Source organism: Mytilus californianus, unplaced genomic scaffold (assembly GCF_021869535.1).
Source record: "Mytilus californianus isolate M0D057914Y unplaced genomic scaffold, xbMytCali1.0.p SCAF_7, whole genome shotgun sequence".
Lineage (NCBI taxonomy): Eukaryota > Metazoa > Mollusca > Bivalvia > Mytilida > Mytilidae > Mytilus > Mytilus californianus.
The window spans coordinates 52,572,376-52,644,365 of NW_026262723.1; the positions used below are offsets into that span (position 1 = coordinate 52,572,376).

General features: G+C 31.8%; 1 protein-coding gene and 1 long non-coding RNA gene across 2 annotated transcripts; both read right to left on the reverse strand.

Annotated features, from left to right (window-relative positions):
- Window positions 1-28,722: 28,722 nt before the first annotated feature.
- LOC127707641 (WAP four-disulfide core domain protein 5-like) lies at window positions 28,723-47,738 on the reverse strand. Its single transcript, XM_052212279.1, has 7 exons — window positions 47,621-47,738; window positions 43,544-43,649; window positions 42,571-42,629; window positions 38,442-38,526; window positions 32,184-32,242; window positions 31,014-31,044; window positions 28,723-28,964 (listed from the first exon to the last, which is right to left on the reverse strand). Exons 1-6 carry the CDS (start codon window positions 47,666-47,668, stop codon window positions 31,015-31,017), a joined length of 387 nt encoding a protein of 128 aa, XP_052068239.1. The 5' UTR covers window positions 47,669-47,738; the 3' UTR covers window positions 28,723-28,964; window position 31,014.
- A 4,317-nt stretch (window positions 47,739-52,055) lies between these two features.
- On the reverse strand, window positions 52,056-56,265 carry LOC127707642 (uncharacterized). Its single transcript, XR_007984975.1, has 4 exons — window positions 56,187-56,265; window positions 55,604-55,662; window positions 52,945-52,960; window positions 52,056-52,155 (listed from the first exon to the last, which is right to left on the reverse strand). It is a non-coding gene; the product is annotated as an uncharacterized LOC127707642 (long non-coding RNA).
- Between the last annotated feature and the right edge of the window lie 15,725 nt (window positions 56,266-71,990).

The window sequence follows — 71,990 nt, forward strand, 5'->3', positions numbered from 1 at the left end:
AAAGCCACTGAGTTAAATGTTTTAGAATTTTTAACTTCGTTATATAAAATAGGTTTAGGTTACAGTGCTATTAATACTGCCAGAAGTATGTTATCTTCATTTATGTCTGTAAATCAAGAGAAAACTGTTGGGCAATGGCCATTGGTGAAGCGCTTTCTAAAAGGCATATTCAATCTTAAGCCATCATTACCCAGATATCAAAGAACCTGGGATGTTGAAGTCGTGCTTAAATATTTGAAGACATTAACACCAGTTTATATGTTATCTTTACGTGTTTTATCATATAAGCTAGTTACACTGCTATTATTGTTAACAGGTCAAAGGTTACAAACCATTCATAGCTTAGATTTAGATGATATAACTGTTACAGATAGTAACATATATATAGATGTGAGAAGTTTATTAAAATGTTCAAAGCCAGGGAGGCATTTACAACCAATAGAGTTGCCAGCTTTTATTGACGATAATAGTCTGTGTATTGTAACTGTTCTAAAAGAGTATTTAGTTAGAACATCATGTTTTCGGAAAACCCAAAAATTAATCTTGAGCTGTATAAAACCATATTCTCATGTGTCTAAAGACACTTGGACGTTGGGTTAAGATTGTTTTGCAAACGTCTGGTGTAGACATAACTATATACAAACCACATAGTACTAGATCAGCAAGTACATCTGCAGCACTACGGTGTGCTACTTCAGTAGATACTATTTTAAAAGCGGCAGGTTGGTCAAATGAATCAACATTCAGAAAATTTTATGATAAACCTGTATCTAAACAAAATTATAATGATAATTATAGTGTGAAGGTTTTGAGAAGTCATATTTTATCAAATTCTGATAAGTCTCATGTATAACATGAATAATGATAATACATATGTTAGATTTACAATCAATGACATTTTAAAGTTTAACATAACATGTGCATATGTCAATGTATGTTTGATTTACTTTACTTTTGTACTTTGATAGAATACAAAGTTGATACAACATCTTGTTTTTTAAAGCCTGAAAATAAATCATGATTGATGAGGCTGTAATAAATTACAGTGAACATGAGTAACAGATCACATATCTCTGAAATCTCATGGTACTCTCAGCATATAGGTTCAATAAAATTGTACAATTGAATGAGACTTACCTTAAGTCGAAATTTGATTGTAATTTTGTTGAACCTATTTATGCTGAGAGTTAACATGCCCTCCCTATCACTCGTATTCCCACCCAGTTTTCTTTTGGTGTATCATGTGCTTATGTGCTCTGTTACATTCTCTGAAAAGTGACCTCTACGATCTGCGTGCGCATCTCATGTTAACTCTCAGCATAAATAGGTTCAACAAAATTACAATCAAATTTCGACTTAAGGTAAGTCTCATTTAATTGTACAATTATAGGTCAAAGTACGGCCTTCAACACGGAGCCTTGGCTCACGTTTGATAGTCTCTGTTTGTTCCCAATTTTTCTACGTACATTCGGAGCGATTAAGAGCTTGAAATACTGTATATATATTTCTCTTATATTGAAGATCGCAAAGAGACCTCTAGTTGTCTTTGTGTGTTGTTGTGATACCGGCTTATTGACATGTAATCCATTAGGTTTATGTCTATCAAACATTGATACAACACTCAGTTTTTGCACTCGTCAAATTTACAATTTTACACAAGGGAAGTCATTTTTGTAGCTCCGTCGTTAGAAAATTACATTTCCATCATCTACTTTGAAGCCACCCTTTGCAATCAAATTCCTGTCCCGATTTTGATGGAATATACATTACATAATTTTAGATTTACTGTGCAGTGTTTTATATACAAAGTGTGAATACAAACAAAACAAAGGTTCTTATATTCAACAAGGCAGGTAGATTGATTAACAAATATGATTTCATGCTAAATGGTGTAAAACTAGAGTGTGTTAATACATATGAATATTTGGGTATACATTTTTGTGCATCTGGCTCCTTTACAGTAGCCCAGGATGAATTGTATAAAAAAGGCACTAAAAGCCTATTTTAAGTTATCTAAAGATTTTTTATCCTTGCATCCTTCAGTCAAAACAAGCATGCTTGTTTTTGATCATACCATCAAACCCATCCTTTTATACAGCCGTGAGATATGGGGTGCCTTTAACCCAATGTCGGCTAAATATAGAAATGGGATTTTTTCATTTGACCATATTTACTCTAGATTACCTGCTGAAAAACTTCATACTAAATTCTGTAAAATTCTTGGAGCTCCAAAAAAAAAAAGCACCAACTTTGCAGTATTAACTGAGTTGGGAAGACTGCCAATATATTTTAACATGATTAAAGCAATGACTAAATACTATTACAGATTAGAAAAATCAGGCACTAACTTTCCATTGTTATATAATGCGTTTTTAGAATCAAAGAAATTGTATGAGTCAAAGAAACCATCGCGGTATATGTCGTCTGAGAAACTTCTTTCACTGATCAATAATTGTCAAATATCCTCGGATAGGGTAAAACCAATTGACAACAGAAAACTAAAAAATGCCATGTTGAAAGATTGGGAAAAAAATCTCAAAACTCACTCAGAAGGAAAACTATGCACATATGTTACCTTTAAATCAAATTTTGGTTGTGAAAAATATCTTAATATTGTTAAAAAATTTAAAGATAGACAGAGTCTAACAAGATTTCGCATATCTGCTCACCATTTACTTATAGAGAGAGGTAGATATAGAAATACTCCCCGACACATTAGAGTATGTAAGACTGAGATGTTGTAGTAATGAGGTCGAAGATGAAACACATTTTCTTTTTAACTGTGATAGTTTATCGGACCAATGGAAAAACATGATGACAATGATAAATAATTGCTGCAGGAATTTTAAAAATCTTGACCCTACCAAAAACTGATATGGTTAATGAATAATGAAGATGAGAATTTGTTATCAGAGTTATGCATGTTCATTAAGAAATATGAAAAGTTTTAATGGGATTTATCTCCCTCTACTACTTGTAATTTGAACTTTATATTTTCTCTATAGTGAGTTCTAGAGCACCGTCCCTTGATGAATCTTGCCCATTAGCAATGTCAACCCGCCTTGCTGCTGTGCATTAGTCATGAGGAGAATCACTATTGGAGTAATCTCATAATATCTGTAGCTAGTTCTGAATGATCTCTACTTGATGACCTCTGCATTGTTGTGATGTAAAAGTCCCCCACTGCTGTGCACTGGTCATGAGGAGAACTACTACAAAACGATATATACTATATTTCTGGTTCTATTTTTACTTTTTTATGTTTTCCTATTAATAAATTTTATATCATATTCTTTTAATATTAAATCGACCTCATTACACTCAATACTTCTTACCATAATTATATCCTACATTGCTCATATTATCACTTTATTACTTTGTGTATTATGTATTGTGTATATCACTAAAAACTTGTTTTATAATAATCATTGTATTATGATGTTTATGTATCTTGCCCGACAAGGGCCCATGATTGGTATAATAAAATAATGTCTAATGTCTAATGTCTATACAGGAATAATTTGATATTGATATAAAGCTGTGGATAAGTATGACTTACTATCACCCTTACCCATGTTACCTGAAAAAGGCTTCGCCTCGGGTGATAAAATCTGTTGAAAATGATAAAACTTTAAGAAAGTATATAGCATATTTGAAATATTTACAGGAAAATAATTTATTTTACAGCCTGCATGTATATATTGAGGACATATGTACGGAGCAAAAAAATTCTTACCTCACCTTATCTATCATTTTTCATTTCAATGGGATCTAATTGGTTTGGTTTCAATTTTTTTTAAATTTTCACTCGATATTGTTTTTTGTAGGGCTACCAGTATATATCGAAATATGATATAAAGCAGTAGGATAATCGAGGTGGGTGAAGTTTTCGGATATTTAATTCAATGATGTGTTACTGAATATTTGTTCTATTTGATGATTTGTAAACCAGATAAATGGTACTTCCTGATGTTTTCTATTACATAAACATGTAAACTTGTGTAGATGGTCATTTGCCGAAATGAGTGGCATCTGTCGTGTTGCTCATGGTAAGTATACATTTATTGATAAGTCTCATTCGGTGATATCACAATCGATGAAAAGAGGTTGGGATTATGGCCATGACAATCTGAACATATCTGTTGTCATCTGTAATACAGGTACTTCTCAACAGAAAGCCAACTCATGATGGTGTCCGTAAACCGTTCGGAGGGATAACTTCGAAATTAACTGTGAGACGACATCATCTACATATACATATATGAAGCTTAAGGTTAATGCTTGCTTCCTTTCATTATACACGAGAAGCTCCTGCATGAAGTATGTCTCATAAGAATAAATGAAAAAGTCTATAGGAAGAGGAGCACAATTGTTTCCAATAGCAATGCTGATTGTTTGAAGAAAAACACGTCATCAAAACTGACCAAATATGTTGGCAATAAAGAAATCAAGGCCGTAGTTTCATATAACACCCAACATCATAAATGAATTAAAAAAAAAACATCTGACAATCTATTCTATGGATCTCTTTTCGAAATAAAGCATCTCGATAATGTCAGTCTCGGTGACAGTTGGACTAAACATTGGTTAATTCTTTCAATCTGTCTTTAAGTGGAGAATTAGGAATTGGTAGGAAAGGGACAGAGAAGTCCAAACTTTTATACTATTTCAAGAGGAAAAAAACTTAGATTTTATGTATTCTTACAAATCTTTTGAATTTTTATACGACCGCAAAAAATTTTTGTGGTCGTATATTGGTATCACGTCGTCGTCGTCGTCGTCGTCGTCGTCGTCCGAAGACACTTGGTTTCCGGACAATAACTTTAGCATTAGTTAATAGAAATCTATGAAATTTAAACACAAGGTTTATAACCACAAAAGGAAGGTTGGGATTGATTTAAGGGGTTATGGTCTTAACAGTTTAGGAATTAGGGGCCAAAAAAGGGGCCCAAATAAGCATTTTTCTAGTTTTCAGACAATAACTTGTGGAACGGTGTATGGATCTCTCTGAAATTGTACAACAAGTTTCCATACCACAAAGGGATGTTTAGGATTGGCTTTGGGGGGTAATAGCTCAAACCGTTTAGGAATTAGGGGCAAAAAAGGGTGGAAATTAAGGGTTTCCTTGTTAATGGACAATCACTTTTAAGTACAATGTTAAATTTGGATTACCTCCCTTACACTGCTTTAAAATTATGTATAAAGAAATTTTGTATTGTCTTGAGGTGATTAGCTGTCAATTTATTTTTAGAAGTTACTAATAAAAATGCTGATTAAAGATATATTATTTTTAGACATGATTATGTATGTCATTTTCTATTTTAAGACTTTTATGATGTATTGAAATGGGTAATTATGGTTGCAAACTCCATTGGAAATTTGAATTGAGATAATGACCATATCTTGAGGGAAAGATTTTTTTGTTTGGAAAGGGGAGGTGAAAAAAAATTGGGGGGGGGGGGGGGAGAGTTCGAACAATTTTTTTTTCTCATTACAGATTTCAGAAATTAAAAAGAAAATTTCTTGGGGGGTCAATTTGCAACAGCATAGTGTATTGCACAAAAGCAAAAAAAAAAGGGGGGGGTAATTTGATACTGCTTATGTAATTATGATTATAATTATAATACAATCTACTATAATCATGTCTATGCCTTACTTTTGTTGTAATGCCGTTCAAAGACCCAATCACTGTTTGATAGATATGATTACGCTCTTGCACCATCAAGGGCTTTAGGTATGATCACTACCAACTTCAGTTAAATTAAAGCAAAAGTAGTTTTTGCTTAATCGAATTATGACTATTGAACAGCGGTATACTACTGTTGCCTTTATTTACCGATGTTCAAATCTCGTAATTCAATTAAGAGCAGACAACCAAGATAATAATTAAAACTGAGGGAACTGTAGAACACCAAAAGGAGCACAAGGAGCGAGACTATGTGCATCGGCAGGGTAAGCATCTCTTTTCACCCAAGCACCAGCGCCATGCGAATCCACGTTCAGTCAAAATCTAACAATCGGGATTTAGACGCAATCGGACAATATTAAGACATTTGCTTGTTATTGCTATATAACTTAACTGAAAAAAGAATGACAAAAAAGAAAAGAATAAAATGTTTGGGACATTATGGCAAAGATTTGATTTATTCAGTTGAAACCAGTCATATATTTTTTTGGAGTTATTGCCCTTTTGATGTTCATATTTATGATTTATTCTAGGACACCGGAAGGTACTTTTACGGAAGTAGCAAAGTATCTCCCTTTTTCGAGTAAACATACATAGAGATCTCATATGCTAAAATTAGTGTAAAGTAAGCTATCATTTCATTTAACCGGAAGTAAATGATTATTTCGCTATAAAATTAGTGTACGTTAAGCTATCTATAAATGCCTAAAGTACATTTTTAAACCGCAAGTTTCTATTATTTGCCAATACTAGTATCTTATTAAAAACCACATTTTCATTCACATCTTTAATCAAGTTCATTTAAATTTACATGACCAACAAGTGTAATTTGTAGGATGAAAAAACTTCACTTGTTTTCTAAACAATTGGTTTGTTAATCTTATACAATTTGCAGTCTACAAGTACTTAAATGAGATTGGTTTGTATGCATATTTTTTCTTGGTTCACACTTCGATATATCATGTTTCCGTTAGTACTTTCATAGCCTATATAAGCACTATGTCCATTTTTTCTAGAGGTTATTGATGCGTAAACATTTGATTTCTGCGGACTCTTATTCAGTTGCCACCAATAAACGTGAGTTAACATTCAACAAAATAACTCAAATGCCAAAAAAAAAGAGAGTAAACATGTGTTAGACGTATTGTTTTCAGCTGACATTATCCAGGATATTGTAAATTCAGACATGTTTGCGATGTTTTTATTATAGCCAAAATTGCAACATTATAGGTTTTGCAAAAATAAAAACTCGCATTTTAGAATTGTATTGCATAATATTTATGTAATCTTGTATTTTTTTTCAATTGTTCACCAATTGCAATTACAGATGCACGCAATAATTTCAAAATTACAGCATTGTTTGCATATTAGATATTTTACACGAGCAACACGACGTATGCCACACGAGGAACGTGATCTACTTACCCTCCCGGAGCACCTGAGATCACCACGTTTTAGTGGTGCTCGTGTTGCTCAGTCTTAAGTTTTCCATGTTGTGTTTGTATACTGTTGTTCGTCTTTATTTGGTCGTTTTTCTGTTTTTGCCATGGCATTGTCAGTTCATTTCGACTTATGAGTTTGAATTTTCTTATGGTATCTTAAGCATGTCTTTTTCTTTTTCATTTCTTATCTTAAGTTTTAGAATTAATCAAGGTCCGAATCAATTTACTGATTCCATCCTTAATATTTTTATGGAATTCAGGAAAAACTTTCAGTTTTTACTTCTCATTTTAAATTCATTACGTATATAGGAGATATGAGATCTTGCATTCAGGAAAATTATTTGAGCATTGACCTCTCTGATGTTCTGTACTGATAAGGACAAACTTGCATACAATTAAGAGAAAAAAATATGCATCTTTGGCTCTAAGTACTATGGAAAGATAACAAATTATTTCCACGGATCATATGAATGCTCCTTACAAATTGCTAGTTTCATGAGAATTAAAACAATTAAACTAGTAGCCACAATAAGGCTTAAAATATTGTGTAAATAAAGAAATTTTAAAACCTATTAAAAAACATGTTAACATTCCTTTTGCTACTATTGCGAAGGAATGGTGAAATTTTCCCATTTTGAACTTTTTCATAAATTTTCTTTTTTTTCATCAATTGTGTTTATATATCTTCCAAATTATCAGAATGACCATCAAGTAAAATAACAAAAATACCGAACTCCAAGGAAAATTCAAATCGGAAGGTCCCTTATCAAATGGCAAAATCAAAAGATCAAGCACATCAACCGAATGGAAAACAACTGTCATATTCCTGACTTGGTACAGGCATTTCCTTATGTAGAAAATGATGGATTAAACCTGGTTTCATAGCTAGCTAAACCTATTTAATACTTTATATGTATTGAAAATATGACGTTATCATTACGTCACAATGTTTGAAAATATATTTTATTTATTTCATGAATACTTTCTTGAATCCTTTATACGTCTATAAGTTTCGTGCAAATGTGAAGTTATTAAAAACCCTTGTATGTATATATATATAAACTTTATCTCAATTTAAACCCAATAATGTTAGATCTGCAAATTTTTATCGTCCCTAAGCGGGATTCGAAACTCTGCTTCTGTGACATCTAGGCAACACCGCCTGCATTGTGTCCAGAGCCCTAGACCACTCGACCAACTAGGCTATATAAAATATAGCTTTCGGTAGTCGAGTAATACTTTTCTTCGTCGGTTTTATCTAGGGTAGTAACACATTACATGAAGTACAAGGTGTACTTTTCAGATCAGTTATGTTTTATATGTCTTGGCAACTTTATGACAGACGTTTTCCTTCGGATAACCCGTCGTTATACAAGGCTAACACCATAATTTATATAAACTTTATCTCAATATAACCCACCAAGGTTAGATCTGCAAATTTGCGTTATATAAATATAGTGCAAAACGAACTTAACTCCCCCTGTTTCTTTGTGACTGTTTATGGTAAATTAACACCATCGATATGTACAGGTTGTGCAATTCAAAGATACATATCAAGAATGATTTTTTTGTATCTTCTTAAGGTCCCACTAACGTAGTAGAAATTCACAAAAAAGCTTACCAATAGAGGTTTTCTTCAATTTTGTGATCCACATTCCGTTGGGCAGCATTTCAAACCCTCTACAAAATATTTAAAAAAATATCTTCATTTAAATAGCAATGACATTCATTCTCATTTTACTGATTTTGATTGAACCCTTGTAATCGTATATACCTCCATTCTACTATGTACCATGTTTGTATCTTTATGTTGGCTAATAGAATACCAATTAGAACCAACGTAGACGGTGCAATGTACTATTGCATATGTAATATTTTTACATGAATTATTCATGTACACATAGAGGACATCTAATTTACAATATAATAAAAGAAAAGGAAAGAAAAACACTAAACAGTGTACTTCATACTGTAGAACAAACCACCATGAAATAACAAGAATAACAATTTATATAAAGAAAATGAAATAGTAATAACATTATAAACCCATCATAGATACCAGGCTTAAAATTTTGTACGCCGGACGCGCGTTTCGACTACAAAAGAATCACCAGTTTCATATTTCTCTTGTAAACATAAATACTAGTAACACTTGATGGTTACTCGTGTGAAAAATATCCAGGACATCTTACAGAAACGGATCGGTGATTGTCTCTCGTCTAAGAATTATTCATTGTCATTCATAAGACGAACAGTACTTGTGATTTTTTATATTCTTATATATGACCAAACACGTATGTATGAAATGAAAACATTTCTTCTAAAATAAAATGGCATACATTCATTACTGGAATTACCTTTATTGGTGAGTTTGCTCACTTCTTCTTATATTTGTGTAATGTAGATAAGGTGATATGCGTATGCAACTTTAAATTCTAAAATCAATTAAAACAATAAATAACTTTGTACATCTGTGAAAAAAACTTATCAAAGATACCAAATATAACTTGTTTTTCTTTAAACATTTCAATTAATGAAAAAATAAACAGTATGTTTATAAAAACTTAACTTTTTTCTGTAAAGACAAAGCGGTAAACGTGTTTCAACTTGGGAAGATATCTGTTATGAGGATTTGTTGTTGAAACTTCGCATTTCTGCCAAGGTAACATCTAGTAATTTATAAAGTAACTGAAACTGTCAACAAGATGAATTGAACAGAACATCAAATAAGCGAAATTTCAAAATTGACATATTTTAAAAAAGTGTTGCATTACTGTTTGTGACGTTCTGATTGGTCAAGACGTCTTTTACAAGGACGCAGAGACTGTGCAAACTCAATTGTACGAGTCCAGAAACTCATTGTTGCAAAGGCCAAGTAAGAGATATTGAATCTAGAAGCGTTGAATATTCTGAGACTATCACTATATCTTCAAATCTATGTATATAACTATAAGCTATGACTTACATATCCATACTGAATCAAACTAAGCGCAACTATACAAATCGACCATTTCAGAAAAATTAGACAGAAATTAATTGCTTTTTCTCAAAACACGAAAACCGCACTGGTTAACATTTTCAAAATGTAGTCATAGTCAAGTCTATAGATTTTATTACTGCCCACGTAAAATACGTCATCATTTTTCAGTTGAATAGAACGCATATGTATCTTTTGCAACAAACATGGATACAATGCAGCAAAAGCATTGTTGCAGTAGATTGAATTCTCATTTGTAGAATAAAGCAATGACAAAAAGTTTAAATCAGTTTTCAAATTTATTAACAAAAAGACGGCTGTTGATTCATTGTTGTGTAAACAAAACTATTCATATTATTTCGTAACATTTCTTAAAATCACATAATGACAAAAAAATCCCTTCTTATTTTTTGCCGATTTTTGTGCTTTTTCAATTTATGCAAACTAATTGGTTTCAGGATTATTCACTTTGCTGATATTGCAAATAATATTGATAATCAGCTCACTTAAAAAGAAAGCTACAGATTTTTGACAATTCGATTTTTTTTATTGCTAGAATGTTGTAAAAAGACTTTAAACATTTTCCATACGAAAAATAAATTTAGTGTATTATTATACAAAACGAAACACGTCTCTTATAACGTTAACTGTACGTTTTGTTTTGTTTTTGGTATCAGCCGATTAATGTAGGTTTAATTGATAGGTCCAATTCTGAAATTGACTTGATTATGTCGGAAGTATTTCAGTTTTCAAGCACTATAGGATAGAGAAGCTGTAAGCTTTGTCTTTCTTTGTGATTAGGCATCTATTTTTTGATACATATAAAATTGACACATTAGGGCTACAAGAGAGGGGTAGCATATTGGTATCTTTATAACGAAAAAGGGACAAAACAAAAATATAGCCTGATTTATATCAATAAAATTGAGAATGGAAATGGGGAATGTGTCAAAGAGACAACAACCCGACCATAGACCAGACAACAGCAGAAGGTCACCAACAGGTCTTCAATGCAGCGAGAAATTCCCGCACCCGGTGGCGTGCTTCAGCTGGCCCCTAAACAAATATATATACTAGTTCAGTGATAATGAACGCCATACCAAACTCCAAATGTTTGTCAAAAAGGTGGTAAACACACAAAATAGAAAATTAAAAAAAACATAGGTCGAATAGAAAACGGAGAACATCACGACAATTAGAAACAAGTAACCGGATTAACTACTTTTCACATAATACTTTACAAAGGTTAAGAAGCAATACTACGCATTGAAAAAAAACTCGGGGGAAACTCAAGTGTCAATGATGGCTAAGCTTTTCATGCTCCACTTCTGCACACTTCGTGATGCTAATAGCAAGTACGTACTCAGGAAGATAAGTCTATACTATATACCATGTTTGTATATTCTTGTTGGTTTATCAGAAACCAACTATAATCAATGTAGACCAGTCGGCATACTTTTGTTTATATGATTTTCTTCAAATTGATTTTTTTTCGTGTAGACAACGAAGTAACAAAAGTTTTTTTTTAATTCAAAACAGTGAAAAGTGAACTTTTTTTAAGAATATTTTCAATAATATGGAAAAAAAGCTACTTCATACTTTAAAAAGCACCACAGATTAAAAAAAAACGATTTCAAAAGAAAAAGAAAACGGAAATTTACCTATATTAGTTGTAATTTACAATATCCAATTGCAACACAAGCAGATATCAATATAAAAATCAATTATTAAAATCTACCCATTACCAGTGAATAAGCATCTCATATATGCTTGTATATATGTTATATTACTTGATCAGTGAATTCAACTTACGGATTACATTTTGAACGAAGACTGAAAAAACAACTGTGCGACGGTTCAGGTCTTATAATAACGTATGCTTACAAAGGTTGTAATTTCTATGATTTCAACTCGATCGATAACCAACATTCAATCAACATTGCAGTCTAGATATAGATAGATTTTTGTAACTCACTTCAGAATTGTAAGAAAAATGTGGTCACCAAGACGTTAGTGTATTAGTTGTCAAGATTTACCTGTGAAGCAATGACCTATTTCTGTTTACAGCCAAGGTTATTACGAATATGCATTCAAAGCGTACCGAAAAGTAAAATAATGTTCAATCATCAGGCTTTTAATTTTACAGTTATCTATTAAGGATGAGGGTTTCGGGTTCCTAAATGGAAATTATACAAAATGTATTAGTCAATGACAATAAAAAACATTCATTCGTTCATTCATGTGTTCTTTCATTGAATCAAAATTTTGCATACTAGTAATTATACGGATATATTGTTGCATGACCTTTCAAAAAAAGGTTTACAATCGATTCTGATGGACTTAGGACTTCATTATGTCGTCAAAATTAAACAGCTCTTGTTCAATTGTTTGTTATTGGAATGCACCGAGTGTAATGCTATAAGAATGTACGTAGTGTAATGCTATAAAAATATTCCTAATGCTATGCTTTAAGAATGTAGCTAGTGCAAAATTAAAAGAATGTACTTATGCTATGATATAAGAATGTACCTAGTTTAATTCTATATGAATATACTTAGTGTTATGTTATAAGAATGTACCAAGTGCTGTGCTATAAGAAGTTACTCAGTGTTCTGCCATACGTATGTGCATAGTGTAATATGAATGAACCTAGTGTAGCGGTATCAGAATGAATCTACTGTTATGCTTTAAGAATGTACTTAGTTAAATGCTAGAAGAATGTACCTTGCGTAAATACTTTAACAATATACCTAAAGTATGGCATAAGGATTGTATTAAATACAATGCTAAAGGAGTGTTGTTAGTGTCTTGCTGCAAAAACGAACCTAGTGTACTGCTATAAGAATGTACCTAGTGCTATGCTATATGAATATACCTAAAGTATTACTGAAAGATTGTTCCTGATACATGGCTAAAGAAGTGTTCCTCGTCTCATGCCGTAAAAAAATGAACCTAGTGTACTGCTATAAGAATTATCTAGTGTACTGCCATAAGTATATACCTAGTGCTATGCAATTAAGATATATACAATGTAATGTTTTATGATTGTACTTAGTGAAATCTTAGAAATGTATCTTGTGTCAAGCTATACAAATACCTAGTGTAATAATATCAGAACGTACCTAAATTATGGCTGAAAGAGTGTACCTAATACAATGTTAAATACGTATGCCTTCTGTCATGTTATTAATACGAACCTAGTGTACTGCTATAGGAATGTGCATATATCTATGCTATAAGAAAGTACCTAAAGTATAACTGAAAGATAGTTCCTAATACAATCCTAAAGGGGTGTTCCTAGTGTCATGCTATAAAAAATGAACTTAGTGTACTGCTATAAGAATGTACTTAGTGTTATGCTATAAGAATGTACATAAAGTATGGCTGAAGGATTGTAATGAATACATTGCTAAAGGAGTGCTCCTAGTGTCATGCTATAAAAACGAACCTAGTGATCTGCTATAAGAATGTACCTAGTGTCATGCAATAAGAATGTATCTAAAGTTTACTGAAAGATTGTAATTAATGCAATGCTAAAGGACTGTTCTTAGTGTCATGCTATAAAAACGAGCCTAGAATACTGCTGTAAGAATGTATCTCGTGTAATGCTATAAAAATATATCTGAAATATGACAGATTGTTCCTTATACAATGCTTAAGGCAAGTTCCTAGTGTCATGCTATAAAATGAACCTAGTGTACTGCTATAAGTATATACCTAGTGTGATGCTATAAGAATATACCTAAAGTATGACTGGAAGATTGTTCCTAATACAATGCTGATAGAGTGTTCCTAGTGTCATGCTATAAAAAATGAACCTAGTGTACTGCTATAAGAGTGTTCCTATTGTTATGTTATCAGAATGGACATTAAGCATGGCTGAAAGATTTTATTAAATACAATGCTAAAGGAGTGTTCATAGTGTCTTGCTGCAAAAATGAACCTAGTGTACTGCTATAAGAATGTACCTAGTGCTATGCTATATGAATATACCTAAAGTATTTCTGAAAGATTGTTCCTAATACATAACTTAAGGAGTGTTCTGTAAAAAATGAACCTAGTGTACTGCTATAAGAATGTATCTAGTGGACTGCCATAAGAATATACCTAGTGCTATGCAATTAAAATGTATACAATGTACTATGTTTTAAGATTGTACTTAGTGAAATACTTTAGATATGTATCTTGTGTCAAGCTATACGTATTCATAGTGTAATGATATAAGAATGTACCTAAATTATGGCTAAAGGATTGTAATGAATACATTGCTAAAGGAGTGTTCCTAGTGTCATGCTATAAAAATGAACCTAGTGATCTGCTATAAGAATGTACCTAGTGTAATGCTGTAAGAATATACCTAGTGTCATGCAATAAGAATATCTCAAGTATGGATAAAAGATTGTTCCTTATACAATGATAAAGGCGTTTTCCTAGTGACATGCTATAAAAAATTAACCAAGTGTACTACTAAAAGAATATACCTTGTGGAATGCTTTAAGAATGTACATCAAGTATTGTTGAAAGATTGTACCTCATACAATGTTAAATGAGAATTTCTAGTGTCACGATATTAAAACGAACCTATTGTACTGCTATAAGAATGTACCTAGTGTTATGCTTAAGCCTATAAGAATGATCTTAATGTGATGCTATAAGAATGCACCTAGTGTTATGCTATTTAACATACCTAGTGTAATGCTATAAGAATGTACCTAGTGCTATGCTATAAGAAAGTATCTAATTTATGACTGAAATATTGTTCCCAAAACAACGATAAAGAAATGTTTCTAGTGTCATGCTATGAAACATGATACTAGTTTACTGCTATAAAAATGTACCTATTGTTATGCTGTTAGAATGTACCTAAAGTATGACTGAAATATTGTAGTTAATACAATGCTAAAGGAGTGTTCCTAGTGTCTTGCTATCAAAATGAACACAGTGTACTGCTATAAAAATGTACCTAGTGATATGTTATAACAATTTACCTATTGCTATGCTATGAGAATATACCTAGTGTAATGCTATAAGAATATATCTAAAGCATGGATGAAAGATTGTTTCTTATACATTGATAAAGTCGTGTTCCTAGTGTAATGCTATAAAAAATGAACCGAATGTATTGCTAAAAGAATAAACCTAGTGTAATGGTATAAGAATGTACCTAAAGAATGGCTGGAAGATTGTAAGTGACACAATGCTAAAGGATTGCTCCTAGCGTCTTGGAATAATAATGAACCTAGTGTACTGCTATAAAAATGTTCATAGTGCTATGGTATATGAATATACCTAGTGTATTGCTATGAGAATATACCTAGCGCAATTCTATAAGAATATACCTAAAGTATGGCTGGAAGATTGTAATTGACACAATGCTAAAGAAGTGCACTTAGTGTCTTGGAATAAAAATGAACCTAGTGTACTGTTATAAAAATGTAACTAGTGCTATGCTTGAAGAATAAACCTTATATACTGCTGCAAGTGTATACCTACTATTATGCTATAGAAATATACCTAGTGCTATGCTATATGAATGTACAAAAGATAATGTTTTAAGAATGCCTTAATGTTTTAGAAATGTACCTTGTGTAATGCTATATGAATACCTGGTGTAGATATAAGAATGTACATAAAGTATGGCGGAAACATTGTACCTCATACAATGTTAAATAAGTATCCCTAGTGTCATGTTATTAAAACGACTCTTGTGTAATGCTACAAGAATGTACCTAATGCTATGCTATATGAATATACCTAGTGTAATGCTATAAGAATGTACCTAAATTATGGCTGAAAGATTGTTCCTAAAACAATGCTAAAGGAATATTTCTAGTGTCATGCTACTAAAATGAACCTAGTGTACTTCTATTGGAATGTACCTAGTGTTGTGTAATAAGAATGTACCGAAAGTATGGTTGAAAGATTGTAATTAATACAAAACTAAAGGAGTGTTCCTAGTGTCATAGTATAAAATGTACCTTGTGAACTGCTATAGGAATGTACCTAGTGCTATCCTATTAGAATATACATAGTGCTATGCTATAAGAATGTACTTGAAGTATGACTGAAAGATTGTTCCCAGTGCAATGATAAAGGAGTGTTTCTAGTGTCATGCTATTAAAAATGAACTAGTGTACTGCGATAAGAATGTACCTTGTGTAACGCTATAAGAATGTACTTCAGGTATGGCTGAAAGATTGTTATTAATACAATGCTTAATAATTGGTCTTAGTGTCTTGCTTTTAAAAGGAACACGCACACTGTACTGTTATGAAAGTGTACCTAGTGCTATGGTATATGAATATAACTAGTATACTACTATAAGAATATACCTAGTGCAATGCTATAAGAATATACCTAGTGCCATGCTATAAGAATGTACCTAATGTAATGTTTGTAGAATGCATTTAGTGGAATGCATTAGAAATGTACCATGTGTAATGCTATACGAATACTTAATGTAATTATATAAGAACGTACATAACGTATGGCTGAAAGATTGTACCTCATATAATATCAAATGAGTATTCCTAGTGTCATGTTATAAAAAAAACCTAGTGTAATGCTATAAGAATGTACCTAAAGTATGGATGAAAGAATAGTTCCTAATACAATGCTGATGGAGTGTTCCTAGTGTCTTGCTACAAAAATGATACTAGTTTACTGCTATAAGAATATACCTAGTGTTATGCTGTAAGAATGTACCTAAAGTATGACTGAAATATTGTAGTTAATACAATGCTAAGGACTGTTCTAATTGTCTTGCTATAAAAATGAACACTGTGTACTGCTATAAGAATGTACCTAGCACTGTGGTTTAACAATATACCTAGTGCTATGCTATAAGAATATACCTATTTCTATGCTATAAGAATATATATAGTGCTATGCTATATGAATGCACCTAATGTAATGTTCTAAGAATGTATACTCAGTGGAATGCTTTAGAAATGTACCTTGTGTAATGCTATACAAATGTACATAATGTCATGATATAAGAATGTACCTTAAGAATGGCTGAACGATCGTAACTCATACAATGTTAAATTAGTTTGCCTAGTTTCATGTTATTAAAACGAACATATTGTACTGCTATAAGAATGTACCTAGTGATATGTTATAAGAATATACCTAGTGTAACGCTATAAGAATGTACCTAGTGCTATGTCATAAGAATAAACCTAGTGTAACGCTATAAGAATGTACCAACAGTATGGCTGAAGGATTGTTCCCAGTGCAATGATAAAGGAGTGTTCCTAGTGTCATGCTGTGAAAAATGAACTTAGTTTAATGCTATAAGAATGTACCTAGTGCTATGCCATAAGAATAAACCTAGTTTAATGCTATAAGAATGTACCTACAGTATGACTGTATGGCTGAAAGATTGTTCCCAGTGCAATGATAAAGGAGTGTTCCTAGTGTCATGCTGTGAAACATGAACTTAGTGTAATGCTATAAGAATGTACGTAATGTAATACATTACGAATGTACTTCAGATATGGCTGGAAAAATTGTAATAAATACAATGCTAAAGGAATGCCCCTAGTGTCTTGCTTTAAAAATGAACCTAGTGTACTGCTATAAAAATGTACCTAGTGCTATGGTAGATGAATATACCTAGCGTACTGTTATACGAATATACCTAGTGTTATGATATAAGAATATATCTAGTGCTATTCTATAAGAATGTTCCTTAGTAATGTTTTTAGAATGTATTTAGTGAACAAACAAAACAAACAAAGAAATATGTTTTGCCCCCCGCACACCCTTTTGAAAGTATGGGGCATTGACCCCTTCCCCGGATCATACCCCCAAATAAAAACAACTAAAAAACACAACAAAAATATGAATAACAGATTTAAGACATTTAAAATTCAACGACGTATGCAAATAAAAGAAGAAAGAGTAATCAGACAAACGTGAATACAACCTGTTTAAATATGAAATCAATAAAATAAAGAACAAAATATATAAATATGAAAAACAAAAATGTTTCTCTTTTTTATGAGGAATAACATGCATTGAAAAATGATCGATTTTGTCTCGTTTTAAATGTTTTGATCAATATATTTTGGAAATCAAATTTTTCAGTTTATTTAAGTGCTCTTTGCAGTAATGTGATATTCGAGTAGACCCAAATATTGATGACGTGACACGATATTTTTTTTCATTTTCATCCCGATACCCAAATTGGGTGGTAGTTTATTTGACGTTGAGACTGATTTTGCGCTATCATGATTCGACTTAAACAAATTCCTTGAACATGAAGAGAAAAGGGGAAATCCTCTGTATAGTTCGATTTAGACGATTCGAAAGATTTCAGCTTTACTGCTTACATGCTAAGCAAACACATGAGAAGTTTGTACAAGGAAACATTTCATGGTTGCAGTTACTCTTGCAATCAGTAAATTCGTAGACACTTTATTCAATTTCAGCGTTTTGGGACATAGTTAGCTTTTTTTATAAATATGATTTTTATGAACAGTTTTCATATAAAACCAGGTAATTAGGTCACAAGGTGTACGGTAAAGTGCCTATGAACTCACTGAATGCACGAGTGACTCTACTCCTAAAAAGTGCCCATGTAACACCCGTTAATGTACTGTTTTTCTATAGCTCTGCTTGGGAAAAAGTAGTACAAAATATTTACTTACGTCAACGTGTCCCATTTGTCATCCTCCTTGGTAGTTTTAAATTGGCCACAATGAAATGGTGATGATTCTACTTCACTTATATTATATGCAGATTCCACATAAATCGCAGCGATTATTGCCAGCATTACAAAAGATATTGTTCTTTGATTAAAATGTCAATTTGTAACTTTCCTTGTCTTCCTAAAACTTGAAACGCCAAATAAATATAAAAAATTCGATTATTTCTTTGTCTATTCTACATTTATTTCCACTATTTAATCGCACAAGAGACCGTGAATGATTACAAATCCTTATTACTCTATCAAGTTGAAAAAGGACTAACCCTAGCTATAATGCAGTACAATTTAATTTTCTGTCCAATAAATTGATTTATTCTTTTTCTTTGTTTTCTTGAATGAAAGTCAAAATGTGTGTATCTAGATCGGTGGAGGGAGGGGGATGGGGTACACGAATCGAAAGGAAATTAAAGCGAGAAAAATCAAACGTTTTAGCGCCAGATTTTTATTTCATTTTAGCGAAAACAAATCTTGTCATTTCTGATTTTAGCGACATATCAAAAGTAATCCATGTTGAGTAAATGACTCATCAAAAATATAGAAATAGTAAATAATGAATTCCAAAGTCAAAAGAGGACAATATTAAAATGTGATATTCATTACAATGCAGCACTGAAAGTCTAAATACTTTGCACATTCATCAGTTTAGTTAACACTATTTATTCAGATAAATCATCACACTACAATATAAACTGGAAACTAGTTATTGATGACAATTATACAAGTTGATGTCATTCAAATGAATTTTATTTGTTTATTAAATACATACATCATAAAATTATTAATAAAGAAAGAAGATCATAATTGGATATTTCGCAACTCAAATAAAATATATATATATTGAATGTTGGTACAACATACAAGGTATTAGTTCATATAATTCACGAGCAAGTTAAGATAAGGAAAACCTTGGTTGAGTTGAAATTGTTTTTTAAATTTTGCCGCCACAAGTTACTGTAGCAGTAATTTCTACAATCAATAGATTAAGTCACGTGTACCTATAATTGCCCACAGTCAGGATTCTACTTCCATAAAATTATCTCCCCAATTACGTTTTCTACAATTATTTCATCCCTCAGCTTGGAAAAATGTGTTCAGTAGATTAAGTAGATGCTGTTTTTTTGTCCAATCATAGCGTTCAGATATATTGACCTAAGTAGAGTTCACAAAAGAGCCACATAGTTCCTGGAAAGCAAATACTATGGTTCTACCTGTTGGCATGACGCGCTGTCAATTTAGCTTTTGACCATGTCATTATTACGATCCTTTAAGTTACATGACAGTTGTATTTTGAAAGAGAAATGTTTCTACTTTTTTGTCAACTTAAAAATGTTGTCTAATAGGGTGTCCGCGGGAATTTTCGAAAGTTGTAAAACACCATTTCGTGGAAGGGTAGAATTAAAAATTCAGAGGTTGAAGAATAATTGCCATAGATAACACACAATATATGCATACAAAAGATCCACAAGTAAAGTCTGTCGTCAAGGGCTTTCGGTCAAAAGGGGGCTGTAAGTAACATTTTTAGTAGCACGAACCTTTATTTTTTGTTATTCAAACACACTTTCTCTGTTATGACTCATTTTTTGGTACTGTAGATACTATTATTCTATATTTTGCAAAAAAAAAGAGAAAAAAAAAAGAAAACAACCTAGATTATGCACCTATATTAAACTTTTAAAGGCCATATATACAGATGTAAACAATTCAAATATACCAACATGGCCATTTTTACCTTCTCTAATAAAGAGTTTTATTTTTTTTTGTTTAATTTCAACTGGATATCAGCCTGCCTTAATAATGGTCTACTTCATGTGTTCATCTCAAATGAATTGACAAAATGTCCATGCATTAGTTGTAATGAAAACGTAAAAAATTAAATTGAGAATGGAAATGGGGAATATGTCAAAGAGACAACAACCCACCCAAAGAGCAGATAACAGCCGAAGGCAACCAATGGGTCTTCAACGCAGCGAGAAAATCCAGCACCCGGAGGTGGTCCTCAGCTGGCCCCTAAATAAAAATGTGTACTAGTTCAGTGAAAATGGACGTCATAATAAACTCTAAAACATATAAATGAACTAAAATTAAAAAAACATACAAGACTAACAAAGGCCAGAGGCTCCTGACTTGAGACAGGCGCAAAAATGCGGCGGGGTTAAACATGTTTTGTGAGACCTCAATCCTCCCCTATACCTCTACCCAATGTAGAATAGAGAAACACACAGCGATACGAATAGTAAAACTCAGTTTAAATACCTATTTCAAACGCACAACACGTGTTTCAGGAATTAATTTTGCTCAAAACAAAAGGTCTGGGAAGTCATACACATACATCCTCTGTGAGCATCAAAATATAGTCATCACTGCCGGAGTTAGCAATAGCTGAAACCATCTATAGTCATCATTGCCTGAATAAGCTGCAATGTTTGCTAAAATCAAAGTGCTGGATAGCATTGTTGGAAAGATTGCAACGGTAGTTGCGTATTATTTCAAATAGGAATTTAATCACAGCTTTGTTGTATGTTACTTAGAGATAGTTGTCTCATCAGCAATTATAGCAAATCACGTCTTTTTCATATGTTCATTATGAATATGTTTTATATATTTATTGCAACCTTGCTTTAGATTTAGTTATTAAGTACTCAAAAACCTCTACAACATTTTGTATTTGCCTATCTCAAGTCATGAGCCTGTGATTCAGTGGTTGTCATTAGTCCATGTCTGTCATATCAATAATACCGTGGTGTTTTTACGATCAATTTTCAAGCTATCACATTTTTGTTTAATTCTCAGTAAAAATATTTCTAAGTAAAAACAATTTCTAGCTGCTGAGCAGATCCATAACAGCTCAAAAAATATAACTTGAAAAAAAAAACCCACTGCCAATTGAATTATGTCGATGTTGATATTAAATGCACTTGACTCATTAAACTTATAATCATGATGATAGACATTTATTTTATTCACAAATTTCTGAAAACTCCTTGTTTTTTTTTGGCTTGTTACTGGGGATTTTTAGGTCACGACATGTCACGGGTCGACATCCAATGCGATCTTTAAAATTCATTTTGAAGAATTTTTATTCGAGAAAAAAAAAATGAAACATGCAACATTTCCAACTCACCATTAAACTTAAAACAGGCTCGTTGATTGACAATCTGACATCGCAGTTGATCTTAAATTCAAGTTTACTTTACGTGATCAAAAGTTTCACTCGTAATTTAATCTCAGGTATTTTGTAGTAAATTGTAATGTTGACTACGAGATTAACGTATTTTCATTGGTTGTTTTGAAATAGAATTTAATTCTTGGCAAATGAGAAATTTAAATGGCAAACCGTAAATAATGGACTGTACATTTAAACAATTAACAAATAAATGGATTCTCAATGCATCAGAAGTAGTTTTTGAATGCCATGTATAGAAACGCCCAGTGTTTACTGCACAAACTCCGCTAAAAATAACCATACAGAAGTTTAAAAGGATCAATGCACATGTTTCTCGACTGTGGGGTCAATTTAGTAAAAAAAAAAATGTGTTTTGGTTGAACAGATAAATTAAATAACGGATTATTTTGTTTACTGGCTACACCATTTTTCATGAATGACACTGAACATAAACACAAAAATGGCTGCAGAAAGTTCAAAACATAGACGATAACGACACAAACTGTTATTCTCATGTCCGTTGTGCATGTATAATGAATATGCACACACTATGACACAGCATAACAATACTATTTCTTATTGTTTGTCTCAAGCATAACTTGAAAAAATCGGTAAGCAGGCACACACACACATGGAAGTTTGAGTATTCATGCGCATGTCCTGAAATCCCGTAGATGAAAGAACAGGGTTTACATAAACATACAAAATGGCTGAAAATTCAAATCATGCATAATTTATAAGGGTCAATCATAAAAGCAAGTACAAACATAAATGATTGCTAGGGCATACACAAAGGGTTATACTTTAAATTCATACATAAATGTCAAAACAATCACCAAGAAATGAATATCAGGCATTTTAAATCTTCTTTGAATAAAACGTGGGAACTGCTGTCTCGAGTAGATTTGATATTAAAAATATTTTTCCGCGCGCGCCAGATCCGCGAAGTAATGTACCCTTCTGGTGCACTTAATATTTCCTTTAGTTTTTGGTGGAGTTCGTGTTGCTCAGTCTTTAGTTTTCTATGTAGTGCTTTGTGGACTTTTCAAATTTTGCAGCGGGAATTTATATACTCTTAATTCCATCAAATTTTCGGTTAACTTTCAGTTCATTTTTGTCAAAGCTATAAGCTTATTAACAAATATATAACTCTAACTTTTAAAAATCGTCATAAAAAACCATAAGTACTACATTTTTTTTTTGTAGAAAGAAACTCTAGTAGTATATGACCTAGCTATACTTCCGGTTGAGGCCGATGCCTTACGGCAGATTTGCAATCATATTACAATCTTTCCAAAAACTGAGGACGACAGACCCATGTCCGACAGGTTCATGATACTTAAGTAAATATACTAGATTTCAATTTTCGTAATCACAATACCGTACTCTTTTCCTTGATTATGACATTATCGAATGAAACTTACCACGAATTTGTACATACCATTGTGCAACATGACGGGTGACAGGAGTGTAGCAATATCTCTTCACCCTTCTGGTGCACTTAATATTTGTTTTTGTTTTTGGTGGAGTTCGCGTTGCTCAGTCTTTATTTTTCTATGTGGTGCTTTGTGGACTTTTCAAATTTTACAGCGGGAATTTACCCAAAAGGAACTTACTTTAAAAAAATCTTATACAGACATCAATAATTGTCCTTTTCTAGATTTTGGCACTTCAGTTTCACACGGGAAACTCTATACAATAGTTTACGACAAAAGGGACGATTTTTTCGTCTGTGATTGTTAATTTTCCATTTTTGACAGTGATGTTCATTTTGCCCCTTCTTACGGTGTGTTTATTTCACAACTTGTTCACTATGCCCGTATCTGTAGTTGCATTTTACATTTCAATGAACGTAGTTTTTGTATACAAGTAACTGGTAAATTTTTAAGTCAGGGATTTCAATACCACAAATTAATTAAAACCTTTACCAATTTTTTTCATAGATAAAAAGATTTCGTTAGAACGTTTGGCTGTGACTGTAGAGTTCTTATTAAAAACGGAATATCGCATCCTAATTTGTACTTTTTTTTTGTTTGAAAAATCAAAACATAACTGAATTTATATTGCTATATATGTACAATTATGGGAACGCATGATTCTACATTCGATCGATACTGTTTACCGTTTACTTATATTTTGGCATTGAACAAGGTGATGCGTTTTGTCTAATTCGGTAGGTCACATTCGGGGAAAAGGGGACGGTATTGTAGTTACGACAATTGGAACATATCCACTATCATCTGTGAAACGGATATTACATAAGGGTCAATCAATTCGTGATGGCGGCCGTAAAATTTACGAAGGGATAATTTCAACTTCACCACTTGGAACTCTCGGTTTAATAGCTTCCTTGTGAGCAACAACCCTCTATCGAGAAAACTATGATAGGAAATACAAGCCCTGGAATAACGTATCAACTGGGAGATATATACTCCGTATGCAGGCGCTTCTGGAATGTTGCTACATAGAAATGGAAAGTTCACAATTGGGAAGCTGAAATCATCTCTTTTGTCGTAAAGTTTTGTTTTCAACCGACCATCATTGTCAATTTCTAGATGTAAGTCAAGATATGAGACAGACTTAACTGTATCTGTTGTATCCTTAATCTGAAGCTCGATGGGATAGATGCGTTCAACATAGTCACCAAATTTTGAATTATTTAGTCAGAGAACATCATCTATATAGCGGAAAGTAAAATTAAAGGATACATCTTACTTCTTTTCTTTCTTCCTAAGAAGTTCCTGTATGAAGTTAGCCTCATATGAATAAAGGAACAAGTCGGCAAGAAGAGGGACACAGTTGGTTCCCATGGGAAAGCCGATTGTTTGTTGAAAAACACGTCCTCTAAACGTAACAAATATGTTGTCAATCAAGAAACCAAGCATCTTGATAATGTCAGTTTGACAGAATTTTTTGTTTGAATCACAGTGATTTTTTACAAAGTACGATTTATCCCACCCTAAGACAAGATACTTGTATCTACGTTGGCCATTCTTTTTTATGGAACAAATCAGGACCAACTCTTTAAATTTGTCGTTTAGTTTGGAATGGGGAATACTTGTGTAAAGTGTAGTAAAGTCAAATGTTTTAATACTATTGCAAGATGAAAGAGTCTTAGATTGTATGTACTCTAAAAAATCTTTGGAATTTTTTAGATCCACATCTGATTCACGCCACCTCTAGAATAGGTAGTTTCACAATAACTTTGTCGCCCGGCTTTGATTGCTGATAAAATTGATGTTAATAATTTAGGAAGAGGTTTCGTGGAGTACTTGGAAGATCCTGCAATATAACGTTGTTTGTAAGGACACTTTTGTAGTTTAGGTATCTAATACAGTGAAGGAAGATCCAGTTCTTCACCTTTGGTTGAAATTCCAAAGGAACATAGAACACACCTATGATTATCCAGGATTTCCTCCTTATTTATATATTATTTATACATTTGTCGTCGAACATTTTTTGCTAGACGCTGTAAGTTTATTCTCGACTTATGAGTTTTGAATCTCCCCTTGGTATCTTCTACCTGTTTTTTTTATATCTACTACCTACGATAAATAAATCTATTTTATATCACCTCTGTGTAATAAATTGGACATTGATAAAGCTTTGCAAATACCGATTCACAGTTACATAGTTGATACAATTTCCAACTGCAATTGTTTTCGTAACGATGCGTTTTGAACTCGCCGTATAGGCAATTTGAAATAACCAAAAAGTAATATTAGGCATTATCAAATGCTGAAGATCAATTAACCAAGCATTTGTTGTCTAAACTTTTATGACATATGGTCTAAATAGACAAGTTATATCTTTCAAAAACTTTAAAACCTTACAAATACCGGTACTTCTGTTTTACAATCTTTTGGTAATATCCATTCAAAAATATGTATTCAATATAAAAAGGAGGTGTAGTATTAAATCCAGTTAGACATCTTTCAGTGCTGGGACTAAATGACCAGGATGTAAGCATGCATGCAAACGTCACCGTACGACCTTCAACAATGAGTAAGATCTATACCGTATAGAAAATAAGGAAAGACTCCGACATGACAAAATGTAAAATAATTCAAACGAAAAAACCAAAATGCAATAGCAGATATTTTACAAAGCTATTTTTACAGACCTTTGCCATATAGTTTCTACACTTGAAGGCTATGCCCCTGCCAATATTGTACACCAATAGGGTATAGCACGTACATTTCTAATAGTTAAGAAGGATGCAGCGAACAAAGTAAATAACACTTTTCCTAAAGGGGTATGAGATCTAAATTAAGATATGATTTTGTTTTTGTTTCAAATATTTATAAAGACAGAATATAGAAATGATATTTAGCTATTTAGCAGTCAATTTGGTTCAATTTCGTTTAGATAAACTGAAAACATCATCGCTGGTCTATTATTGACTTGTAATTCAATTATGCAACTTCATTTAAATCCGTATTCATGCAACCTTAGTTTAACCTTTAGTGGAGATAGGCACGCATGTGTTCAGTAGGTGGTTCATTCATTAAATGGGAAAGAATATCAACATTGATAGTAAAACAAGAGAGACACTAGGAATAACCATTGTTGACTGCTCCGGCATACAAAAATTATTCTTATATAGGTAAAACGATGATATACATATATGTTTAATCTATAACATGAAATCAACAAACCTAGAAAAATCGTTATTATACGATTGCACGTGTTTGACTGTCTTTTTATTTTTTTATTTATATCAATATCGGGTTATATGACAGTCGGCAGTCTTCGGAGGTCTTCTCAATAGATAACTAGATGGCGTTTAGTCTAAGATATGCACGAAATGTAATATAACGAGTCCATGCAACTGTTTATTGTTTCTTTTAGACTTTTTTAAATTTGAATATATAATTTAGTATGTTATAAATCAAAATATGAGAATTTGGGTCAAATCGATGAACATGAAATTGACAGCTAATGCCCATTTAATATACTTCAGATTTTTATAGTTTGTTAGTATGTTGTGCTGTTACAACACTGTCCCACGTTAGTAGAAGAGTTGGGTGTCCGCAAACATGATGAACCCCGCCTCATCGATACGTGTCGGTCCCTATTCGGAAATTCAGTGGTGTTTCGTTGCGGTTTGTCATATTTGTTTTTTGCATTAAGCAGGACGTTAGTTTTCTCGTTTAAATTACCTTACATTTGTCATTTTGGCCTTTTTATAGCATGTTATGCGGTTTGGGTTTTGCAAGTTATTGAAAGCCATACTGTGACCTTTAGATGCCTACTTCTTCGTCAATTGGTCCCTGGTGGAGTTTTTTCTCATTGACAATCATACCACATCTTCTTATTTTTATAGTTCACAAGCATTGGCATCGATCACGTTTGCCATGTTGCTGTTAATCTACATTACAGAACAGAGGTCTAAATGTGAATATAGGAACTAAACCGTTTGGTATTCCGGCTTTCTGGAATATTGCCTTTATTTACACTCATGAATCAAGTGCGTGTGGTTAAACAATTGTCACAATTCTCGATTGATAAAGAGAATTAGAGAAAAAATGCCCAATTTCCATAGCAAAATTAATAGATTGTATCGTGTGCCAAGAAAAAGGCGTCTGATAAAATTTCGCCACATATATGATCCATTGCCTATGTTGCCCTTATAGCAATATCATCAACTTTATGTTAATTCATTAAATCGTGAAATTACCCAGCGACATATTTTCAAACCGAAAAGCTTATTTTGGTAGTTGTTGAAATATTTTGTACCTTTTTTTGTCATTTTGTGTTATTTCATGCAAATGAATCTCTAATGAAACAAAAAATTCTCTGAAATTGACATTATCAACATGCTTGATTTCTTGATTGACAACGTATTTGTTACGTTTGGAGGACGTGTTTTTCAACAGACTGTCGGAATTCCAATGGGAACCAATTGTGCCCCTCTTCTTGCCGACTTGTTTCTTTATTATTATGAGGCTGACTTCATACAGGAACTTCTTAGGAAGAAAGATAAGAAGTTAGCAATATCCTTTAACTCTACGTTCCGCTATATAGATGATGTTCTCTCACTAAATAATACAAAATTGAACGAATCTATCCAATCGAACTAGAGATAAAGTATACTACAGATACAGTTAAGTCTGCCTCATATTTTGACTTACATCTAGAACTTGACAATGAGGGTCGGTTGAAAACAAAACTTTACGACAAGAGAGATGATTTCAGCTTCCCAATTGTGAACTTTCCATTTCTATGTAGCAACATCCCAGCAGCGCCTGCATACGGAGTATATATCTCCCAATTGATACGATATTCCCGGGCTTGTGTTTCCTATCATGATTTCTTTGATAGAGGATTGCTGTTCACAAGGAAGTTATTAAACCAAGAGTTCCAAATGGTGAAGTTGAAGTCATCCCTTCGTAAATTTTACGGACGCCATCACGAGTTGGTTGACCGTTATGGAATAACCGTTTCACAGATGATAGTGGATATGTTCCTTATGTCGTAACTACAATACCCTCCCTTTTCACAAATGTGACTTACCCTTCCGGAGCACCTGAGATCAACCCCAGTTTTTGGTTGGTTTCGTGTTGCTTAGTCTTTGGTTTTCTATGTTGTGTCATCTGTATTATTATTTGTCTGTTTGTCTTTTTATTTTTTGCCATGGCGTTGTCAGTTTGTTTTCGATCTATGAGTTTGACTGTCCCTCTGGTATCTTTCGTCCCTCTTTTGAATAATACAAAAAATTGAAAAGTGCCATACGTAAATTTAATCAAATGGTAACAATATATAATTTCGATTAAAAACATTCAGATTAAAAATTTCTTTTAATACTTATCTGTTTGAAATATAATTTTTCATAAGAAAACGATAACATTTTATTGGAAACAAAGTTCTCCAAAATGTCTTTCCAATTACAGTAAGCATAATTCGAGAAAACAAATGTCCTGGTATTTTCACTTTAGATATAGCACAAGTCAAATATGTAGCATGAAAGACGTCTTCTTATACTGAAAGAAAAGAAATAAATCTTTTAAAAATTTTTGCAAGCCGGGACAAATCAAAAATTTAAAACAAATTAAATTTCATATTGGCTACATCCCGACTAAGCACGTTATACTCAGGAGTAAGAGAAAAAAACAGATAAGACTGAACATATTTTGACCGAGTAGGGTCGAATTTCGTATTGCGTTATAACATAGGAAATTAAAACTTGATTCAGTGTGTTAGTCTTTTACAAAGAATCATTTTTATCATATGTTAAAAGAGTTTTCGTCTTGATTATGCTTGTAACATTTACTGCTTGATGTGAAGCAGTCGTCAATCAACAAATTTATTTATCGGATATATGGCTTTTACACCGGATGCGCATTATAAGAATCTCAGAATATGTTTAATATTTGACGTTTGAAATTAAACAGTCGTCAATCAACTCGAATTAATATTTATGTACTTTTGGACACCTTTCAATGTTTTTTACTTGTCCGAGTGTACTGTAAACATATCTGTGAAAATTAAACAAATAATGTCAAGCAATTCAGCAGCAGAAATAAATACATAAGTGGGATGAAAGGAAAAATGAAAGTTGGACGGAGTGGACTTAACAATGAAAGTTTAACTGATTATAATCGTTCTTTTCTTAAGTCTCACTTTTTTTTTTATCCATATGGGATTTAATAACCTTTATGGGTTGATCAATATTAATTACCCGACAACAGTTTTCTTAAAATAAAGCGTATGTTCATGTAAATGTTAATGTTCAAATGTCAAAACTTTATCACTATAATAATTCGATCACATGTGTTGATCTTAAAATGCATGAAGTGTTTGCAAATGGACATAAAGCAAACAATAAATGCATTAATTCTTTATTCATAGAGAATAGAACGGAATCATTTAGAATGAGATTTCAAGGTAATGATCAGTTTTAGCTTGATTTATGCTTGAATTCTTTCCATAGTTCATAATTTCAGTTCAGTATTTTTTTTTTGTAATTCCAAACGCTTTCAAGGTTAATTGTAACCACTTTATATCAATCAAAACAATACAATAAAAAACATAAGCATGATGAGGGTAAAATACAAAGATTTCACCCACTAAATTAATTTTTACATATTCTGTAGCACTTCCCCGAAAATACAAATCAAACGCAAAGATATATTTAATACAGATATGACAGTTTTTTTTTCAAATCGATTGTATCATTGAAAAGTACACACATATATATACATAATCCAGTTATAAATGAAAAAAGATAATTGATTGAAGTAAACTGGCAAATCAAACACACCTACAACATGCGTGTGAAGTAGCTTATAACTATCACTAAATTTTAAATTTAGATTGAAAACTTATTTTTAAACTGACTAGTAAAACTAGTTTCACAATGTTTATATTCTGTCACTAATTCTGATTGGTTATCTGCTTAACTATTGGCTCCACCAAAAGGCAGGATATACCTTACCTAATAATGATTTCGTGGTTCAGCTAGCAAGGAAGCTAACCAAAAATTCTACCTTTACTTACACACTCAAGTCATTCTGATGTAATAGAGTTAAGCGTCCACTCTGTGTTTTTGTTAGATGTGTTTCTATTTGTATCCATGTGATGAGTTAAGCCTTTTTGAACTGATTTTTATAGTTCGTTCTTATGTTGCACCGTAACACCACTGTCCCAGGTTATGGTGAGGGTTGGGATCCCGCTAAAATGTTTAACCCCGCCACATTCTGTTTGTATGTGCCTGTTTATATATTTAGAGGTTTCGGTGTATTTGTGTTTCTATCCCTTTCTCCATTGATCCGCTTCAATATATCACCATTGAAACAGAGCTCAGTTTAGGCTCCAAGCAAATTTACAATTTAACGCAAGGGAAGATAGTTTTGTAGCAAAATTACATATCCATCATTTACATTAAACAACCTTTTGTATCAGATACCTATCCCTATCCCTATTTTGATGAAATATACGTTGCATAATTCTGTGTAGTATTTTGTCTACAAGAATAATTCGATATTAAAGTTATAAAGCTGTTGATAACTATGACTTACTACCACACTTACCTTAAATAGAGTTCACGTCGGGTGCTAAAATCTGTAGAAAATAATAAAACTTTACGAAAATATATAGCATGGTTAATAAATTATTATAATTTGTCGTAAAGTTTTGTTCTTAATCAACTTTTTATAAAAATTGCTCAATTGAATTCAAGGTATGAGGCAGAATTAACTGGTATCTTTTATTATTTAAAGTTCGAAGGGCTAGATGCGTTAACATATTTTTAAGCATAGTCACCTAACATTGATTTATCTAGTGAGAATACATCATTTATATAGCGGAACGTGATATTTCAGGATGATACTAGCTTGCTTTCAAATACAAGAGGAGCTTATGTTTGGAGTCTGTCTCATAATAATAAATAAATCAGTCGGCAACAAGAGGAGCACCGTTGGGTCCAATAGGAATTGTGATTGTGTGCTTTAAAACATGTCATTCAAACGGAACAAATGTGATGGCAGTTATGAAATTAATTCCATATGGATTCCCACCATAATAAATGAAAAATAATAACATACTACAGTGTACTCCTTAGTTTGCCATATTGAAATCTTTCTAAAATCCAGCATCTTGATAATGCCAGTCTCGGTGACGATTGGACAAAACATGAGACTTCTTCTTTCAATCTGTCTTTAAGTTGAGAATTAGGAATCATAGGACAAATGTTTTATTTTATTTCAAGAGGAAAGAGACTTAGATTGTAAGTACTCGTACAAATCTATTGTTTTGTTTTATATCATATCAATATCAATATAAGGTTCATAACAGATGAATGTAGCCGAGTCTTCATAGATCCATGAAATAATTAATTCTAATTTGTATAAATGACCTCACAACATTTACCCATTCGGAAAGAGTACTCACGCCTTTTATTTCACGTTCAGTCCATTGCCTGACATAATCCGCGATAAAATCAACTAACATGTTAAAGTAGTGTTTCCAATTTATGGATTTAGAACTAGTTATTGAATGTTCATTGGATTGTTAAGAAACGGTCAAAATAGGTAGGCTGTTTTACAAAATAATAAATGAATAAACCTTAACATAAGGTTAAACAGATATTCTTGTTAATCAAAGAACGATACATTTGCGAATATTTTTTGTTAGTTAAAGTACTTGTTTCACATTCTTTCTAACGGTTTACCTATGTTAATGAAATCAATAAGCCAACAAACCTTCTTTACTTTTTCTTTGCACGAAGTTCCACAGGAAGGATTATAACAGCACATTTGGCCTGTAGACGAAATCAGGACATTAAGATTACACAATGTGTTAGATTATGATTCAAATAAATTAGGATACGTAATTCTGTTAAAAACACTTTCAATTCTTAATCAGATATATATCTAACACTATGTCTAAACTACCCCGGCAAAAAATGTTTGGATTCGATGGTATCTAATATCCGGCACGGTGACGGAACATCAACAGACAGAGAAAAGGTAGTTTTCTGTTTATTTATTTGTTATTTTTATGATATCGAAGAATATATATACATATACTAGACGTTCCCTTGTCACCATCTTACGGTGTTTATATATCTCAACTTGTTCGATTCGCTCGTGTATGTAACAATGTTTTAGATTTTAACGAGAGAAATTTATGTATTACTGAAAAATTATTACACCAGGGTTTTCGATATCACAAACTAGTCAAAACATTTACTAAATTTTATCATCGGTATAAGGACATCATTCGTAAATATAGCTCAACATGCAGACTTCTTACACGTTCTGGTATTTCACATCCAATTTTTTATGGAAATATTCTTTATAAAGCACAAAAATGTCAGTATTCACCTCTGAAGCTAACAAAACCTTTAAATAGACTTATTACGAAGGGATATAGTTACGATACTGTTGTCAGGTCATTAAAGATTGCATATTTTGGCGTTAATATTGATTCACTTATAGGGTCTTTGCATCGGAACTAAACACATTTATTTAAAAACCAGTTGTTGGCATGACACGGGTTATGTTTTTCTCATATATGTTATGATGGTATGATACAAAACCCCTAACGGGAAGGTTGTGCCTGATATTCATATGATGAAGACATAATCTTTCAATCAGTTTAATTGAAGTCTGGAGCTGGCATGTCAGTTAACTGCTAGTAGTCTGTTGTTATTTATGTATTACTGTCATTTTGTTTATTTTCTTTGGTTACATCTTCTGACATCAGACTCGGACTTCTCTTGAACTGAATTTTAATGTGCGTATTGTTATGCGTTTACTTTTCTACATTGGCTAGAGGTATAGGGGGAGGGTTGAGATCTCATAAACATGTTTAACCCCGCCGCATTTTTGTGCCTGTCCCAAGTCAGGAGCCTCTAGCCTTTGTTAGTCTTGTATTATTTTTAATTTTAGTTTCTTGTGTACAATTTGGAGTTTAGTATGGCGTTCATTATCACTGAACTAGTATATATATTTGTTAAGGGGCCAGCTGAAGGACGCCTCCGGGTGCGGGAATTTCTCGCTGCATTGAAGACCTGTTGGTGACCTTCTGCTGTTTACTGTTCTATGGTCGGGTTGTTGTCTTTTTGACACATTCCCCATTTCCATTCTCAATTTTATATATAACTATTTTCTGTTGTGAGATGTAATATTTTCTACAACCGTTCTAGATTAACGGAGAAATAAGTAAAAATGCACGTCAAAATGACGAATTGAGTGAACCTTGCTTCGAATTTGTTTAATTTCTCGATAAATTGTTCACATGGTACGTAAAGAAAGGTACGGAAAGAAAGATATTGACATTGAGATTGCAAAACTAGTCACTTTGAGCACCTCAATACTTGTATTTCTGTGTATGGAACGAAAGAAATGGGTCATTTCAAAACGGAAGCACCCGGTTTTGTCAATGTGTATAACCCGGTTTTGTCCTAGATTTCACAAGGCAGAACCCGGTTTTGTCAAAGAAAGAAAATGCATAATTGCATAACATAATTGAACTTCAGCGTTTAAAAGGAGTTTGGTGGCTCGTTGGGAAACGATTTCTTACAGATGACAAATTATTATTTATTTGAATCTGTAAACACTTCAATTCTTACTTTATTCGAACAAAAATAATTATAATTTTGCTTTGCATTTAAAATAAAACTTTAACTGCGAAACAGATAGAAATGACGGTTAAAACGCAAATTGAGGTATAAGCTCTCTATACGTTTGTTTTTTTATACGAATAATGTAAATTTGAGTGTTTAAACTTAAAATTACCGTTTATGGTCTTAAAAATTGAAGGACGCACATTTGGTATGTGATTTTCTTGCACAACAGTATGGTTATCTTTATAAGTAATACAATCTACCTAGTGGTTTAATCTTTCCTATGAACGTTTAAAATACATCTTCTTAGGGCTAAATGTTCATTATAAGGCATGATAATCAGATAAATGTATATATGCATGCAGAATCGCAAAAGAAAATGAATGTTTATGGTGAGAAAAGGATTACAATAATCATGCATTACAAATCAAATCTATTTAGCCCTAATTGTAACTATAATACTAAATATAAATTAGTATGATAGTCACAGGCCATCGAGAAAATGCAATAATCATTATTTTATTAATAGTTGTATAAATAAACGGTTCTGTAATCTCTCCATTGTGTTATGATTATCGTACATTGACGTTGGTCAATATATTATTGACAATATATAGGGACGGATTCAGGTTTTTTCAAAGTGGGCGTAATTTAAACAGCTTAGTATTTACATACCGCAGAGCGTAGCGAAGCGAACAATGTTTTGGACGAATTTATGCTAAAAAAGAATCGTAAAAAAAAGATTCAATATTTTTTGGGCCATCAAAGGTGGGGGTGGGGGCGTGCGACCTATACGCCACCTGGATTCGCCACTGATGTTATATAACTAAATTGATACCAACTTTAAAATTAAAAAAAGAAAGCAGGGACACCCGTGAAATTTGATGTATGTGAGTAGGATTATCATGTTTATTCAAAAAAATCACATTGATATTTTGGAATTTTCGGAATGCGCGACCAAGGGATGCAAATTCGTAGCGGCTTGAACTATTTGTATGAAGCTTCATATGTCAGAAGTTAGAAGGCCTGAGTGCAACATACCTCGCACACAGATGTTTTATGTAACGATGTTTCTATCTGTCATATGTCCATTGCCCTTGACCTCATTTTCATGGTTCAGCGATTTCCTAACAAAATGAATAGCTGATAATGGTTGATATCTATGATCAAGGTTAACATTTCGTGTTCAAGTCCGTATCTCTAATACCATAAATATTAGGTCAACTATATTTGCTCGTATGGCGCACATGACTATTTGTGTGACCTTGAACTTATTTTCTTGATTAATTGGTAAATGTTAAGTTTTTTTTTGGTTTTAATGATTGTAATATGTTCATGTGCGTCTGGCAGGTTTCATCAGACCTTGACTTTTTTTATTGTTCCATGAACAATGTTAATTTTATGTGATACTTTTATTAAATAAATTATCAAACAGACCTTCAAAATAAATTCAACAACGATCATTCAAGCAGTTGCAACATGTCAGTGCCTACACTCTTGTATAAATAATATGAAGTATTTATTTTTGTTAAAAAAAAGCAATTTAAGTTGTTTTGCCATGTCCGATTAGTTAATCTCGTTCGTGTAAGCCTTAATTATGGATTGTTAGACATTTTTTTTTTATTTCAAGAACGGTGCAATCTTGTTTGGAATTCTTGGTTGGTTTTAGCTCACCTGACCCAAAGGGAAAAAATAGCTTTTTTTCATCACTTGGCCTCCGTCGTCCGTCGTCTTCCGTTAATTTTTTTTTCAGAAATATTCTCCTCTGAAATTACTGGGCTACAATACATTTAACAAAACTTATCCACAATCTTATGTCGGTTTTAAAAGTTCTAACGAACTTATGTTTAACTGCTTTTCATCATCATTGGGGTATCTATTTAAAAAAATTTTGATGACCCCGCTTGTCAACAAAGATGACCGACATGGCTTAAAATAGAACATAGGGGATGCAAGTTTTGTCTATTATTTGAAAACAGCTATAGATAGAGAAATTTTAACTGGAGCAGATATGTACATAATGTTGAGCTCTACCTTTTGTCCATATACATCAAAACTCTCACACGAATTCTTATAGAAGTTATTGTCCTTAAATGACAGATTTCTTATTTTTTATCCATTTGCAATGCATAAAAGTTATATAGCAAAAATGATCAGCAAGACAATATATACTAATAAGTCGACTTGGTCGATATCCTTATAAGAATTATTGACCTTCAATTAAAAGATTTACTATTTCTTTGCGTTTTTGCCAATTATCTTACAAAAATCTTCTCCTCTTTAACAATTTAATTAAACTTAACCACACGCTTTATTGAGGTATCTGGTTTAAAAACCAACATGATCAGCCATTTGTAAATTAATTTTTTTGTTTCAGGGTACCAGTGTAAACGTTGCTTTTCATCAAATAAACAAAACCTGGTTCTATACATAGACAAAACCGTGTCATTGTGTAGTAAACAACATTGACCAAACCGGGTGCTTCCGTTTTGACATGAACCATTTCTTTCGTTCCATACACAGAAATACAAGTATTGAGGTGCTCAAAATGACTAGTTTTGCAATCTCCATGTCAATATCTTTCTTTCCGTACCTTTCTTTCCGAACCGTGTGAACAATTTAACGAGAAATTAAACAAATTCGAAGCAAGGTTCACTCAATTCGTCATTTTGACGTGCATTTTTACTTATTTCTCCGTTAATCTAGAACGGTTGTAGAAAATATTACATCTTAAAATAGAAAATAGTTATGTATGTATATATATTCTTCGATATCATAAAAATAACAATTAAAAAATCAGAAAACTACCTTTTCTCTGTCTATTGATGTTCCGTCACCGTGCCGGATATTAGATACCATCGAGTCCAAACATTTTTTGCCGGGGTAGTTTAGACACAGTGTCTAAGTCGTGTCCTTTAGACAATATATTGAGTACTAAGTCTACCTCATATCTTGACTTACATCTAGAAATTGACAATGACGGTCGGTTGAAAACAAAACTTTACGACAAAGGGATGATTTCAGCTTCCCAATTGTGAACTTTCCATTTCTATGTAGCAACATTCCAGCAGCGCTTGTATACGGATTATATAACTCCCAGTTGATACGATATTCCAGGGCTTGTATTTCCTGTCATGATTTCCGTGATAGAGGGATGCTGCTCACAAGGAAGCTATTTAACCAAGAGTTCCATTTAATAAATTTGAAATCATCCCTTCATAAATTTTACGGACGCCATCACGAGTTGGTTGAACGTTATGGAATATCCGTTTCACAGATGATACCGGATATGTTCCCATTGTCAACTACATTCCCGTCCCATTTTTAACGAATGTGACCTGGCGAATTAGACTTTAATTATTACAAATGAAAGTGAATCAAAAAAGCCCCTTCAGAACATTAAATTCTATTAATAAAATAGATGTCGTGTTTACGTCAGTCAGACGTCAACTGAAAAGTAAAAGACATCTAGAGGCAAAGCTATGGTCTTTAACAATAGACACGTTAAATCAAAGAAAAAAACTTTAAAGTTATTTAACTGTATACATTTGAAATAATGAATTGCGATTAAATTGCCTTTTTGTCTTTTTTTATTTTTGTCCATGGCGTTGTCAGTTTGTTTTCGATCTATGAGTATGACTGTCCCTCTGGTATCTTATGTCCCTCTCTTGCACATTGACAATTTTTGCCCTCAACTGGAGAATGACACTGTTTTACATACCACATATAACTCTTTACTATTTTAAGTATCATTAATTTTTCTACATTTATTTCGTGTTTTTCAAGGTGGATTATGACCCGACGTTAAGCAATCAACAATCAATATATCATTCAAAGAGGGATGAAAATCAAATCTTCAAAAAAAATGAATCCAATCAAAAAAAATATTTCCGAATTATCTAGGTGTAAAATATGAGCTAATTTCATACACCAAATAAATCGTTTTAATATTGGTATTGATCGTTATTAGATTTCAAAGCGTCCAACACGTGCATCAATTTCAACAAACAGATGCTGGACAAGAACAGGGGTGCGATCTGGTAATTATCAGAATAGTTAATTCACTATTGATTCCCATTACTTTCTATGAGTGTTATTATCTTAAAAAAACAATTGTTCTCTTTACTGGAATATCACGTGTCATTCCATGGGCACGTCAATGTCGATTCGTCTTTATACTAACAAAAACTAATCGGAGATAAAATGTTATCTGGTATAAATAGCAGATCTTAATGGCATTCATTTACCATTCCTGAAGATATTATGGTGTAAAAACAACCTTTACTTCTACAGATTGTAGAAACTCGCAGTGGCTTGTAAATGATTATATCATATTTGATAAACTTATATTTTGTTTTCAAAAAGAAGAAAAAGCAATATTTATATTTACCTGTATTACAGTCCTGATCTGAGTTACACAGTTGTTGATATCTAAAGCAAACGAAGTCATCAACTGGACATCCCGGTAGTTGTATCTATGAGAATCGTTATTAGATGATTATTTTTGTTGGAATAACAACTCAATATTCATGGAAAAATACTGTTAGAGTACCTACATTTTATCTACTAAAGGGTTAGACGATTTATGATAACATAGCAGTATTTTTGTATCTTTGTACTGTTTGGTCTTCTTATCTGTGTCTGTCAGTCTTGCTTATCAAATTAAATTGATGAATGTATTCCAAAATATAATAAAAAGGATTGATAAGTTTACCCGGATCGTATCTATAATTGAAAAGTACTTTTCTTCTTATCATCAATGTTCAAATTTCGTAAATCAATTAAATACAGACACATCAAGACAATATAAAAAAACCCTGAGATAATCGTATAAACACCGAAAGGAGCAAAATGTGCAAGACAATGAACGTCGGCATGATAAGCGTTACCTACCGCGCATGAACCAACCGCCATGCGATTCCATGTTCACTCAAATGTCAAAATCAGAAATAGGAAAAAATCAGTAAAATTACAGATCAAACAACTATATTAGTAACTAAAACTCAAAGACCGCGAGACCATGTCACTAGTGAGTTGAAACACCGACAATTTGTATCGTTTAGTGATGGTCACTTAAAAATTTATGTAGTGTCGATTTCAGTTGTCTTCCTTAGAACTCAGTTGGAGCAGTTTTATGTGTAATGAGCACACCTCTGTTGATAAAGTAAGTGTGAGAATTTACGAGCGTGAACTAAGATATAAACACCATACGATTGAGCAGAAGGTATGTTACTGCTGAGAAATGGAAAGACAATTGGAAAGTTTAAATCATCACGTTTGTCATAGATTCTAATTTGAATTATTCATCTGTGTTGATATTAAAGAACAGGCCCAGATATGAAACAGACCTTCTACTTTCGGTAGTGTTCTTTATCTCAAATTGGGTTATATTATATGCAAGTACTCAATCAAATGTGGGTTATTGAGTGACAGAACAACACCAATATATCTGAAAGAGAATTTAAAGAACTTTGTAAAAGAGAGGCGAAAGATACCAAAGAGACATTAAAACTAATGAGTCGAACTTAAACTGAAAACGCCATTGCAAAAAAAAGAAAAATACCAAAGACTGAGCAGCACGAACCAACCAACAAACCGGGGTAATCCGGAAGGGTAAGCAGATCCTGCTCCACATGTGGCATCCGTCATGTTGCTCATGTAAGTACAAATCCGATGATAAGTCTGATTCGGTAGGTCACATTCGAGTAAAAGAGGACGGGATTGTGGTTACGACAGTTTGGAACATATCCGTTGTTATCTGTGAAACAGATATTCCATAACGATACATGAGCAGCACGACGAATGCCACACGTGGATCAGGATCTGCTTATCCTTCCAGAGCACCTGAGATCCCCCTGTTTTGGTCGGGTTCGTGTTTCTCAGTCTCTTGTTTTCTATGTTGTGTTTTGTTTACTGTTGTTCGTCGTAATTTGGTCGTTTTTCGGTTTTTACCATGGCATTGTCAATTCGTTTTTGACTTCTGAATATCACTTTGGTATCTTTGCCTTTTTCTATCATTTCTTATCATAAGTTAAAGAATTAATCACGGTCTGATTAAATTTACTGATTAAATCCTCAATATTTCTATGGAATAAAATTTCAATTCATACATCTCATTTAAATTCAATACGTATATTGGAAATATTAGATCTTGCATTCAAGAAGATTATTCGAGCATTGACCTCTCTAATGTTCTGCTAATGATATAGAAAACTTCTATAAAATTTAAAAGAATAATTGTATGGAACATGCTAAATCACTGCCCCGGTTTATATAAAAACGCCTTACAAATTGTCAGTTTCATCAGAATTACAACAAACTAGTAGCGGCGATAAGGTCATAGTAGTTATGCTTAAAATATGATACAAATAAAGAATTAAAAACATATTAAAATTATGTTAGCATTGCTTGGACTACTATTGCAAACGGAATGGTGACAATTTCCAATTTTGTACTTTTCCATAATTTTCTTTTTGTGTTTCATAAATGATAATCAATAAGTTCTGTTATTGGAAGTTTAATGTTTGCAGATAATTTATTGATAATGTCAGAATCAAAAGGAGGTCTTAAGGAAAGCTTAGATAAATTTTCTTCTTACTGTGATAAATGGCAACTAACTGTTAATTGAAAAAAAAGACTATGGTGCTTGGTCGTCGTCATAAAAAGACGCAAAATACAATATTTAATTGCATGCACACTGTTCTAGAATCAGTAAATGAATTTAAGTTTTTAGGCAACTTGCACTCACAAAATGGAAATTTATTGTCATCTGCTGAATCACTTTCGAAAAAAGCTCTTAAAGTTATGTACTCTATCAAAAGCTATACACGTGGTCTGTACCAATAGCCAGCAAATTGATCTGTTCATTTATTTGATTCTCTAGTTCGTCCTATTCTTACATATAATTGTGAAATTTGGTATATTGATGTGTACAGATCATACTATGGTGCAATTGCTTGAGCCAGAAAAAATATTTCCTTTGGATAGACTCAATTTTATAGAGTCCCCAGAAAAAAATCACAATAAGTTTTGTAAATTTGCACTTGGAATGAAGAAATGTGCTAGTTATATTGCCTCTATATCAGAATAAGAGGATTCTCCTTTTATTGTTTCATTGCCACACAGTCACGTTTTTATGAAGACCGACTTTTGAATGAAAACTCATCTGATTTACTTAAAGGGTGTTATTCCCTTTAAAAGTCACTTCATGATCAAGGTATATACTTATGGTACTCATATGTAAATCACATTAGGTCCGACAATAATATTAGCAAATCCAAAGATGAATCATCTAAAACCAAATACAGAGCCTGTAAGAATCTTATTTAAAGATAATATAAAAATGAACTTTAGCAAAGCTATAAAGAAATATACGACAATAAGATATCATCTCTTGATCAAAATAGTAAACTTCTTTTGTTTAAGGATATAAAAAACTGAACATAAACAAAAATTTTATTTGGCATACCCTAGCCTTGGTACAAGAAAACTTAGCAAGTGAAATATTTAGGCTACTTTATTAAACAGTCTATGGAACTGAGGACAGGGGGCACTTGAGGTCATTTGTTGTGTTGAGTGTTTAATATTTTGTTTTATTTTTATGTATTTGTCATCATTATATTGGTGTTTATACATGTAATTGTTATTACGCCTTTGGCCCTCTTTTGGGTGTAATTTGTGCTTAATGAAGTGTATACAGATTTTGAAAATGTTAAGTATGAGCACAACAAACTTAATACTAATTATTGATTAAAAATATGAAGTTATTAATACGTCATAATATTTGAAAACTTATTTAATTTATTTCTTGAATTGTTTCTTGATTTCTATATACGTTTATAAGCTTTGTGCAAATTTGAAGTTACTAAAAGCCCTTTATATATATAATATATATCGTCCTTAATATCTCTGTAATATTACCAAAAGGACGTTGCAATTGTACGTTACTTCAACAACATATTTCGTAATTAAATAAATAATATTTTTAATATTTTAATATTTACATACTCAATAGTGTGTTAAAATTACATTGTTAGGCAATTTATATATATATATATATAGGGCGCCGGAAACGGTGCAGGTGGTGTTTCCACGATGTCACAGACGCTTGGGATCGAATCCCGCTGAGGGAAGAACAACAATTTGCTAACGCAAATTTGAAGATCTAACATTTTTGGGCTAAATTTGAAACGAATTATATATATATGGTGTTAGTCCTGTATAACCACGCGTTATCCGATGGAGAATGTCTGTCATAAAGTTGTCACATGTTTAGACGTGTATAATAAAATTAAAATTTGATTTGGCGGCATGGTAATTAACATTATCATCCTTTACGACAGACAAAATAGTTGATCTGAAAGGTACACCATTTACTTGCCACTATACATCATGTACTGTGTTATTATATATAGCAGTTTGCCTAATTAGATGATGCATGTTAAGAGTCAAGAATGATATCTGTGTATTCTAGTATTGCGCATCCATAAACATAGTACAAATTCACAAAGAAAGCTTACCAGTAGAGGATTTTTGCAATTGTTTGATCCACAGTCTGTTGGACAGCATTTCATACCATCTACAAACAATTAAAAAATATCTTCATTACATAGCAATGACATTCAATATTCGTTTTACTAAAATAGTTTTGAAATGAAAAGTCTTTGATATATTTAGGTAACTGCACTTAAGAATAAGACAGTTGTTTTTCATTCGTTTGCTGTGTTTGCTTTTTTGATTTTGCCATTTGATGAAGACTTTTCGTTTTGAATTTTCCTTGTAGTTTTTTTTTTTTTTTTTTTTTTTTGGTACTTTTGTTATATTCCTATTTTCAGACAATGTGGATACAATCTTGTAAATTCTACATATTTAAAATGTTTGACCAAAAAAGAATAATTTGGTATCTGAAAGTCGATATAAATATAGATTTATTATTAGTTAGACTTTTGCTTTGGTTACGAATGTCCTCCTAACATATAAATGTAATGCAGCGGAATGTAACAACTTAATTATGCAGGTTAGATTAAGGGTTTTACAGTTGACACAATAAAACAGACATGTTTCGAAAACAGTCTTACATTTCGAAAGACAACAAAAGCCACAAATGGACATTCTTGAACCCTGAGGGCTTCACGCAGTTAACATAAAACAATGTCAATTCTCTCTTAATGTATATCGCGATAATGACATTAGTGTAAGGGAGTTTTTTAACTGGTTTAAAATGTTGCTATGGGAATACGTTCTCCGTATCAAAAAGAAAATTGTCCAGAGAGGTTCGTTTTGTTAAATCTTCAGTTTTCTGTATTGTGTTTTATGAGATATTGTTCGTCTTTTTGTCGTTAGAGTTTTTGATTGAACTCTTCGAATGTTTTACCTCTCCTTTGTCAACTAATTCATCAACAATTAAATTAATTTCAAATTATTTTTTAACATAATTCTAATTTGGGCTTTGAATTATTCTTAATTTGTAATTAATAATACAGTAATATATACCTTCACAATCTGAGTCTTCGCCAAAGCAATTGGAACTAATTTTAGCTAATGAACAATCTGTGATAGGATTCACTAAAGGGGGACAAACGCCATGTACTGTCTGAGTCTAAAATAAATTGGTGAATATGACCAGAATTCTTGATAAATCGATTATTCTATTGAATAAAAGACTATTATTGTTGATTCCTATCAAACATGGGATTTACATGCATTGGCTCACAATTAAAATATCAACATCAATTGCAGTTTGAATGTCACCGGAGATCAAAATTAACATTTCTGTTGGTGTTGCTGGCTAGGAAATTTAATAAATCATTTTTGATGCAAGTCTTTGTGTATTTGCATACATTTAAACAGTGAAGCGTTTGGGTTTCGAGAACGTCTTTGCCTCATCATATCTAATTCGAAATGAAATGTCTTCTCTGACCACTTCGAAGTACAAACGTTCTGAACTGTCCCTTGAGAATACACAAAAATGCATTCATTTCATGCCTCATGTGTCGTTGTTCTCTTATATTTGGTGCGTTTCCCCAGTTTTAGTTTGTAACCCGGATTTGTTTTTATCTCTATCGATTTATGAGTTTCGAACAGCGGTATACCACTGTTGCCTTTATTTATACTTTCATTTTCCATTTCGCGAACGCTCGGTGAAATGATATTGACAAATATAATGCCTACCTATTTTAAAATTATCATTGATCATGAGATGAACGAATTATTTCTAAAAAAAAATAGAATATACTTTGAAATATTTATTTGAATATGAAAATATTTTTTATGTGAACTGGCCGAAAAGAAGTGAAATCGAACAATCAACTTGAACCTTTACTTCTTTATTGCTACATAGAAATATTAAACAGAAACTTACGAACAAAAAGTAATAAAATATCATGTTTACGAAGTTAAAAAAATGTATAGGATTATTTTCAGGGGGGATATATAACCGAAAGACCAATAGCTAATATTAATTTCTGAAAACAAAAGGGATGTTTTACTTAATGTAGTTCTGAGATCATGCATATACATAAATCTGTTCACGGTGTTCAATTATTCAAGTTAATCAAAGTGATTTGAAATTGAATGTATATACTGGCATTTGTTTGGTATCAATTTATAAAATTCATTCATGAAAAAAGAGTGATGTAAACTTACATTAATACGGGAAACCAAAAACGGCGTAATAAACCCAACAACAGTATCCAAAAAACAAATTAAAGACCAAGCACAAAGAAACCAAACAAAGAAACCGAGGAAATTCTTAAATTCTTAAATTCTCAACAAGGATGCGCAGATCCGACTCAATATGTTTATGTGGCACCGGTTGTGTTGCTCATGCCAAATACAAGTTTTATGATTTCTCATTCTTTGATGTCACAAATAAGGAAAAGAGGATGTATCAGATCATTGGTGTAGAGAAGCTGTTAGTAATATAGTGATTGGTGAAAATCTTGGCATCCATGTATTAAAATATCAAATGAAGACTGTCAATACCTATATAAGGATATCCCGTCAACTGTAGCAAATACTGTGATGGTTTTTCTTAAGTCATAGATGTTAAGCAGATTTCAGGACTACGCAACCAGGAAGATAAGTCTATACTATGTACCATGTTTGTATCCTATTGTTGGCTTATAAAATACCAATTAAAACCAACTTAGACGACGCAATGTATTATTGTATATGTAATATTTTTATATGAATTATTCATTAGACATTGAGGACATAAAATTAGCAAACGTCTGATTTACAACATAATCAGTAAAAAAAATAAAATAAAAAAATAAACAGTGTACTTCATTCTGTAAAACAAACCACCATGAAGTAACAAGAATAACAATCTGTATAAAGAAATTGAATAAGTATTAAAATTATAAACTCATCATAGATACCAGGCTTAAAATTGTGTACATCAGACGCGCGTTTCGTCTAGAAAAGAATCACCAGTTGCACACTTCTCTTGTAAACAAAATTACTAGTGACACTTGATAGTTACTCGTGTGAAATTATTCAAGAAGAGAACAGATCACAAAAACGGATTGGTTACTGTTTCTTGTCTAAGAATAAGAAATTACCAATTCATAGACCAACGGTACTTGTGAATTATTTTGTTCCTATATATGTTCAAATACGCATGTTTGAAATGAAAACCTTTTTTCTAAAATAAACTAGCATATATTTAAAATGCTAGAATTACTTCTGTTTGATGTATTTGATCACTACTTCTTATATTTGTGTATAATTCCCGGTTGATCAATTAGGGAGTTGATAAGAAACTAAGCTTCCAACTCTCTGAGGCATTTGATCGTTTATCAATTTGGGAATTCGTTTTAGATCCCCTTTGTTCATAACGCTCCTTAAGTTCTATATATTTATGCAACCCACGCTTTCAAAAAAGTATTAGGAAAAATACCAAACTCCAAGGCAAATTCAAAAAGGGACAAGTCCATAAAAAGCAAACGTTAGAGCATATCAACCAACGGAACCAATGGAAAATAACTTTCATATATCTGACTTGGTACAGGCATTTTTCGAAGAAAATGGGGGGCAAACCTGTTTTAATAGCTAGCTAACCTTCCATGTGTATGACAGTTGTTTAAAGTTCCTTTATATTGACAAAATTGGGTGAGCAATCCGAAAAGACATAATTAGTTACTGTGACAATAATTGGGATCCAGCAGCGAAAGCTATGTTTGGGTTTGAGTGTTCTTGATTAAGCCAAATCCAGAAAAGCGCTTTGTACGCACAAAACTCATGAAGTGCTATTTTCATTCTCCAGTAGAAATTGTAGCCGCATAACAGTGGAAAAGATCATTTATCCGAAAAATTTTCTCTCTTGCCTACAAAAATTAATAGGACACGGTAAAAATCTGTCTAATTAAAGCACAACGGTCAAAAGAAGAAATACTTTGCTATATATTGCTTCGAACACCTTTCTTATCATTGTAGCACAAATCACACAGAATACATGTCTGGGTTGGTTTAAAAGACTTACAGCTTTATTGAGAAGAAGTGAACAAAGCACAAGTTAACCAATATTGATTGAGATTAAGGGATGCAAGTACATAAAACTAAATCCTTTGGAGGTCAACATGTATACAGTCTTCAACAATAAACAGTTGTCTTTATACTATTTAAGATTTAACTTGTTCCGTAATGTCAATGGAAACTCTGAGTGTTACTGATGAAGCTAATGGTCTGTCCTGAGTACCGTGTTCAGCCCTAGTTTATGTTGGAGACGGTGTTGATTATTTTAAGTGTTATGTTTAGTGTTGTGTGAACGGGCAGTAGTCTTTTCGTCGTTATTGTACTCTCTATTTTACTTGAATTTATGATTTAAATAAACCCGTATTGCACCTTTTCTCTTTTTGTTTGACTCTGTATTACAGAAATTGTCGTCCGAGTTACAGTATGAAATTAATTCTGCTTCCGCTTCCGGAGCACCTGAGATCACCCTCGGTTGTTGATTGGGTTCGTGTCGTTAAGTCTTTAGTTTTCTATGTTGTTAACTATGTATTGTTATTTGTATTTTAGTGGATTTTAGTCTTTTGCCATAGCATTGTCAGTTTGTTTTCGACTTATGAGTTTGAAAATCTTTTTGGTGTCTTTCGCCTCTCTTTTAATTATAATTATAATTATATAATATGAAAATAAAAGATAAGCTAATAAGTAAAATATTCATGAATATGTCCTGATGCAAATATGGTGTAATGTTGATAAGGTGATATGCAACTTTGAATTCCAAACTCATTTAAGACAATAATTAATTATGTACATCTGTAACACGCAGAAAAAAAAGTTTATGATTTATTTTTCTTTAAACATTTCAATTGATGAAACAACTAACCAAAACAATAATTTTTCTGTAAAGACAGTTTCAACTCGGGAAGATTTATGGCTCCTTATGTTGCAGTGCCAGTAGAGATATAGAAAATAGAACCGTTGAAGATTCTGAGATTATCACTATATCTTTGAATTTGTCAGTTTTTATGGACTTCCCCTTTTTGAATTTGTCTTGGGGTCAGTATTTTTGTTATACTTTTTTCATATCTATGTATATACATATAAGCTAACACTTACATATCCATAATGACAAAAACTAAGCAAAACTATCCAAATCGACCACATAGCAAACAATCTCGACAGAAATTACTAGAGTCTTCTCAATAGCGATAACCGCACTGGTTTAATTTTTCAACATATAGTCACAGTAAAGTCTATAGATTTAATAACTGCCTACGTAAAAACACGTCATTATTTGACAGTTGAATATAATGCATATGTTTCTTTTGCAATAAACATGGATAAGATGCAACAAAAGCATGGATACAATAGCTTCAATTCTCGTTTTTTTAATAAAGCAATGACAAAAAGTTTTAAATCAGTATTCTAAATTATTAACAAAAGCCGGCTGTTGATTCATTGTTGCGAATATATGATTGTGAACAAGCATGTCATATTAAACCCTCGAGATTTTTCCGATTTACTTTACATTTTAGCTTTAACAACATAGTCCACATGAGTTGGTTTAAATGGTATGTTTTACATATATTACGTTTGACTAGAAAAGTAAAATGATATTGGACTGTTCAACTAAAATCAAATCGGCATAAATCGTATTGTTAAACCTATACCAAATTTTAAACTTGTTTGGTAAACAAACAATTCATAATATTTCATACATTTCTTAAAATTGCAAAATGACATAAAACCCCTCTTAATTTTTTTCCGATTTTTGTGATTTTTAAATTTATGTAAACTAATTGAATTGGAGGATAATTCTCATTTTTGATATTGCAATAAATATTGATAATCTGCTCACTGAAAAAGGCTACGGCTTTTGACATTTCGTCATTTTAGATTGCTAGAATGTTATAAAAGGACTTCGACATTTTCCATTTAAAAATTGAACTTTCTAGTTTATTTTTATACAAAAAAAACATATCTTTTTAAAATGACAGAATAACGTTTGTTGTACTTTTTTCAACTGTGTTTCGTATTGGCTGATTAGTGTAAGGTTTACTTCGTATGTCCAAATCTGAAGTTAACCTGATTATGTCAGAAATATTTCAGTTTCCAAGCACATTAAGATATATAAGCTTCAAGCTGTGTCTTTCATTGTGATTAGGCATCTAAACATATAAAAAAGAAACTTTGAAGCTACAGGAGAAGGATAGCATAAAAAAGTATACCAACAATACCGAACTACAAGGTAAATTCAAAAAGGGGAAATCCACCAAAACTAACAAAATCAAACGTTATCAACCAAATGAACGAGTGAAAAACAACTGTCAGATTCCTGAATTGGTATCTTCCGAAAGAAATGGTAGTTTAAACTTGGTTTTATAGCTAGCTTATCCTCCCACTGTTATGACAGTTGTCTATAGTTCCGTTATATTGACAATATAGGTAAAAAACATAATAGGTAAATGAGACAATCATTGATCATTGGCATACATATTACGAAAAAGGGAACACAAAAAATAGCCAGCATTATACGAATGATTATCAAAAATGAGGAAACTACACCACATAGAAAATTTTAAAACAATATAGGTCTAAAGAAAAAGGAGAACATCACCACAATTACAAAAAAAAAGAAACAGGAACAATAACTGTTTACACAATATTATTCAGACAATAAAGGTTAAGAAGCAATACTACGCGAAAAAGATAAACGGGGAAAACTCATGTGTCATGGATGGGTAAGCTGTTCATGTTCCACCTTATGTACTCTTATGGTGATGACAAGTAACATACCAGTAATATGTTGCACAAATACTTTGATGATCTATCTAGTACTAGTTGTATGTAAATAAACATGTTGCTTCAGACGAGTGTCTATATTACTACATGAACACCAAATAAAAATCACTTTTACGGTAATTATGTATTGATTTAGTGAAAACAATTGTGAGGAGAACGTAATCAGAAAGATATGTCTATACTATGTACCATGTTTGTATATTCCTTTGCTTGTTTATCATAAACCAATTAAAATCAATGTAGACAGGTCAATATACTGCTGCATCTATGATATTCTTAGAATTGATTTTTTTGTTGTTGTGTAGACATAGACGTAACAACAAGTTTTTTTTTTGTAATTCAGAACACTTCAAGGTGAACTTTTTTTAAAGAATATTTTCAATTAAATGGAAACAAAAGCTACTTCGTACTTTCAAAAGCACCACAGTATAAAAACAATATCAATATAAAAAGTAAATGTAAATTTACTACTATTAGTTGTAATTTACATTATCCAATTGCTACACCAGTAGAGTTTAGAATTAAAATCAATTATTGAAATCTATCTACTACCAGTGAATAGGCATCTCATATATGCTTGTATATTTGATATATTACGCTTGATTCTACATCCGGTCGATACTGTTTCTGTTTACTACTTATGTTTTGGCATTATGTGATTTTCAGTCTGTATATGATGTCTTTACATTAAAATTTGTTGGATGTGTACTGATTGATACTTTAGTTTCTGAGAACATGATTTATCTTTTAGTTGTAATAATCTTTGAACTAGCTTTTAGTAACTACGAGTACTCTTATTTCGATGCTTTGTGTCCAATATGTTTGTGCCTCGTACCGATCTTTTGAGTTAATCAATTCTTTACAGTTTGATCTTATATGTGCTGTTACACCTCTGTGCCAGGTAAGGGAGAAGGTTGAGTGTTGAATTCCACCATATTCCTTGTGTGCATGTCCCAAGTCAGGAACCAGTGGTTGTCGTTGGCTCAAGTCTGTAATTTACTTTTTTTTTTATATAAATTAGGCAGTTAGTTTTCACGTTTGAATTGGTTCCAATTTTTATGTCGGGGCCTTTTGTAGCCGACTATACGGTATGGATTTTTCATTATTGTTTTAGGTCGTACTGTGGCCTATGATTGCTTACATCCACTTCATTTGATCTCTGGTTGGTAGTTGTCTCAATGGCAATCATACCAAATCTCCTTATTTGTATGTTGTTTATATATTTGTCGCCTAACATTTATCTTCGATGAGTTTTGAATATCCCCTTGGTATCTTCCAAATGTTTTTTATATCTACTACTTGTGATACAGAATCAGTGTAATATATTAGACCTTTATAAAGCTTTGCAAATACCAAATCACAGTTATATAGTTGATACAATTTCCAATTGCAATTGTTTTCGTAACAATGCTATTTGGATTCCCCCTATATGCAATTTGAATTAACCAAATAGTAAAAGTTTTGAATGCTGACGAGCAAATAACCAAGCATATTTTTTTTACTTTTACGACATATGGTCTAGATAGACAAGTAATATCCTGCAAAAAACTATAAAACCTCAAAAAAACTTTTATTTTACAATCTTTTAATATTTTTTACGCAAAAAATATTCATTCAATATGAAAAAAGTATGTGTAGTAATAAATCCAATTATACAACTTCCAGTTCAAGAACTAAATAACCTGAATGTAAGCATGCAACTATAGGTCAACGTACGACCTTCGGTAATGAGTAAAACCCATACTGTAAAGTAAGCTATGGAAGACCTCGACATGACAGAATGTAAAATAATTCAAACGACTAAATCAAAATGCATTAGTAGATATTTTAAAAAGCTATTTTACAGACATTCGTCATATAATTTCTACACTCGAAGGCTATATCCCTGTTAATATTGCACGTCAAGTAATAGGGTAAAACATGTACATTTCAAAGAGTCAAGAAGGATGCAGCGAGGCAACCAATTAAAACTTTGCTTAAAGGGGCATTAGCTACGAATTAAACTAAAATTAAAACATGTTTTTCGGTTTGTTTCAAATATTTATAAAAGCAGAATATATAATTGATAATTAACCATTTAGCAGCCAGTTTGGTTCAATTTCGTCAAAATGAACTGAAAACATCGCCGATGTATTATTTGTTATAAATCAAATATGACAATTTGGGTACAACCGTTGAATATGAATTTAACAACTAATGCCCCTTCAATATAATTCAGTTGGATTAAAATAGTAGGTTTGTGTGCATAAAAAATTGCATTCACACTGTTGAGCAGAAGTTCGCCAGTCATTATAAAAATCACTGCAAAATTCTAAATATAGTTTTATTGCATAATAAAGTTCTCAAAAATTTCTTTCAAATTACAGGTAGCACAATTTTTGAAAACAAATGTCCTGGTATTTTCACTTTGGGTAGCACAAGTCAAACGTGTAGTATGGAAGACATCTTCTCAAACTGAAAAAAAGAAAGACATTTTTAAAAACGAATTTTTGCAAGCCGGAACAAATCAAAGATTTAAAACAGATTGAAGGTCATATTGGCTACATCCCCACGTTACAGCAATGGCTATACCGTGTGTAGTTACTGAAGAATTGCCAGGCAATAGCATTATACTGTCATTAAACTAAGATTTCCAAAAAATGTTATGATCTTAAATTTCAACCATGAATAATTTGGAACGGTATTTAAATGTTGATGACAGGTTTAACCATGAAAAGCATACATACCTGGACAGCAAAAATCAAAACGATCTAATCGATTAGTTTTACACCTGTATCCTTTTGGACATTTTTTTCTGTTTGGTGATCTACCGCAATTTATTCCCAGCAATGGAGTTCCCGTGGTACAAGCTTAAAATAAAGCAAACAATTAATGTATCGTTAGTGATGCTCTAGGTAAAACAACTATTAAACGAAAACCATTATTTGATAGAGACAAAACTTTGAAGTTGATAAGAAAACAAAATTATAGTTCTTTCCTAAGATTCCATCTTTCTGCAACTTGATAAGAGACTTACAATATGTATACGGCTTATGTGTACACATCCGCGAAGTAAGATTATTTTAGCACGTGCAGCTTTAACAAAGTTCATTAACATTTACTTTATTTGTCTACTTAGTTCTAGAGCAAAATTAAGGTTATATTTAGACAACTTATAATAGAAGATTATTTCATTTTGTTGTCAATTATATTTCTTTGATATTCTATGTTCGTACCCAACTTTTCTATATTCGGAGCGATTTAGAGCTTGAAATACTTTATATATATATTTCTCTATTGTTGATGATCAAATAGAGACCTTTGGTTGTCTTTTTGTGTCGTTGTGATGCTGTCTTAATGACTTGTAATCCTTATTCTCAGTTTGTCCATAATTATTTGGAATAACTTATGTATATCACCATTGATATAAATCTCTGTTTTTTCTCTTATCAGATTTACATTTTAACACAAGGGAAGTTAGTTTTGTAGCTCCATAGTTACAAAATTACATTTTTAGAATCTACTTTGAAACAATCCTTTGTATTAGATTAATATGCTTGTTTTGACGAAAAATGTTGCAAAATTTCTGTGTAATATTTTTATCTCTAGGAATAACTTGATATTAATGTTATAAAACTGTTAATAACTGTCACCCTTACCTGATAAAGACACGATCTGTTGAAAATAATAAAACTTTATGCAAAGTATATAGCATGGTTGATATATTTACAACAAAATTATTTTACAGCCTGTATATACTGAAGGCTTGCGTGATGTTCATTTTATATATATTTGAGTGTATATTTTCCGTTATAAAAAGAATTAAAAGATAAAAAAACTTTTAAAAAATAAAGCTTTGCTGCTATCATAGATTATCTCATTTCAATTTGATTGAATTGGTTTTGTCTGATCTTCTTAAAATTTTCACACAGTATACTTTTTTGAAGGGTTACCAGAATGTATCGAAATATGATAAAAAGCAGTCGGGTTATCTAAGTTTTCGGATGTTTACCCTATTTTAAAATAGTAAGCCTTATACTAAAAAGACGTATTTATTGATGTGCCAATGACTGTGTGTTCCCCGTAACTGGAGTCACTATGGAAACTTTATTGTGAACAATGCTATAATTATTATTTTGTATACTCTTCATTCCGTCCGTTTCAAATACTGTAACATTTCTTTATTGGAAATAATATTCTAGAATTTTTTCACTTGGAAGTGGTATTAATAAGGATTTCCGTTGCATTGACGTATATAGTTGACAGAATACAGTAAAACAAGAAATGAAAAAAATACTTTTTACATTTGGACGTTTCTATTTTGATGATTTGTAAAATGTATTACAAATTTCTAATCTTTTCTATGACATAACATAATAATTATTTGTGTAGAAGGTCATTTTATCGATATGAAGCTAATCCCTGGTCGCGATATTGATTGCAATTCAGTAAAACAAGAACCTACGTCAAACGGTTCAACATAAGCAAACTGTCGGTTTATATCACTATTTGAATATGTTCCGCTTCCACTCTGACACCCGTCGTGTTCGTTATGGTAAGTACAAATTTGATGATAAGTCTCATTCGGTGACATCAGAATCGAGGAAAAGTTGTCGGGATTGTGGTTACGACAATCGTAACATATCCGTTGTTATCTATGATACAGATATTCCACTCAGGTCAGCCAACTCATGATGGTGTCCATCAAACTCTTGGAGGATCAAACTCAAAATTACTTCTTGAAACCCTTGTTTAATATATTTTCTTGTTAGCAGCAACCTTGCATCAAGGAAATCATCAGATAAACCTTTAACTATAGCGTCAACTGGAAGAAATATACTCCATATGCAGGAGCTGCTGTAATTTTGCTTCATAAAAATGACCAGTTCACGATTGAAAAACTGAAATAATCTCTTTTGTCGTAAAGTTTTGTTCTCAACCGACTTTTATTGACAATTCTAGATAGGGGTCAAGATATGAAGCAGAATTAACTGTTTCTGTAGTATCCTTTCTTTCAAATTTGAAGTCCAAGACACGTTTATCATAGTTACCAAACCTTGAATTATTCAGTAAGAAGACATCATTTATATACCGGAACGTGAAGTTTCAGGATAATACTAGATTTTTTACATTATACATGAGAAACACATGTGTTAGGTCTGTCTCATTAGAACAAAGGAATAAGTGGGCAAGAAGTGGAGCACAGTTGGTTCACACAGAAATGCTGATTGTTTTTTGACAAACATGTCATCCAAACGGAGCAAATATGTTGGCAATAAAGAAACCAAAACAAGAGTTCCATATGACACCCCACCGTTATAAATGAATAACATAACATCTTGCAGTTTACTCCGTGGATTGCCATATTGAACTCTTTCTGAAATCAAGCATCTTGATAATATCAGTCTTGTTGATGGTTGGACTAAATTTTGGAAAAATTCTTTCAATCTAGTTTTAAGTTGAGATTGAGGAATTGTATGAAATGTGCAGAGAATTAGTCAAATGTTTTTATATCATTTCAAGAGGAAAGACTTAATTTTTTGTATTTATTTTTTTTTTATTTTTCAATATCGCCCATAGAGTAAGTTGTTTCACAGTAAATTATGCAGCCAATCTTGGATTTTTTTTATAAAATAGATGTTGATAATTCTAGAAGAAATTAAGAGATTAAGAATCCTTGGGGTATACGAAGACCAAGTTTCCACCCATCTCTGATTGAACATTCAATAGACATTTGATTGTTCAGGATTTCCTCTGTGGAAGAGTCGGTAGAGTATATGTTGAGTTTCAAGGTGAAATATCAATTCATAATGCCTTTATCAAGCAATTTATGCAATGTGATCAACGAACACACCTTATGTTGTTGGATGGTGTGTCTGCAGAGTTGACAACATATTTGGCATGACGCTAGGGCAGTTGTTAAGCGATATTTGGGTTATTACAGATGGATGTAGCTGAGTGTTTATAGATCCATAGAATAATTAATTCTTATTTGTATCAATGACGTCACATCTTTAACCCATTCGGAAAAAGTATCCACGTCTTCTATTTCACGTTTAGTTTATTGCCTGGCATAATCCTCGACTAAATCAATTAACGTCTTAAAGTTGTGTTTCCAAATTTTGGATTTAGGATTAATAATTGAATATTCATTGGGTGGCAGAAATATGCCAAATGGGTATGCTATTTAACAAAATAATAAATAAATAAACCCCAAAATAAAGTTAAACAGACATCCATGTTAATGTAAGAATAATAGTTATTTCACAATCTCTCTATCATTTAATCTATGTATATGAAATCAATAAGCCAACAAACCTTCTTTATTTCTGCTTTGCATGAAGTGCCACAGGAAGGATTAAAACAGCAAATGTAACCTGTAGACAAAATCAGGATACACAATTTACATATATTGTAAGGATATGATCCAAATAAAATTCTTTAAAAAACTTTCCATACTTGATCAGATAGAAATCCAACATGTGCCGTCTAAACAATATAATCAGTATTACATATGAACTAACATTCTTTTTTTGCGCTTCAAATATTTTCTATTAGTGTTATTATCTAAGAAAGCAACAATTAATTTTTCGTTACATGAATATCACGTGTCATTCCATGGTCACGTCAATGTCTTTTCGTCTATATACTGTCAAAAGTTAATAGAAAATACTTATACTCATAAAAACGTAATGGAGATAGCATGTACATTTAGAGTATGTTTGCTGGTATAAATAGCAGATCATAATGACAATCGTTAATTATTAAAGGTATTATGATATCAAAAAAACCGTTACTACTTTAGATTGTAGAAACTCACAGTTGCCTGTAAATGATTATATATTTTAATATATGAATTTATATATTTTGTCAAAAAAGAAGAAGAAATATATATATTTACCATTCTTACAGTCCTTTTCAGAGTTACAGAGCTGTTGATATCTCTTGCAAATACGGTTGTCAACTGGACATCCCGGTAGTTTTTTCTATAAGAATCGTAAACAGATCATTATTTTTGTTGGAATAACAAATCAAAACTTTTGGAAAAAAAACCTCATTTATAATTATCTACGGAAGGGTTTAATGATTTGTGATTACAGAGCAGTATATTTCATCTTTGTTGTGTTTTGTTTGGTTGTGTTGTTTTGGTGTTCTTAGATGTCTCCCGCTATTGTGTTATTTTGCTATTGTCATTTTTTGTATTCTTGTCTTTCAATTTTCTTATGTGCTTTGTCTATGTGCCATTTTGTTTTTTCTTTGTTGACAAATTTGTTTGTTTTTGTAGTGATCAAGATTATAACACAATGTGGACTGCTGTACCCCTATTTTTGACATTTTTACCTATTATGTCTGTTTGTTTTGTTCACACATTGTTGTCAATATAATGGAATTTTATGCGACTGCCATACAACTGAGAGGTTTAGCTAGCTATAAAACCAGATTTCATTCACAATTTTCTACATAAGGAAATGCCTGTACCAAGTCAGGAATATGTTTTCCAATCGTTTGATGTGTTTGAACTTTTAATTTTGCCATTTGATAATGGACTTTCTGTTTTGAATTTTCCTAGGAGTTTTTTTATTTTACCTTTTGCTTGCGCTTGTGTAATTTATGAATGTATTTGAAAAAATAATATAAATTAAAAAAATACTTTTCTTCTGATCATCAATAATTTACTGCTGTCGAAACATGTACATATATAAAACGCATGTTGATAACCTTTTTGATGAAGTACCTAATGAAATTGAGAATGGAAATGGGGAATGTGTCAAAGAGACAACAACCCGACCATAGAGCAGACAACAGCCGAAGGCCACCAATGGGTCTTCAATGCAGCGAGAAACTCCCGCACACGGAGGCGTCCTTCAGCTGGCCCCTAAACAAATATGTATACTAGTTCAGTGATAATAGACGTCATACTAAACTCCAAATTATACACAAGAAACTAAAATTAAAAAAACCTAATGTTGTAGTTTAAGCTATGTTTATTCAAGACAATATGAAATCTATTCTAGCTCGTTTCATTGTTTAACGAAACATGACGGTGTTTAAACACATATTTTAGAAATATTCCAAACACTTTAAATTGTGTATCCTTTATATGAATGTTTCTGGTTCAGCAGGCAAACTTCAGAAGGGCGTTGTTGAATGTATATAAACAGATTTATACAAGAAAGCTTACTTTGATGGGTGTAACTTTGCACTAATCCATAATTCACTTTAACAGGTTTACAGATACCACAGATATTGTTATATGAAATTAGTTGCAAGGGTTATCAGGATCTCAAATTTATATATTGTTTCTAGTAAAAAAATATTGTAATGTTAATTATAATATGATGATATCTATTTATTATAATTTCTTTTGGTGAAATGTCGTGAAAAGACCTAAATCATTGAACAAAATATATTTACTCTCGCAGAAGTTCTTAGATCTTTTAACAGCAATGGCATAAGAAGTGGTAACGTCCAAATTCAGTTACATTTAGTCGACAATTGTTTACCGATGTTCAGATTTCGTAAATGGATTTAGAAAAGACAACAAACAAAAACTAAAAAAATCGCATGAACTGCAAACGAAGCAAGACCGGATGGGTCGACTGAGTAGGCGTTACCTACTGTGAATGCATCACCCGCCATTCGAATCCACGCTCAGTCAAAATATCACAATTGTCAAAATTACAGATCAGATAACTATATATAATGTTCTAAAACATCAATAAACATGCCACTAGTGAGGAGAGACACCGAAAATTTGTCAACCATTTCGTGATGGTGACTGAAAAACTTATGAAGTCCTTCCTCCTCATAACTGTGTTGGAACAATTTTCATGTAAGGAGCACATCCCTGTTAATGAAGTCCGTAAAGTGTGATATAGAAGCAAACATCCAAGTTTCGGTAGTATCCTTAATATCAAGTTCACTGGGATATTATGAAATGATAGCACTCTATGAAATGTGGTTATTGAGTGACATCAATATATATCTAAAAGTAAAACTAAAGAAATCTGCAAAATGCGTTTTCTTTTTGTATAACTTGAGAAGGTAATATATGTATTTTGCTGTATAAGAGTACAAAAGTTGGCCAATAGTTGTGCACAATTAGTACATATCAGAATACCGACTGTGTGCTGAAATATCAATCCAACAAACTCAACAAATATGTTATTGATCGATAAGTCCAGCATTCCGATAATATATTCGACGTATTTTTTTGTGCAAATCAGTTTGATTCTAAGCAAAGTAATATTTTTCATGACCCAAAACAATGAATTTGTATCTACGTTTTCCATTTACGTACAACTACTCTGTTGAATGAGACAATTTACTCGATCAATTGAGCATGGGGAATAGTAGTGTGAAGCGTTGGAATAGATCTTTAGAATCTTTATAATCCATATCTGATTAACACCACTGGTTAAATATTTCTTAACGCCATCTTTTACTGTAGACAGAATGGTGGGTAGACTTTTAGAAAGATTTTAAGTCGAACATATTGATGACTCGGCTATATATCATTCTTCACAAGGATTTTGGTAAATTTTAGGAATCCAGTAAAAAGACGGGATATTTTCAGCGTCCTTGTTTTATGTTAATACCAACGAAGAGAACGGATTTGTGTTTTTCTAAAATCTCCTCTTTCGTGAATGGTGTAGGGGGAATATGTGAGATTCCCAGTTTTGCTGTGAATTTCAAGTTCTTTATATAGACATTCCAAATAGAATTTTTCATATAAAAAAAATATTGTTTGAAGCTTCGGTAAATGCCTGGTAATTTTAGATACTCACTGGCCTCATTCAAATATTTCCAATTTCAAAAGTCAAGATCATGTTCTCAATTTTGAACTTTGATTTTTATCGCAACTCCTCAGAACCGTAAAGTATTTGTTTAATTGACACAGCGCAAATACTTTTTGTTCAAAGTACTCTTGTGACTTTTTATATAGTATTCTCCCCTTAAATATTCAATATAAGCTATTGTATTGGTTAAAGCTTAAAACTGGTATTTGATAAATCCATGGGATCTTTAGCTTTAGATTTATAGACAAATGACCTTAAAAAAGGTTAATTGAAAGTGAACTGGAGTAAACCAGAAGTGGCTATTTTTGCGCTAATTTCATGCAAAAATACATAGAAACCAGCATCAACATGGAATACGCATAAAGTTACCAATCATACGACACCGGTAATGACATTCTGTAAACAGGAAAATAACCAATTTTCTCCATTAGAAACAATTTTTTTGAATCAGTGTAATGTCAGTTATTATATGAAACCGGAAGGTACCTTAACTGAAGCAGAAAATTTTCTCCCTTTTTTCATGTAAAGTTAATATGTTTGAAATCAATGTAGAGGAAACTATTATTTCATTTAAACGGAAGTAGCCGGTGATCTTCCTGACTTCATACAAAGTTTCAATAATTTATATATATATCTATAAACCGTAAGTTACCAATATTTCCAAAATTGTATTAAACAAATCATATATTCAATTTAAATGAATGTGTGATTTTGTAGGTGGACAGACTTACAGAGAACAATTGGTTTTGAATTCGGATATGATTTACATATCTACAAATACTTAAATGTGGTTGGTCTGTTAATATTTGTTCCTTGGTTTACAATTCGATAGATCATGTTTTCGAAACTAATTTCGTTGCCCATGTAAGCACTATTATAATATGTCTATTTTTCTAGAGATTATTTATGTGTAAACTGCTGACTCCTTTGGACTCTTATTCTGGTTGTGAGTTAATCGGCCCCAGTTTTCAAAGCAATAACCCCCAGAAAAAAGCTTCTAATACTATAATAAACGTCAGTAAACATTAAAAAAAAATTAACTCAAATGTCGAAAAAGAGAGTTAAAATATGTTAGTCTTAATGTCAGCTGACATGTTTGTGATGTTTTTATTACAGCCAAAGTTGCAACAGGATAAATTTAAAAAAAAAATAAAAACGTAAAACCGAAAACTCACATTTTCAAATTTCATTGCATTATTTGTACTAGTAAAAGTAGTATATAGCATTTGCTGAAATCACAATAATTTATCTCGCAATCTTTTTCCATTGTTCAACAATTGCATTAAAAGATGCACGCAAAAATATAGGCACGGTCTGTTTAATCCTCAGTACTTTTTAAGGAATAAAGGAGAAGAACTTTAAGTGTTGACTTTTTATTTTGAATTCAAAACGTATCCTGGAAATATGAGATCTTGTATTTAGGCAGAATCTTCAAGCATAGACCTCTCTGATGTTCCATTAATGTTATAGAAAAACTTCCATACAGTTTTAAAAAAATCATATATGGGCATCTGATCTCAGTCCTATGGTAAGATGAAATATCAGTGCCACGGATCAGATAAATGCTTCTTACAAATTGCCAGTTTAATTAGAATAAGTATGAGGCCATTTATGGGCCTAAATAATGGTCCAAATAAAGAAATTAAAAACATGTTAAACTAATATTAAGTAAAATGGTATTAAAAAAAGTTACCAATAGAGGTTTTGTACAGTTTTTTGAACGACATTCAGTTGGGCAGCATTTCTCATTCCCTACAAATTGTAATAAAACATTTTTATTTACATAACAAAGACAAGTGCATTGCAGGAAATCGTTGTATAGCAAAACAAAATCCAATTTTTGTACATAGAATGTTTATATAATATTGTAAATTCTTCATCTTTAACATGTTTAACCCAAAAGAATATATGTGCATCTAAAAGACGATATAAAATAGATTAACTTGTAGCTGATTTCTTTGCTCTGATAAAGAATTTCCTCCTAACAAAATTTAAATAGCAATTATAGATAATATCTGATCATTTGTTAAGAAATATACCATAACATTGTTTGAAGCTCGAAGTACACATTTAAACCAATCCTATTGGAAATTTTACTAAAGATTGAAATACTGTTTTCAAATTACCCATCTCTTTTGCAAAGGAATAATGGAATAAATATAAAAGAAATCTATCGATAAATTTTGAATAATAATAAGTCAAAGAATTAAACAGAAATGGAAGTAGAATACACGGAATTGTCAAACGAATGAAGATAAGGTATGTTGACAGGGTAAACATCTACTTTTATGGACTCAACATCCGTCTCACGATTAGAAAAAAATACACAGTGTCAAAAATAGGAACGCGGTTCAACCGATTATTGTTTCAGATTGACAAAGTGGATATATTGGACATGTGAAATGTTACAAATTAGAAATTTAGACCCTCTAATGATCAAACCGTTCACGTTTTCAACCAAAACACTTAGGGATCGATAATTTCAGATGTTATTCTCCATAAACGAATTTCGGTACACGGGTTTTGTTTTTGTCAAATGCTTGTTTTATTTAATATTAGTACAAGAACAAGTGGGCTATCACTAGCTGGTGGGTACAATAAATGAAAACAACACGTTATAAATTTAATGCGTCCGAAGTGCTTTTCTGGATTTACCTTTATCAGGAACGCTTAAAGCCGAATATTTGAATGCCAAGGATGTACATTTATCCCTTTAAATGGATACCGACAGTCTTTTGGAACATCTATCACAAGAAATATATGCTGTTGATAATAAAAAAAGGAATTCAAACGGTATTTTTTTCGATTAAATCAAAGCAATTTCCGAATCCTTTTAGAAAATTCTTACAAGAACTTTTTAGTTCAAATTGTCTGTACCTATCTACAAAACTTGACTCACACATACAATGGATTTAACATCCCCAAACGATTCATTAAGCATGTAGGCTTTTTCTACTGCTATTTTTTATTTAACTTAACTAGCCTTAATATGGGACTTTTTGTTCAATTGAAATGCATTTTAATCATGAAGGATATCGTTGAATCCTAGTATTCAGCATCCACCCACATTATAGAACTTCAAGTCTTTATTCTAATATCAAATGTGGAATAAAAATTGTTGTTTTGTTGTTGTATTCCATTTCGCACCAAAGACCTTCTCGAATTTAAAATGGCAATCATACAAGTAGAAAATTTGGCATTCTTTACAGTATTGTGTCGCTCACTTCTTTTGTAGAAGAAGTGAGAAATGTGAGTATCATTTTGTTTCTTCACTTTTTTGGGGGGTTTCGGATAAGCCTTCGTATTTTTACACCTCCATAATGTAAAATTGCTACTTTTAATGTAAGAAAAAATATTTCTACTTTTGTTCTAAAAATACAGTTTGACATATGAAATGAAATAAGAAACGAATTTTGCAACAAAACCACAACGGAAGTCTCGTCGAAAGACAACACAATTCACCCAAACACACATTGATAAAGAACATCACAGATAACAAATAAGAAAAAGTGAAAAAAATTAAATAATCTAGTTGCAAACGATTCCCCCTGAAAACACTGAGAAATTGAGCATTTCAAAGTTCTACACGTTCCCCATGAGCACGCTACTAATCATATAAACTCTCACAAGAAAACTTTCTGATAAATAGTAATAATGAACAAAACAAGTTGTTTTCTTCTAAAAATGGAAATGCAAACGTGAACCTTAGAACGCTGCTTATTTGAACGGTCAATTTATTGTACAAATCTGAAACCAAAACTTTTTAATAATTTCATTTAATATATATTTGCAGATCATTGTTATGGGATTTCAGATAGGGGTTAACATAGAAATTTTGAATTGTATCGTAGTTGATATGGAATGTGTATCCAAATCTTTAAAAAAAGGAATAAAAATACATTTATTTCGAATTATGTTCATTCTTCATATATACAGGAACGATTATGTGTATTAATATATAAGAACACAATGTACTGTTGAAAACATACTATTTACATTCATATCTACTAGTAGTTAATTTTCTTTCAAAATAAATATATGCCGATGGGCATATCTACAGCAAAGTATATTTATGCATTTATATTCATATTACAGAATTTTTGTAAATGCACTCTCAATAATACAATTAGTTACGAATAAAGGCTGTATGGTCTAAAGTTATGTATAATATAAAAACTCACACACACGAAATATAGAACAAATCTTAAGGTGAATGCAATTTCTTGTACTCTAGTATTGAGGAACGCATCTTTTTCAAACAAAAAGTTCTTGATGTGGGTAACAATTTAGCTTTACTGTGCAAACCGTTAGACGATCAGACGTTCGTGAGGATCAAACAAATTCTTACCCTATTGGAATTAAAATTCCGGAAGGTTTCGCCATATACAACTAAGATAACATATTTTATAAAGATAAAGAAAGAGCTTTTGTCAAGTATTTATTAGGTGTAAACATCAAACATTCGCATATCATTAATTTGTCTCTGTATATAGTGCTTTATCTTTATAACTATTTTAAGAACGCTAGCTGATACTGCATATACAGGTGTCAGACCACCAATTCAAATCCTTCATATAATCAAACATTTTTTAGCTCATCTGGCCCCAAGGGCCATGTAAGTTTTTCCCATCACTTGGCGTCCGTCTTCTGTCGTCGTCTCTGTCGTTTGTCGTCGTCGTTTGTCGTCCGTCATCCGTTAAATTTTACAAAGATCATCTCCTCTGAAACTACTGGACGAAATTTAACCACACTTGGCCACAATCATCAATGGGGTATCTTGTTTACAAAATGTGTCCGATGTTCCAGCCTGCCGACAAACATGGCCGACATGGCTTAAGATAGAACATGGGGGTAAAATGCAATGTTTGTCTATTATTTTGAAAACCGCTTTAAATAGAGAAAATCTGACAGATGCAAAAATGTTAAAAAAAATGATTTCTACCTAATGACTATTGACATTTAAACTGTCAGACGACTTAATTTTTTTCTTTATTGCCTGTTGTCTTGAAAATCATGGTAAATAGAGAGATACTTTATATAGCAAAAATTATCAGCAAGACAAGACCTACAAATAGGTCATCATGGTCAAAATTCTCTGACAACTCCTTATTGGAGTTATTGCCCTTTAATGACGATGTTTACCAATTTTTGGGTTTATGCCTAATATCTGAAAAACTAAAATAGATAGGTAGAAACTTTAAGTAGCAAAAATGATCAGCAAGACAAGACCTTAAAATAAGTGAACATGATTAAATTCATTTGATTCCTTATTGGAGTTATTACCCTTTAATAACGATTTTTACCATATTTTTTTTTTTGTGTTTTACCTTATATCTTAAAAAAACTGTAACAGATAGATTTAAACTTAAATCAGCAAAAATGAGCAGAAAGACATGATCTACAAATAAGTTTTCTGACTGTAATCATCAGTTCTCCCCTTATTGAAGTGTTTTGTCGATTATCTTGAAAACTATTATGGATAGATAGCCACTTTAAATAGCAAAACATGATTAACAAGACAAAAAAATGTTTGTCCTATTCTTGTTCACATTGTTGGAGAGTGTTCATTGTGGAAGATGCACATAGACCTAGGAGAGCGAAAAGCCTCTAGTTTTCAATTTTAACAGCTTTCTAAATATTTTTGCCTTATGTTTAACTTCATATAAACCATGTATATCCTGAATTGTACATGTATCACCTTTCCATATGCCAGTTTTGAAGCAGTTTTTAAAGTCTTGTAGTGAAACACGATCGTGCGAAAGTCAACTGCTACTACGAATAACCCCTGGTTATCTTGAAATCATAAATAAGTATACTATGGAGGGCATTAATCGTCAGTTTCAATGGAAAATCATGGACAAGTAAATTTTGGCTAAAAATTGTCTTAATATATTTCTCTTTCACCAAAAGATTCATTTCTGCAAATATTATTGTTAGTTAATGTTAAACAATGACATCAAAGAACCATTTTTTGTCAGGGTAGGGCTACATTTATTTTCTGAATTGGAGTGGTTGAAATGGTGGTCTGACACCTTAGATCAGTTGATTTTACCTAACCCGAATAATTCAATCCCTCCTTGTAATCGACCTCTCCTACTCCTAAAAAATCATCATAGAGCAGCGGAATATAATTTCTGAATTATTCGGATTAGCTTTTAGCGTTCAGAATACCTCCGATTGAAGTCGTGTTCCCTGAGGTATTCACGTAACTAAGATAAAAATGAAATTAATATACGCTGCTATCATTAATTTCTTAAAGGAGAGCGGGCTTTGGGAATTTTGTTAAAAATTGGCTTGAAATGTTTCTAAGGGGATACATTCCTCATGTACTAAACTCTTTTCAATTTATTACTGGTTGCATTCGTCACTTGAACAGACCAATTTGGTGTATGCATAAGCAAATAGTCGTAGTAATAGTGCTTTGATTTGTTCAATCTTCTGTTTCCTGTGTTGTTTTTTATGAACTGTTGTTTGTATTTTTACACTTGGTAACTTCTACCTCCCATTTATCAACAACATTACAAGAATTTAAATTATCGTGTGTATGTCTTTGTGGTTTGTTAGTGCTTTTTCTGGTTATTTGATTATTTTTCATATTTGTACTTCAATTTTTATATTGATTGGCAATACAATTATTTTCAATTTTTTTCACAATTTTTTGTATAATTTTCTTTACTTTTTATCTGGGCTTCTTAATTTTCTTAATGTGCAGCAATAAGATAATACATACCTGGACAATTGGCGTCATCTCCAAAGCAATTGGAACTGAATAAAGCTGTAAAACAAAAACCAATTGGTTGGTCCAATATAGGCGGACATACACCACGTTTTTTTGTCTGAGTCTAAAATAAAAATGTAAATATCATTAGTAGTCTGTACAAATCTATTATTCTAATATAACGCTCATTTTTGCATTGAACATAAAGCTCAGTTCTAATTCCAATAAAACATGGGGTGCACGTGCATGACGTCACAATAATAATTGCTTTGTCAGTAGTAGTTTGAACGACGCCGGAGATCAAAATGGACATTTGTTGGTGTTGATCGCTAGCAAATTAGATAACACCATTCTAAATGTTAGTCTTGATGTATTTGCATACAAAACATGAACGGGGTGGATTTCTAGAATGCTTTTACTTCATCAAATCAAAATGACTGCCTTGCGAACATGTCTTCTGTGTCCTCTTCGAAGTAAAAAAAGTTTTGTATTTGCTATAAGAATCGAAATAATTCTTTCATGTCATACTTTTTTTTCATTTTACATTTCGCTAACGCTCGGTTTATAGATATTGACAAATATATTGCCTGCCCATGTTAAAATGAGCATATGTTATTATTTTTTTGTACTTTAAACAGGCCTTCAGTTTTCTCGTTTGAGTTGTTTTACATTTGTCATTTCAGATTCCTTTTATAGCTTACTATGCGGTATGGGTTTTGCTAATTGTTGAAGGCCGTAAATTTGTTAACCTCTACGTCATTTGGTCTCTGGCAATCAAACCACACTATCTTATTTTTTATATATAGAGCATGACATAAAAAAATTATTTCTTAAATAAAAGTAAATACTTTGAAATATTTATTTGAATATGAAAATCCTTTTTTTATTGTATGTTTGCCGAATTAGAGAAATGTCTAACAGCAAACTTAAATCATGACTTCTTTTAAACATAAAATCATTTTAACGCAAAAACTTACATTATTATATTAACAAAAAGTCATCATGCTATTGTGAGCAATTTTACGAAGGAAAAAATATATATAGCGATATGTTCCAGTGATTAATTTCTCACTGACCAATAGCTTATATTAATTTCTGAAAATAAAAGGAACAGCCTTGCTTAAAGCAGTCTTGAGATCATGAACGTGCATATTTCTTTTTAGGGTGTTTAACTATTCGACTTATTTAAAGTGAATTGAAATTGAATATATGATTCATATCACGCAATTTGTATGTTAATAATTTGTAGAATTCTTCTTATTTTTATAGAAATAAGTGCTCAACAAAGCATTCGAAAAAACGTTACAATAACATATAAATGATGAATGTATCAATTATCTGTCTGATAACTGTTACAGAATTAAACCAAAATTGTTGATGCAATACCACAATCAAATATTATGAATTATGAAACGTACTCCTTAATTGTAAATTAAAAAAACATGCTGATCGTATAAACAATTGACAAAACTAAAAGGAGAAGATATTTGTGGCAAATGGACCGGCCTTTTATGGTCGAGAGTTTCTTTTTTTTTTTTTTTTATCTTATTTAAGACAGCTGGGCTACATGTTTTTCTGTAAGAAACGGATCTACACCTTAATTCAAACATAATCTTTCGGTAGTTGGAACAACATATTCAAAACCCATAACAAATAAACTTAACAGTGTCTGATTTTGAAACGACATGACAACATTATATTTGTTAAAGTTTTGTTTTCAATCAATTCCGGTAACAGGTCCTACATGTAATTAATTCTTTTAGTCAAGATCTTTTAAGCTGGCTTCAATATGTCGACAGAAGATACCAAATGAAAAACAAAAAATCTAAAAAGACAAAAAACCAACAATACCATTGAAAAAACGGAAAACTTCGAAACAACTAACAACCATAACCAAAAAGGCTACATAGAAATTAAAGACTAAGCAAAACGAAGCCGAATAGAGAAACCGGGGTTGATCACATATTTTTTTGGAAAGGTGAACAGATACGTCTCTATATGTGGCACCCGTTGGCAAATATAAATTATGTTATTTCCCATTCGGTGATGCCACAATCAAGGAAAAGAAGATGAATGGGTAGTTAGTACTATCTATCATAATGATTGGTAAAACCTAATGATTTATGTTTTACCATATGAAAAAGAAACTCTCAATACTTTGTTTTAGATTATAGATAATCAAACAACAGTAGCAAACACTTTAACGGTTTATCCTCAGTCAATCATTGTAGGGTTTTCTGTTCTGATGCTTTTCTTATCAAGAAAGACATTTAAATATAGAAAATTATACGTTCATCTACATGTATAGATTATATTAACCACTGTTGCAATAATTGTATATCGATTAAAGTTAAACAGATGCCAGGACTACACAACCAGGAAGATAAGTCTATAGTATGTACCATGTAGACATAGAGAACATAATCTACATTAAACATCTGATTTCTAATATAAACAATGAAAACAGAAAAATAAATAAAAAGTTTACTTCATACTGTAGAACAAAGCACCATGAAATAACAAACATAACATAATATAAAGAAAATGAAAAAGTATTATCATCTTTCTCTTGTAAACAGAATTACTAGTGGCACTTGATGGTTACTCGTTTTTAAATAAGTTTGTGGAAAGTATCCATGAAGAGGACATCTCACAAAAAACGGATTGGTTATTGTCACCTGTCTAACCATAAGACATTGCCAATTCATAGACCAACGGTACTTGTAAATTATTTTGTTCTTATATATGACCAAATACGAATGATTCAAAAGAAAACAGTTTTTTAAACATTTTTGTTTTAAGAGCCAGCTAAAGCCCGCCTCCGGGAGCGAGATTTTCTCGCTGTGTTGAAGACCCATTGGTGGCTTGAACTGTTTTCTGCTCTTTAGTAGGGTTGTTGTCTCTTTGACACATTCACCGTTTCCATTCTAAATTTTATTTTGTTTCGAAATAAAATAGCATATTTACAATACACGAATTACTTCCGTTCGTGAGTTTGCTCACTACTAGTCCTATTTGTCGATAATTCCTAGTTGATCAATTAAATAATTAATAATTAACTCCCTCAGGCATTTAATTTAGCTATTAGTTCCTTTTTGTCATAAAGATCATACCGTGTGTGATTAATGCACCCCTCGATTTCAAATGTTTGGGTTTGAGCATTCTAGTGATGTTAAATCCAGAAAAGCGCTTTTGACACAAGAAACTTCTTCAATCCCCAGTAGAAATCAAGTAGGTATTGGTCACGGTTTCGATTTTGGTTTCATCTTATGGAGAAAATGCCTATCAGTGCAGCACAAATTCGACATAATACATGTATGAGTTGGTTTCAATGACTTGCAGCTTTATTGGGAAGAGTTGAATAAAGCACATGATTACAAATGTTGATAATTATAAATTGATTAAGATTTAGAAATGCAAGTCAGTGAACAAAACTAGATCATTTTGAGGTCAATATACAGGCTTCAGCAATAAACAGATGTATTTATACTATGTACACTTAGTAGACATAATGATCCGTCCAGAGAACCGTGTTCAGCCTTAGTTTTTGGTGGAGATCGTGCAGCTCAATTCTAAGTGTTTATGTTGTGTGAACAGATGGTTTTTTGTCGTTATTGTGTTGTATGTTTTACTTCAACTTATGGTTTTAATTATCTCGTTTTGCATCTTTTTTACTCTGTATTACAGAAATGGTCGTATCAAGTACATATTAAATTATCTAGCGCTAATTAAAACAATATTCTGCACTGACCAGTATTACACAAGATAAAGTATTCACGAACTTTATTTGTAAACAGTTATTGTCTTCATTAACTATTGTATGATATTGCTCATGTAGATTTGTTAATAAAACACTTGGGTTTTTTTTTTATTGCTTCATGTTATATTGGTATGAAGACATAAGAAATACTAACAAGTAAATTGATTAAAGAATATGTCATATTGCACATATTGTGTAATGTAAATAAGGTGATATGCAACTTAGAATTGAAAAATCAATTAAAACAATAAATAATGTTGTACATCTGTGACAAGTAGAAATTGAATTTTCTTTAAACATTTCAGTTAATGAAAACAATGATTTCTGTTATGGCACACCGGAAACTGGATTTCAACTGAACGAGATATCCGACTCTGTATGCCCTTATGTTGAAGCACCAGTTAAACTTAGAAATTATTTTAAGGACTTGTTGTTTAAACTGAGCATCTCTACAATAAGAACATCTTGCATTTTTAAGGTAACTGGTTTAAACAAAGTTTTCCAATCAAGATGATCGAGAGAGGACACTAAATCACCACAATTTTAAAAGTGGCATATTCAAAGAAGGTGTTGCATTATTTTGAACTGTTTGTGACGTTCTGCTTGGTCAAGACGTCTTTTACAAGAACGCTGAGACTGTGCCACGTGTTTTACGAGTCCAAAGTCTCAATGTTTTAATAGCAAAGTAAGAGATATTTCGTCTAGAAGCGGTGAATATTCTGAGATTATTACTATATCTTCACATCTATGTTTATAAATATAAGCTATGACTTACATATCCATAATGAATCAAACTAAGCGCAACTATCCAAATCGGCCACATAGCAGAAAATTAGACAGAAAATACTGGCGTCTTCTCAATAGCGAAAACCGCACGTCTTTAACTTTTTGAAATGTCGTCAAAGTAAAGTCTATCGATTTTGATTTACAGTTGAATAGAATGCATATGTACCTTTTGCAACAAATATGCATAAAATAAAGCAAAACAAGTAATACAATGGTTGAATTCACATTTTTTTTAGATAAAAAGAAAAACATATGTTTTAATTCAGAAATTCTCTATTATTAACAAAAAAGCTGGTATTGATTCATTGTCGGGAAAATATAATTGTTCATTCCGATTTGTTTTACATTTTAGTTAAAATTACACAGTGGACATGTGCGTTTTTTTAATAGCTTAAAATACATTTATGTTAGACTAGATAAGTAGAATTACATTAAGACTATTCAACTTAAAATAAATCGGTATAAACGTATTGTTAAATCTATACCAAATTTTAAAATTGTTAGGTTAACAAAATAATCATTATATTTTGTAACACTTCTCAAAATCACATATTGACATAAACCACTCTATTTTTTGTGCTTTTTCAATTCTTGCAAACTGATTGATTGGTTGGATTATTCTTATTTTTTATGTTGCAATGCATACTGATAATAAGCTCACTTTAAAGGCAAGCTATTGGCGTTTTAGGTTGCTTGAATGTGGTAAAAGAACTTTAACATTTAAAAATTCAAAATGAAAAATAAATACTTATATATAAAAAAAGAGAAACATTATCCTTTAGAAATGACAGAATAAAGTTTGTTTTAAATTTTGTTTTTCAACTGTTTTGGTATGAGCTGTTTAATTTGATTTACTTGGTAAGTCCAAGTCGGAAATTGACTGTATTATGTCGGAAGTATTTCAGATCCTAGCGCTATAAGATGAAGAAGCTGTAAGCTATATCTTTCATTGTGATTAGACATCTATTTTTGGACAACATATAAAAGTGAAACGTTTAGGCTACAGGAGAGGGATAGCTTATTGTCATCTTTATTACGAAAAAGGGACAAAAAATATAGCCTGATTCATATCAATATTTGTCAAAAAGGAGGAAAAACACCAAATAGAAAAATAGAAAACGACGAACATCACGACAATTAGAAGCAAGAAACCGGAACACATAATACTATTAAAACACGTGGCTTCAGACAATTATTTTCTTAACTAAATGAACACCAAAGATGTTTTACTGTTGTTTATATGATATTTTTCAAAATTGATTTTCTCGTGTAGAAATAGATGTAAAATAAATGTTTTTTTTTATAATTCAGAAAAGTAAAATGTTAAGTTTTTTTCAAAAAACTATCAATAAAATGAAAAAAAATATGTTTTTCTTCAAAACAAAGCACCGCTGAATAAAAGCAATATAAAAACAAAAAGAAAATATTTGATGTAATTTACACTATCCAAAAAAAGTATAACAAAAATATCGAACACTACCACAAATGTGACACCAGTAGAATTTAGTTTTAAAATCCAATATTGAAATATATCCACTACCAGTGATAACGAATCTCACACTAATATATGACAATTGTTTTATTCTAACCATTTGAAGGCCATCAGTACATGGAAATTATATATATCTAATACATGATTGA

Coding starts and splice junctions, on each gene's coding strand:
- LOC127707641 (XM_052212279.1), bottom strand. CDS start 47,668: ATGTGGTCGATTTGGATAGTTTTGCTTAGTTTTTGTCATTATGGATAT. Junction 38,527..42,570: donor ATTGCAAAAATCCTCTACTG/GTAAGCTTTCTT, acceptor CGATTCTCATAG/ATACAACTACCGGGATGTCC. Junction 32,243..38,441: donor AGATCAGGACTGTAATACAG/GTAAATATAAAT, acceptor TTTCGTCTACAG/GCCAAATGTGCTGTTATAAT.